Source organism: Prionailurus viverrinus, chromosome D4 (genome assembly GCF_022837055.1).
Source record: "Prionailurus viverrinus isolate Anna chromosome D4, UM_Priviv_1.0, whole genome shotgun sequence".
Classification (NCBI taxonomy): Eukaryota; Metazoa; Chordata; class Mammalia; order Carnivora; family Felidae; genus Prionailurus; species Prionailurus viverrinus.
In genome coordinates this window covers 86,064,537-86,125,484 of record NC_062573.1, presented here as the reverse complement: position 1 = coordinate 86,125,484, position 60,948 = coordinate 86,064,537, and the positions used below count along the sequence as shown (strand labels likewise).

The 60,948-nt window shown below is 49.4% G+C and overlaps 3 protein-coding genes across 4 annotated transcripts; all 3 read left to right on the top strand.

The window, feature by feature from the left end:
* The first annotated feature begins 6,175 nt into the window (after positions 1-6,175).
* On the top strand, positions 6,176-7,015 carry LOC125149894 (BRD4-interacting chromatin-remodeling complex-associated protein-like). The gene has a single exon (XM_047829030.1). The coding sequence runs from the start codon at positions 6,176-6,178 to the stop codon at positions 7,013-7,015; it is 840 nt and encodes a 279-aa protein (XP_047684986.1).
* A 4,214-nt stretch (positions 7,016-11,229) lies between these two features.
* On the top strand, positions 11,230-18,482 carry LOC125150187 (NUT family member 2G-like). Of its 2 annotated transcripts, none has more exons than XM_047829697.1 (7): positions 11,230-11,365; positions 13,265-13,982; positions 14,467-14,595; positions 14,939-15,078; positions 15,537-15,823; positions 17,148-17,264; positions 17,636-18,482. In XM_047829697.1, the coding sequence occupies exons 1-7, from the start codon at positions 11,350-11,352 to the stop codon at positions 18,389-18,391; spliced, it is 2,163 nt and encodes a 720-aa protein (XP_047685653.1). In that variant the 5' UTR covers positions 11,230-11,349; the 3' UTR covers positions 18,392-18,482. The 2 variants fall into 2 exon arrangements, with proteins under 2 accessions (XP_047685653.1, XP_047685654.1); XM_047829698.1 differs by lacking the exon at positions 11,230-11,365 and adding an exon at positions 13,129-13,144.
* A 19,102-nt stretch (positions 18,483-37,584) lies between these two features.
* On the top strand, positions 37,585-44,998 carry LOC125150191 (putative serine protease 47). Its single transcript, XM_047829710.1, has 5 exons — positions 37,585-37,801; positions 38,633-38,795; positions 40,066-40,343; positions 41,786-41,952; positions 44,486-44,998. The coding sequence occupies exons 1-5, from the start codon at positions 37,606-37,608 to the stop codon at positions 44,798-44,800; spliced, it is 1,119 nt and encodes a 372-aa protein (XP_047685666.1). The 5' UTR covers positions 37,585-37,605; the 3' UTR covers positions 44,801-44,998.
* The last annotated feature ends 15,950 nt before the right edge of the window (positions 44,999-60,948 follow it).

The window sequence follows — 60,948 nt, the reverse complement described above, 5'->3', positions numbered from 1 at the left end:
CAGCCACCAGCAGAAGTGATATTCCCAGACCAATAGACCAATCCAGGTGAAAATGAGAAGACTGCTGACAATTCCAGGGGGAACGGCTGCCCTAGAGAAGAGACAGGATGACGGCAAGGCACAGGAGGTCAGAACAAACAAGGGTCAGTACACATGGCGGAGACTTACAGCCACCAATACAGCCCCAAATCCCACTCCCAGGCCAACAGACATTCCACCCAGTCACAGTGATCTGTGCCACCATCAAACAGGCCCACAGAGCTCCACACATCCTCAAACACACAAACCCTCTACCTATCAGGTGCCTGGTTGTGTACCCAGAACCCTCATGCCCCAAATATACATAAACCCCCAGCCCCAATAAAATTACAGCTATGGTCTTCAATAAAATAATGCACTCCCAGGGAACCTGGGTGGCTCAGTCAGTTAAGCATCCGACTTCGGCTCAGGTGATGATCCTGCAGTCCATGGGATCAAGCCCTGCGTCGGACTCTTTGTTGACAACTCAGAGCCTGGAGGCTGCTCGGGTTCTGTGTCTCCCTCTCTGTCTGTCCCTCTCCCGCTCACACTCTGCCTCCTTCTGTCTCTGTCAAAAACAAACATACATTTAAAAATTTTTAATTAAAAAAATGCACTTCCAACCATCCCCGTATCCCCAAAAAATCCACTCAACCTCATAAAACCCCCAACGCAATGCACACAAACCCTCCAACAATAACTGAATACATTAAAACCAAACTCACATACTCCTCAATGTTAGACACAATCCTCTAATCCCACATATACCACATACAGTCCCCCAGAGCTGTGAACATCCACATAGGTATGCCTTCGAAGCTCAAATACATAAATACCCTCAGACAGACACAGACAGGGTTTCCTACCTTCTCCTAAATGGTCACTCCCCCCAAAAAACAATGACCTTACCACCCTGATACAAACGTACACCCATCTCCCTCTTGAGAACCTATAAATACCATGTCTACACCCCTCAATTCTGCACACACAACTCAAAACACCCCAATACACTAACAACCCCAATCTCCCACATCCCTCCACTCCCTAAATTCTTACCCTGACAGGATGCATGAACACAGGTATAACACTGATATTGCAAATACACACAAAACCAACACATGAAGCATTAAAATGCATATCTCTGCCTCTTCTGAAACGCACACATATTCACCATAGTCTCAAAATGCACACAACCAGCCACACCACCCAGCCAAACCACACGCACCCACACCCACCCACACACCATTCCACACCACCTATATACACACAGCTCTCCTTGCCCCCCAAAATCACACATACACAATCCCTACACATCCTTAAAATTACCCCAAACTATCTCATACCCCCATATACCCACAAGTTGTTCCACAACCTTCTTTGTCCTCATTCACATTGCTTCTCCCCAGCCTCCTTCCAAACACAACACACACACACATACAACAGTCCCCCCAACCGCTGTCCCAACCCGAGGCCTCCAGAAGAAAAAAGTACTGAACATATAGAACCAACCCCTTAAACCTCTCAAAATACACAGGAACCCTTCAAAATTCCTCAAACACACTATAGACCCCTTACAAATAGAAACATACACATACGCGACCTTTCATGTCCCAAGTGCACATGCACCCAGACACATACATAAGCAACCCCCAATCCTCAAATGTATATATTAGATTACTATGATTTCACTCATACGTGGAATTTAAGAAGCAAAGCAGATGAACATATGGGAGGGGGGAAAATACACAGGGAGGCAAACCATAAGAGACACAAAGACACAGAGAACCAAACTGAGGGTTGAAGGGGTAAATGGGTGATGAGTATTAAGGAGGGCACTCTGGATGAGCCCTGGGTGTTAGACATACGGGATGAATCACTGAATTCTACTCCTGAAACCAATACTGCACTGCATGTTAACTAGCCAGAATTTAAGTAAGTTTTTAAAGAAAAAGATGACTCACTAAACACTGAATTCACACACAACTCAGCCTGTACTATATACACTCAACACACCACACAAACTTCCTGCAAACACCCTGAATATTCACAGGAATTCACACAACCCCAGCGCATACACACCCTCACGTCACTGGCACACACGCGTACAGAGCTCCAGTCTCACAATGAGAAAACCGCCCTCATGAGGTGCTGCCCGCGTGTCTACAGCAGGACAGCCTGCTCACACCCAGTCTGGACATTTCGATAAGGGCCTGAGCTTAGACTTCCCACCCCAAGCTCCCACTCTGCTTTTCCGAGGGCACCTTGGAAAGTAACCCTCCAGAGCTGAGCCCGGGAAAAGCGAGCAACCTCCACCCCAACCACCTGGCAGTACTAGGTGCTTGCTACCCTGCACTCTACGTCTGCTGGCTGTGACCCAAGATGGACAACTGCCCTTCCCCTGGCTCACTGCGCGCCCGTTACAGGGACCTGGAAGTAAACCTTGTGACTCTCCTTCCTTGGAGGGAGGGGGGTGTGCTGAAACTGTGCGTTCGATCAAACCACCCTGTGCTTTTCACTTCCCCACGGTGTTGCTCAGGTGCTGAGGGAGCTCCCTGCTGAGGCCGCGTGGGTATGACCTGCTGAAGGAGGTCTTAATACAAGACTGGTTCTTAATACAATCTACCAGCTCGGGACCCCCAACAATCCTCAGCACAACATGCGAGGGCCATCCAACCCCTCCCCCCCCACCGCCCAGACACAAGCGCAAACCTACACACTCCCCAACTTCACAAAAACTCCATGCTCGTACATTCACAATACTCACAACACCGATGCGCACTTACACAATTTCCACCACCTTGAAGACACACTCAGAATCTACATATAGAAACTGCGATGGGGATGAGTTTGGGGACAATGGCAAGTATCACCTGCACCTCTTTTCAGGGAAGGCCCTGTGTCCCCCGCTGACAAGGGTGCCTTCGGGAGGCAGTGTCGACTCCCGGCTCCTTCCGGGACTGCCCAGCGACACACGGTGGCCTCACCACGGGGCATCCCCTTTCCAGGAAGGCATACGTCCCACGGTTGATGGCGGCCTGGCCGGATTCCTCCAATGAGGACAGACAGCTCTGAAAGAGAGTTCGGTGGGGGAAGCACAGGCTGTGCTGGAGTCTGGGGCAGACATCAATGGGTCCAATCCTGCCTTCTGTTTCTTCCCTCACAGGTGCTGTTTAGTAAACATCCTGTTCCCTAAACTCCGTGTTCAGGTCTGTTTTCTGAAGAATCCAAGCTACAAGAAGTATTTACCAGGCACGGTAAAGACTCCTCTTCTGGCTCTTACTTTCCAGTGGAGAAAACAGATACTAAACACAGAGCTGCATCACGGACACGGACACGGACACACACACACACGCACAGCATTAGCCAATGTCCAGTCAGCACTTTGACCAAAAACTCTGATCTCTGCACATGGGAGGAGGAGAGGCTACAAGCACCGATATACAACTTATTAAAAACCGGTTACTGTTTCTAATTTTGTTTCTGGGGCGCTCCCAAGGAAGAGGCCTTGAGCTTCCTTAACCGCTGCATTTCTAACCAGGGTGCACCGTGGACACGTTTGTCGTTTAAAGCGTGAGTGAGCCTCGGGAAGGAGCTAGACCGCTGACCTCCAAGCTGACATTCTCTCAGGGTCCCTAACCAGGAGCAGCCACAGGAGCAGGGTCTGGCGGGGGGATGAGGGTGGCGGAATTCATCCCCTCACTTGCTCCCTCCTCCTCTCCCAGCAGAGGCAAAGCCTGCCTCCAGCCCCGTCCTGATTCCCATCCTCTCCCTGCTCTGTTCCTAGTCCCACTGACCCCGTTCTGCTTTTCCCAGTCTCGGCAGGCTGTAAGCCCTTGGACGCGCAGCTCCTACAGCAGACATCAGAGCAGCCTCCTTTGTGGAGCCACCTTTTGGGTGTCCTCAGACCCACTCCTGTGTTGCTGCAGGGCTCCTGAGCCCCCAAAGCCCAGTGTGGATGAGAGCGTTCGGCTCCTTTATCCCCACCAACTGCTGCGAAGTAGAAGGGGTGGAGATCCTAATGGCCTGGCCAAAGGGGCCGCTCCGTGCGGAACAGAGGATCCCTTCTGCCCAGGGAGAGATGGGGGAACACAGGGTACGTGCCGTAACGTACACTCCAAAACACCAGTGGCCCCAGAACAACCAGCTGTGATCGGCCTCAGCCATTCCAGACATTTCCATCCATTCCACGTGAGTGGGGCGGTTTCAGTGCTGGTTTGGGATATCGAGACACTCCTGTTCTTCTCCGCTAAAGCTCAGGGTCTACATCTTCCCCTATCAAAAACAAAACAAATTAAAGAAACCCAAGAACATCTACCTTGCATGTGTTACATCATGTTCTTTTTAGAACATAAAACGTTTTAAAATACAAAAAACAGGCAAAGGTCCATTTTGCCAACAAAACACAATGCAATTAACATACCGTACTGTCCCTTTATTGGGGATAGGTTACAAAGGAGGCAGTGAGAGCCACTAGGAATCCGCTAGTGCTAAGAGAGGTGGTATTGGGGCATTCAAGAAGGTGACGTCGGCACCTTTTGCTGGAGGGAGATCCACCACGAGGGAGAAAAGGCCAGTGGGAGACTCCCCATAAGGAAGGCCCAGAAAGGCTTGGGTGGGTCCAAGAGACAGGGGAGGCAGCTGTGTATGTGGTCAGCTGGTGGCCATATTGATTGAACCCTCTGGTGGGTCTGCAGGTCCATGTGGACAGAGAAAAAGAGCATCAGGTCATCCCATCAGAGAAACATGAAGCTGAGATAAGCTTCCCAGGACTAGGAGCATCCTGAACCTTCAGAAAAGAAAAGAGAGCATACCCTATAGAGTTCTGGAACATCACAGCCATACCTACCCAGAGCACAACATCCCAGTCTCTCCGGGTCTCAGCCCCCAGCCCTTCTGCAGGGACAAAGCCTCCCAACTCCAGCCTTGTCAGTTCACTGACCCCCCCCCCCACCCCGCCCCCAGAGGTCCTGCCGAGCACCGAGGACTCAGGCTTCCACTGAGATGAGCTGGTTGAGAACTAGTGACATGGCTGAGCAGCATGATCGCCAAAATCCCCCACCACCTGGGGCAGCTGCTTTCGCAGATACGGATTTCTACAGACCGTCACCACCTGGAACCCACGTGGAGGGTGTCCTTGCCTCCCAGCCATGCCCCAGAAGAGACAGCAGTGCCCGTAGCTGCCCGGCTGACTTGCCCGGCAGAGCAGACCTTCCGACCTCCCGTCCAGGAATCCCCATCACACCAACAACACGCTGGTGAAGGTTCTGCACCGACAGCCATCGATGCCCACCAGGCCATCCCACTTGGGACCCAGATGCCAGGACCGCAGGTGCTGAAGGAGTCTGCACCCACCTAACAGACACCCCCAACCTATCTGCACATCACCAATGTTCACAGGGATGCTTTGGCCCTAACCAGTGGGCCGACCTGATTAGGAGTGACGCAACGGTTCAGGATGACCAGGCTCGGTGCACACACACAAGGGCCCACAGCTCCGGAAGCTCCACTCACAATTCACAGAGTCACCCCCCCCCCCCCACACACACACAACGATGCCCGAATATGCTTGCTTCATCCATCCATCCATCCATCCATCCATCCATCCATCCATCCATCCACACAGACCGGTGGTGTGCTCCTAAATGCTCAAGAAAATGCTCCCGGAGAAACGAGGAAAAGGCTTCCTTTGTGGCTTTTACCTAGCATTCGCAGCTTGACTCCTTCAAGCGACCCGCCTGCTGACACTAAACGCAGAACTAGGAACAGATGCGCACCACTCACCACCCCGAGTCGGCACAAGGCGCTTCCGGCACACCCCAACACTTCACACAAGCCCACGTCACGAGGGCACATCAAACACCCCCCCCCCCACCCCCGACGCCAGGAACGAGTCACGGGCTTGCCCGCTACACACCAACACACACACACACAGCTCCACTATCCAAAGAAATGCCCTTGGAATGCTCCTGAAACCTTCACGCCTTGCGAACAACTTGGATAATTCCTGTAGCTGCCGAGGGACAGATACACAGCTGCCGACAATCAGGAAAAGAAACCGAACCATGCACCACGTGGTCCTCCGACGCCGTCCGAGTGACACACAGCACGCCACACACCGAAACCAACACACGCAGGCGCCGGTCCAAGCCCTGCCCCTATGCACACGCGCCTAATCCTCCCAAATCTGCCGCGACTCGCACCAGCCCCCGAGTCAGAGGGGGAAGCAATCGCACGTGCCACGTGCCCCACAGTCCCGACAGCTAACCGCCAACTCCCCGAGGAGCGAGGCACTCCCCGTCCACACGCGCCTCTCCGCCCGCGCTCACACACGGGCTTGGCCCCTTCAGCACCAACGCCCCGAGACCGCACTACCCCACACGTGCCAACACGCGTGCCACACTCCCAGCGGACAAGCTCCTGCGGCCCCACCTGCGCCCCGCTGGCCTGGCGGCCCCGCGCCCTCGGAGGGGAACCGCGACGGCCCCTCGCCCCCCGCCCACCGCCCCCTCCAGGCCCCCGAAGCACGAAGCACGACCGCCGAGGCGCAGACCCCAGACCCGCCGCCGCCGCCCGGGACCCCGCTGCCGACGCCGACACGCCCAAGAACCCGCTTCAGAACCGCCGGGTCGGGACGCCGGGGTGCAGACCCCAGAACCACCGGCCGTCCGGGACCCCGCTGCCGACGCCGACACGCCCAAGAACCCGCTTCAAACCGCTGGGTCGAGACGCCGAGGCGAAGACCCCAGACCCGCCACCGCCCGGGACCCCGCTGCCGACGCCGACACGCCCAAGAACCCGCTTCAGAACCGCCGGGTCGAGACGCCGAGACGAAGACCCCAGACGTACAGCCGCCCCGGACCCCGCTGCCGACGCCGACTCCCAAGAACCGGTCTCAGCCCCGCGCGGTCCACACCCGCACACCGCCCGAACCACTCGCGCGTCAGCTCACCGTCGCGGCGGCGGTCGCCGAGCGTCCACGCGGCCGGTTGCTACGTGACACGCGCGCGCACAAGCTAAGGCCTTAACTCGGCGACCGCGGCTACGCCTGAGCGACTAACGGCGCGCGACCCCGGCCTCGACTTGACGTCACGGTGGCACGAGGCCGCCAGGCAGGGCACCGCCTCCAGCCGGGAGGGCCGTTGAGCCCCGCCCCCACGTACGCGCGCGCGCTCCCCGGCGCACCGCCTCAACGGACGGACGCGGCGGGCACTGGGGGGCGGGCCCAGGAACGCTGCAGCCCCGCCCCCCTGGGCCTGCGCGGGCGGGCAAAGGGCACGCAGGGACGCGCCTGGAGGTCCCTGCGGGGTAGGGCCCCAGGGGACCCTCTCGCGCTGGGAAGCCACTCGGGCGGCTCTAGCTCGGACGGGGCGGACTCTTTATGGCCGTCCAGCCTTGGAGCCGGCGCCTGTGAAGCCCGCGCTGGCGACTGTAACACCGCACACGTGCGCTCCGCGCCCTCTGACGCGGCCTTCCCACCGAGTTAGGGACCAGGTGCACCTGCAGCCCCACGGCCTCCGGTGGGGCCACGGCCGCCCTCGGCCGGGACCGCCCGTCCCTCTGCTCGTCCCCGCCTTTCCACAAGTGCTGTGCCCCTTGGACGCCCGAGCCCGAAGGTTCCATGAAGGAACAGATCGGGCGGAGAATGCAGACCTGGGGAACACTCCAAGGGCCCCCTCCCTCCCCGCCTCCTCTCCCAGAGTTTCCCGAACGCACTGCCTGTGCCAGGTTAGGTTCCTTAGTGTAGCTGCTGATACGCGGGCCGCTCAGTACGTGTGATGCACGGACGTCTCCTTAGAGGCTTGTGCTCTGCCTTTGATCCTGCTGGACAGAGGCAGTCACACAGGTGGGCTGGGAACGATTTGCCCTCCCCTCCCTCCTTTTCAAAACAGCGAAGAATTTCAACTGATTTTTTTTTTTTTTTAAAAGACTCAACTTCTTGACGAGATTTTGTAATATTCTTGGGAGAAGCTTCAACCTCCACAACCTCCTTGTGGCCAGTTGCCACCTTCGTGCTATTTCTCAGCCACAGCAGAACGATGAAACCTGGCACCGCACACCTCCAAGTCCACGGGCTGCAGACTCCAAGAGACACAAGCATGATATCCCCCACTCTGCTAATGTCCTTGCTCGTGTGGAAGGCCATCCCTCTTCTGAGGCCTGTGATCCGTGTCCAGAGATGGGTTTGTCTCAGAAGTTAATGCGGGAACGGCCAGAGATCAGGGTCTAAATGAATGCTCTTACTCCCTCCTGGGACCAGTCTTCCCAAGTTACATTTGGGCTAATTTGATGCCATCTAGACTCTTGACTCTAGATTTCGAAGTGTTCGAAAATGATTGCAGAATTGGGACCAGAGAAGTTTTCTGCAGTGTCATCTTTTATCAGTGGCCCTGAGAAGGGTCACTCAAGTCCTACCTCTGAGCCATGAGTGAGAATCTTAGCAATAATTGGTTGACTGACTGGACAAAGGGAGCAAACAAGAAGGAGCTTGCTTTCACGAGTGCCTGAGTACATTTTGCCTCAAAACTCTCTAAAACAAAGCTGTTGCTTGAAACCCTTTTCAGCCTTCCCCGGATAAAAGCTCAGGTCTTGAGAAATGTCTCCAAGTTGTTCATTTTTCAATGCCCAGCAGGGATGTTTGCAATAAAGTTCACTATGATTTGCTTGAGTGGCTCTCAGCTCGTCTCCCCAGGTCATATGCAGGAAGCGTGCTCAGAGCAGCTGCCAGGGAGAACACAAAGATGGGTGCCTGTGGAGAGTCCCTTCCACACTGCAGAGTGGGAGAGGCCTGGGGAATGTCCTGAAGGGCTGCACCGTGGAGCTCACCTGCTTTGGGTGGCTGGCCCTACACTCCAGAAGTGCTAATATAAATAATCCCTGGGCCCCGTCAGGGCGGGAGTTGGGAGAAAACTTAGAAACCGTGTGGAGATTGGAGAGGAATTGGGAAATGACTCTCTTACATGACTATAGTACGGAGCAGGGGGAGGGGAGGAACTCCAGGTCCTGAACTCAAAGTCCAGTGCCTTTCCGCATCAGGGTGTCCACTGTTCAGTTTCCACACAGTGGTGGCCTTTGGAGTCAACTTTTCCTCAAGGGGGCAAGGAATTGTTTCAGTGCCTTAACCAGGAGTCTTTTTCAGTGTATGTTCAGTGTGGAGCCATCCTTCTAAACCTCCCTTTCCTTCCCCAACACCCGGCCATCCTAGGAGCTGTCCTGCTATGATAGCAGGGGTGAAGCAGGTCTCCCAAGAGATTGGTGGCAACCACTGAGGTTCTCAACCCTCGTCACCCTTGGCCAATTTCCTAACAGTCCTCTCTTCTGACAACACAAAACCCCAATGCTCTTTCATATCATTTTGAACCTTCCCAGTAAACTGATGTTGATGTGCAATATGAAAAGAAGAATCAAGCAAGACGTTAAAGAGGTGCTCCCATGATTCTCGTGTAGATGGGGCCACATGCACTGATGACATGGATTCCAAAGAACAAGGGTCTCTCATGCAGACAGGAAATACACAAGCCCGTGAGCGGGGCTTCCAGGCTAGCATTGGCCAATGAGAACTTAGAGGAAGCTGGTTGTGTGAATGGGGGTTGGACGTCAGTGGATAGATGGCAGGTGCACATCCATTTCATGGGGATTGGTTTTACCACCTAGGAAAACCAGGACTGTAGGATGTTAGGGAGGGGAAGGTTTCCTATCCCTTACTTCTGTCCTTAGTCCCATTAACTCCAGATACTCAATTCTGTATATTTGGCGCCTCCAAATTCCATATCACCCAAAGAGCCTATAGACACCGTGTGTGTGTGTGTGTGTGTGTGTGTGTGTGTGTGTGTTCATGTGCACGTGCGTGTACAGGCAAATGATTTTGTGGGTGAGCCAAGATAACACTCTTTTTTTTTTTCAAAGTAGCACCCTTGAGTCTCCTAATCCAAGTTCTCTTTCTCATAGGGTGACTAATATTGGCTGAATATATTACACTGTTTGGGTGGAGATGCCATATAAAGTACAGAACCCCAGCTAAATGCAAAATTCAAATCAACTGGGAACAAATTTCCAGTAAAAGTTATATCCAAAATATTGCATGGGACCCAATTATTCTAAAAGTTGATCCCTATTATCTGAAATTCTAACTCAATGGCGCATCCATTATTTCATATGCTAAATCCAGCCACCCTATTCTACAGGGTCCTTGAAATGTAAAGGACTGTAGAACTACATGTTCCCAGAATCCAGTCTCCAGAAATAAGGACAGGAGCCACAGTATCAGCATAAAGTCAATCACTGGGCACACTCACACCTATTTTGGAATATGTGTCAACTTTTAGCCAGAGAAAAAAATACAAGCATTTGTTGAAAATGAAAATAGCTCACATGTACTTTTAGTTGCATGATCCATCTCTTTGAAGATTTGAACGTCACAGATAACACTGGTTTCCTGCGACAAAGGGGCTTGGTGCCCAGGAGTAAGAGGTGGGAGGGAGAGTCATCACTGCATATTCCTTTATGTCCTTTGACATTGAACCACACAAAGCTATTGATTCTTTGAGATATTCCACTAAAAGAAGGAAAAATGTTAACAGTCAATGTTGAATGACAGCACAGGATGCTGGGAAACAAAAAGTAGTGATTTCTGGTCCTGCATGTGTAGGCTGCACGACCTTTGTCTGATAGGCTGGGGCTTTCCAGCAGAGGAGAGCATTAGTAAGGCTCGTCCTGCTTGAGTCTGAGCAGCTTCCAGCAGCGGAGGGCGGCGAGGACAGAAGGACCCGTGTGCAAGCGAGCACGCAGGATCTGCTGAGACCATGCTAATTTGGAACCTCAGTTCCATGTGGCCTTCAGGACCCATGTGTTCATCAGAATACATGTTCTGAATCTTGTTCCGAAAGTCCGGCCTCGGTTGAAGTGAGTCAAGAGCCAGGTGGGAAGCAGAATGGGTTGAGGGACACAAACTTGGCCGATGGATGAAATTGGAAACAAAGGACCACCAAGTAAACCTCGGTGCTCGGAATCTGAACAACTTGTATCAATTGCCTCAAAAGGCACACAGCAATTGTGTTGCCCCTGTGTCATTTGAGAGGGACTTGTGGTCCTTGCCTACCTGCCAGAGCCCTCAGGGAAGGTCTCCCCACCCCCACCCAGGGCCCTGGCCCTCAGCCCCTCCCCCGCTGCAGAATGTCAGGAGCCCTACATTCTGTCCCTGTTTACATTCAAACTTTTCCCTCCTTAATTGGCTCTTGAGCATCTGCTGGAGCAGGTCGCTGTCTGGGACCTGGACTCGACGTTTCTCATTGTGGTGGCTGTAGGATACAGTGGTCCCTGCCCAAACCTGCGGGGATGGCTTCGGAAGGAGGTAAGCCTGTGGGTTGGGCAGGTGTGTCTGGGTCCCTGCCATCCCTCAAATCCGTGGGATTCAAATGTGACGCTTGGACAGGGGCACATGGGGGTGGGGGTGGGGGTTGAGTAGGGAAAGAGGATGGGGGCCAAGGACCCTGGGGAGGAGGGCAGGTCGAGACCTCGTAGGGCAAATGCCCTGGGTGTGGAGAACGGATGGAGGCAGGCACACTGCGTGTCTCTGGAGTCACACACCACTTTGACAGTTTGTAGCAGAGGTGGCACCGTGTCATGGTGGTGGCACAGGCAGGGTCCCAGGGAAAGGACAGCCGGGTGTGGTATTCCTCAGACACCTGGACCTCCCCCACCATACCCTCCAAGGGACTTGACTGCAGATTCTGGGTCTCCGTAGTGCCTGATAGGGATGTGGGGGGAGATGGTCTGAGCCAGACGTGGTTCAGTGGGGCGGTCTTATGGCCAATGTCCTCCCCGGGAGCGGGGCTGGAAGTTCCTCTAACACCCCCGGCCCAGGACTTCCAGTCCTTCCAGCCCAGAGCTGACTTCTCCCCAGCCCAGGTGACCCTTTTCGTAGATTCAGCAGGGACAGGGCATCAGGTGGCCTCAACCAAGGTAGGCCTTGGGTTCCTCAGCTGTTCTGGGTCCCTCTTCCTCTTGAGGACGTGCGGTCCTTCCACGTGCTTCATCTTGTCCAGTGTTTCCTGGCCAACCCTCAGCCCTGGGAGCCACCTTTGAGATGAAGAGTCTGCTTGTATTCCACGTCCCTGTGCCGTGGATGGGGAACCGAGTGTAGTGTGGTTGCGTGTCCCAAGCAGCATCTGTGAAAGCTGAGTCCTCCTTACAGGGGGTAGGAGGGGAGCCTGGACGGGAGGACCATCTTCTAAGGTTGTATGACATGTCGTGGGACACCTGTTGATCAGTTAGATGTGCAGGTGTGTCCCTTGGCCTCCCGAACGAGGACCTGCATGGGTTCTTCATGAACAGGCACGGGATCCAGCCCCTTTTCCTCCTGGCACTGGGCTCATGCTGGGCTCCTCGTGTGTCCTCACCTTCACTGTTGGAGCTGGAAGGGGAAGACCACAGAAGCCTGCATTCCCACGACCAGCCCCACGTGACCCAGCTCCAGAGTCCCCCCACCCCAACAGCCCCGCTGCCCCCTCTGCATTGCCCTTTGCTAATCTTCTGTAGCCACCGTGGGCTGCGAGTGACAGGAACCAGGGAACATGACGCCGGCCTCACACTCTCCCAGGATCCGAGCTGCTGAGCGGTGGCAGCACCTGGCCCGTGCGGCGTGTGGGCTGTGGGGGTTCCTAAGACGGGGTTACGTGGGGGCTCGGAGGCCGCGCTTATAGGGAGAAAGATATTACAAGCGTTTGTTTTCTTATGTTAGGGCAGGAAGAAAGGGAGGGAGTTTTACTGAGCGTCAGGCATTGGGGGTCTGAGCAGGAGAGGGGCCCAAATGGTTTAGACGCTGCCCGTTCACAAAGGCCCTTCAGGTGACTCGGACGTACCTGGGAGCAGAACCCAAGCCGCCTGGGAGCCGGCCGAGGGCATTCCCCACAGGGCAGATGTCCACCCAGCCCCTCGTCCAGGAGGACAGCCCGTGAGGATGGAGGGTGGTGTCTGGGGTCCTGGGGAGGTTCCCAGAGTCAGTGCTGGCCAAGGCTGCCTCTTCCAGGTAGGCAGGCTGTCTTGTTGAGAAGGGCGGGGACGGTAATTGTCGTCTGGAGGCCAGAGCATGGAAATCACTCCAGGACACTTGCAAACCGCACCTTTTCCTGTAAGCGTCCCTCCCGTGTCGCGATTCCCCACTCCGCTCCCTAGTGAGCAAAGGGGCCCAGGATCCTGCGTCCTGGCTGCGATTGTCCGACTCGATCCGGCCCTTCCCTTCTGTCCACAGCATCTCCAGTGCTGGGACCGCATGTGGCCATGGACCCGGAGGCCTCCGTGTCTTCTTTGACGGCACAGCCGTTTCCCCCACCTGCTGCTGGCGCCTCGCACTGGTCACCCCGGGGGCAGCACTCGCCGCCCCACGTGACCCCGCCATTCACGCCTGGCAGCCCCGTGGTGCTGCCCACTTTCTGCAGGACACCGCTGGTGGCAGGAGATGCCGTCCATGGCCCAGGTGGGACCCGGGCCCGTAACGTCATCGTCCAGGTCAGGTCAGAGTGGGGGCCCGCAGATGCCCCCCAGACTCAGACCGTCGTCCTCACCCAGGCCCCCGCTCACTGGAGTCCTCCCGGGGCCCTCTGTGGGGGTGCTGCATGTCCCACACCCCTGTTCCTGGCAACGTCGGCAGCGGAGAGCCCCGTGTCCGCCCCAGCCGTCAGGGGCACCTGGGCCGGCAAGGGAGGCTCCAGCCCAGGCCTTCGACCTCAGGCTCCCCCCCCGGCTGTCCGGCTGGCCCCCATGGTGTCCCCGGGGACCGCAGGGCCGCAGCCCCCCGCAGCTGCCAGGGAGGGCAGCCTGGCCAGAGGCCCCGCCAAGGCCTCGCCCGTGGACTCCTGTAGCCCCAAGAGTGTGTACGAGAACTTCCGGCGCTGGCAGTGCTTCAAGGTCCTGGCCCGCAGGCACCTCCCGCAGAGCCCCGACGCCGAAGCCCTCTCCTGCTTTCTCATGTGAGCGCCTTCTGCCCCCTGCCGCCCTCAGCCAGGACCCTGGGGTGTGCCCAGGGCGGGGGCCTCAGGGTGAGGAGAGGAGGGTGTGAGCCAGTGCCGCTCTGGGAAGGCAGTGCGGCGCGGGTCCTCTGGGGTCCCTCCCTGGACACGGGGTGACGGCACTTCCCGCAGGGGACCGGGGGACCGGATCACTGCCTGGCACGGCACGCTCAGTATCGTCCTTATGGAACGCAGGGTCCGGGGGGAAAGAGCTCCCTGATCCAGGTGCGGGTGGGTGGTCAGCCTGGAGCCCAGGGCCCGGGGCTGCCCAGTGTGAGGCAGTGCCAGTGGTCGCCTGGAGGGGGCTGGTTTGCACGGCCAGACACCGCCTGTCACCTGCCAGCACTGAGTCACGCTGGGCGGGGGACGCGTGCTGCACAGGGCGGGGGTGGGGCAGGGTGGGGCCACCAGGCCGCAGCCGCCGCCTGACCCCGAGGGCTTGCAGCCCCGTGCTTCGGTCCCTGGCCCGCCTGAAGCCCACCATGACGCTGGAGGAGGGAGTGTGGCGGGCCGTGCAGGAGTGGCAGTGCAGAAGCAACTTTGACCGGGTCATCTACTACGAGATGGCAGGAAAGTGAGTCAGGGTCCCAGCCCCAGGCCGGTGGGACCCGTGAGGCCGGGCTGAGCACAGGGTCCTCCTCACCTACCTGCCCAGGCTTCAACCCTAACCTGATCGACACCCACCCCTGCCTCCATGTGAAGGTCTCAGGATGGGGGCTGAACCTGCGACCCCGGGGAGGTGGGACCCCCCTCTGTGGCCAGGCCGGGCCGGATCGGCCAGCCTGCTGCCTCCTGGGGGGCCAAACCATGGCTGCCGCTGCCGGGCACTGCCTCTTCCGGTCCCCCACGGCCTCCGCCTTTGCTGGGCTGCACGGCCGGGCCCCTCCTCAGTGTGGCCTGGGTCTCCTCACCCCCAGGTTCATGGAGTTTGAGGCAGAGGAGGAGATACAGATTCAGAAGCTGCAGTGGGTGAAGGTGGCCCAGGGCGCATCTGCCCCAGCCCCACCCAAGCCTGGAACACAGGGGTCCCCAGCCCTGGAGGGGGGCCGGCAGCCAGGTACAGCACCCACATTCCCAAGGGAGCTGGCGGCCGAAGGCAGTGGGGCCTAGGGAAGGCCGCTGTCCCCACGTCCTGTCTCCTCCTTCACGTGGGCCTTGGTCTTTCAACCAAACCAGCCGCAGAGAGCCTGGGGTCGTAGCTGCCCTTTGTCACCGTGAGATATTGACCTGGCCAAGTTGGTGACTACTCTCCCACCTCCCTGTCAAGGGACCCAACAAATCTCTGCCTGGAAAGCGGGCTGTGGGGGGAGACCCTTGGAGAATCGGTGGGTCCTCTGTTGCTCACAGGAGACGCTATTAGATGCTCCTCCCCTCAGCTCCCCCGTCCCAGGGTGCCTGTGGCTTCAGGTGGCCCTGACCCAGCCCCCACCGACATCAGTGTCCCCCAAACCCTGCCCTCTCCACAAGCAAGCTGGAGCCCCTCTCACCTCCTCCCTCCTTCCCGCTCTGCCTCAGCCTGCATTCCCAGGAAGGCCAGCTCCAGGGCCCAGCCACCCTGCTGGCAGCCACACAGACCCCCGCAGCCCAAGGCACCCAAGGAGATCCCCCCTGAGGCTGTGAGAGAGTACGTGGACATCATGGAGGGGCTGCTGGGGCCTGCCTGCTCAGCCCCGGGGGCGCTAGCAGGTGAATGGGGACAGGACGGAGAGGAGCCACGGCAGGACGAGGACGCCATCTACCTGGACCCGGGTCTTCTCAGCTACATTGACAAGCTGTGTTCCCAGGAAGACTTCATCACCAAGGTGGGCTGACCCACAGCCTGGCGTCTGGAAGATTCCAGGCATTGCCACTCCGACACCCGGAGTGGGACTGTGCCTAGGCCTTTGGGATCAAGCTCTGTTCCTCGTTCCTGAGTTGTGTGTGTGCAGGCACGTGTGTGTGCACCTGTGTGTACTTGGGTGCGTGTGCTTACGAGCATGTGTGTACTTGTGTGTATGTACGTACAAGCAAGGGTTTGTATGTGTATGTATTTGAGTGAATGTGCTTATGTGCATGTGCGTGTGGGTACTTGTGTGCATGCATGTGTGTATACTTGTGTGCATATGCGTCCATTTATGTGTGTGCATGGGCGTGTACTTGAGTGCATGTACATACATGCAAGTGTTTGTGTGTGTACTTGTGTGAACGTGCTTACGTGCGTGCGTGTGTGCCTGCGTGTAGGGTGCATGTGTGTGTGCTCTCGTGTGCATGTGCATACATGTATGTGTGTGCATGTGCGTGTACTTGTGTGAATGTGCTTACGTGCACGTGTGTGTGCCTTCGTGTAGTGTGCGTGTGTGTACTTGTGTGCATGTACGTACATGCAAGGGTTTGTTTGTATGTGTACTTGAGTGAATGTGCTTAGGTGGATGTGTGTGTGCCTGTGTGTGTTTGCATGTGTGTACTTGGGTACATGAACATACATGCAAGGGTTTGTATGTCTGTGGACTTGTGTGAATGTGCTTACGTGCATGTAAGTGTGCCTGCGTGTAGGGTGCACCTGTGTGTACTTGTGTGTGTGTGTCCATGCACGTGTTTGTGCCTATGTGTAGTGTGCCTCTGTGGGTACTTGTGTACATGAACGTGTGTGTACTTGTGTGTGTGTGCACCTGTGCAGGTGTGGGTGAGCCTGTGTGGGTGTCTGTGTGTGGCCTGTGTGTATGTGTACGTGCATGTCTATGTGTGTATGCATATGTTTGTGAGGATATGTTGGTGTCTACCATTTGAATGCTTCTGTGTCTCTGTGTGGGCACATATGTGTTGGGGGTGTGTGTGCATACGCATTTGTGTGGCTTTTGTATGTGCGTATGTATATATGTATGTATGTATGTATGTATGTATAGGCTTTGTCTCTCTGTGTATGCATGTGTGAAATTGTGTTGTCTGCATGTGTGCCTGTGTGTGCATGTGTGTGTGTGCGTGTGCACCTGTCTGCGTGTGCGTGCAGCCAGTGATCATGATGGTTCAAACATCCTGCCTTGTGCAGAAGGTGGGGTGGAGCTTCACGTTGCCAGTTTCCCTGCGGGTCCTCCTTGGCTCACAGGTGCTCCCTGCCAAGGTGCCCACAGCCTGTTCCTTCTGTCCCAGGTGGAGGCAGTCATTCACCCACGATTCCTGGCAGAACTGCTTTCTTCAGAACCACAGCTGGATCTTTTGGCCCTCGCTGAGAAATTGGAGCAGGAGGAAGGACTCTCCCTTGCAGAGGTGAGCAGGGCAAAGAGAGACGCAGGAGAGGAGCTGAGCCAGGGGAGGGAGGGGACCCAGGTGAGCCAGGGAAGGGGGGGCACTCAGTACAATGGCACACGTGACTCGGTCCCCCGCTCCCCTGCCTAGGAGGCATGGCACTGGGGAGGTGAGCTCCAGGAGCTCCAGGGCAGGTACTGAGCAGAGAATGGCATCTATAGGATGGGGAGCCTGGGAAGGGAGGGAGGGACTCAGGGGGATATCAGGAGAGCCAGGGCCTCACAGGCCACCCGACCCCTCCTCCCCCCCCCCCCCCCGTCCCCCATGCCACCGTCCCACCTCCCCTCTCACACGCCCGTGCTGGCCAGTCACCGTCACCTCCCTCCTCCCAGCTGGTAGAGAAGAGACTGGTGGCCTTGGCGGTGGAGGACGGTGTGCCCACAACCCCGAGTCACTGTGCAGCGACACTGGGCTCCGGGCCTGAGGGTGAGGCCAGGGCCCGGCCAGGGGTCAGCCGTGAAGCCTGCCCAGCAGAGAGCGAGTGCCAGGACCTCCGGAGGCACAGCCCGGCACACGCCCACCCGTGCAGACCCAGAGCCTTTGCCGCGTCTCCAGGACAACAGGAGCTGCCTGCCCTCCGGGCTGGTGGGCTCTCCTCTCCTCCCCAGGGGCCAGGGCGCACCCCTCCTCGGCCGGACCCCAGGGATGCCCCGTTGTTCAGAGAGGCCCCCCCTGCTAGGGAGCCTGGCAGGCCAGCAGATGGGTCCAGTGAGGACGAGGAGGAGCTGCCCAGCCTGGCCTTCCTCCTGTCCTCTCGGCACAGCCTGCTGCCCTGGGGGCTCTCCCAGAGTCCTGCTCCGGCCCCGGGCCTCCCCAGCCCTGGAGGGCGCAGGCCGCGGGGAGCTCCCCAGGCCCCCGCTGCTCAGAGAATAGGCCGCAGCCCAGCCGCTCCCCCAGCTGCCAAGTCCAGAAAGCGGGCTCTGTGTGCGGGTCTGGCCGCGGCCGGGAAGACGCCCCTCCCAGGGGCCAGCCTCAGGGGCTCGGTGCGGGCCCTGGCCGTGGGGCTGCTTCGGCCCTCTCTGCCTCCAAAGAGAAGGTGTGGCTCCTTTGTCCCAGGGAGGAGGAGAAAGCAGCACTGCAGCCCGTAGGGAGCCCTGGGCCCACCCTTCAGTGCTGATCCTGGCCGGGGGGAGAGGGGGAGGGCACGACTGCGGGCGGGGTGGCAGCAGCCCCCAGGGGCGCTGCATGTACGTGGGAATAAAGATGGTTTTGCTGGGAAATGCATCTGGGCTGCTGCGTGGAGATGCCCTGGCCGGAGGGAAGGGGTCTGGGAGGGGCCTCCAGGGGCTTGCGGTCACCATGTGCGTCCCTGAACATCCAGGCATGGGCGCCCTCTGCACCACAACCATCTTCCAGAGTGCAGTCTGCAGTCAGCCCTGTCTTCTCCGGGAGCTGCCCTCTGCCTCCCTGCAGCGTCCAGCCATGGGGCTGAGCTGGGGTGGGGAGGGGGGGCTTGGGGGGGGGGCTACATCTTCCTTGGCTCCTCCAAGGCTCCCTGTGTGGGCCTGAGGGAGGGCAGAAGGCCTAGACTCAGGGGACAGGCTCTGGGGCTCTGGCCTCTTGGTATGAGGAGCATCTTCCAGTCCCAGTGGGACCATTGAAATGTGAGGGATGGGGGGGGTCCTCTTCATCCCCATGAGGATGGACTTGGGGAAAGCATGAGGCGGGACTTGGGGGCAGCATGAGGCGGGACTTGGGGGCCACCAGCCGAGGTGTGCGTGCGCTGTCCCAGGCGGCACCTCCGGGTCAGCTCACTGGGCCTCCACAGGGAGCCTGGAGGGAGCCAGGCTTCACCATTTTCTGAGGACCGTGGGCTCCGGGAGGCCAGGGGATGAGGGCAGTCACGGGCGCCAGGGCGGCTGCCACACAGCGTTGGCTCCAGAGTCCTCCTCCTCTCCCGTAAGAAGAAACCCCTCAAAGTAGCCATGGAGTCGTGGGGAAATCCCTCACATCCAGGTGCACACCTGTCCCCACTGATGACGGTGTCATGTCTTCTGATGGCACCCGGGCAGTCGGGCTCCCTGTTGCCCCCCTGTCCTGGCTGCACGTTTGTTCTTCATTCCGAGCTGCGGGGTGTCCTACAGGTCACTGTGCGCTGGGCGGGAAGGGGGAGAGCAGGCTGGTTTGGGGAATCCTGGCCAGGGTGCCCCCATGCTCCCCAAACGCTGATCTTGGGGAGGTCTGCCCGCACCCATGCCTCCATCGGTCATCAGCCATCACTGGGCACAGGTGTCTTAGGGGGCTCCGGCAGAGAAAGATGGTGTCCGTGGCCAGTTGTTAGGACAGACAGTGCTGAGGCATCCCCGGAACCCCTACAAGCATTTGCTCTGGAGACTCTGGGCCGGGAATCAGAGGGCTCGGAAAGTCCCCACTTGTGGTCCCCACGACCTACTTGACGGGACCCTTCCTCCAGATGAGCTGGCACGAGTCCCCACAGCCTCGCAGGTCTCCTGGGAGGCCCTGGACGTGACTCACGCAGTCTGAGGGCCCGTCCGTCTGGGATGCCTGCGTGCCAGCCTGGGCTCTCTCTCGGTGCTCATTTTAGCAAAATATCTTGCGATCAAGCTGGGCTGTGTGAGGGTTCATTTTCCCTACTTCACCGCAGTCTCTGAAGGCCAGTCTCCACCCTCCTCCCATAGTCTGTCCTTTGGAATGTCCTTTGTCGTGGTTCATTCCCAAGATCATGCTTCAGGGCTGTGTATTGTGTGAATTCGTACAAAGTGCATGGACATTAAAAGATGTTTTCCAACCCCACACACAATCTACAGAGGTATCCGTAAGGTGTTTCTAGGTTGTAAGTCTCCTAAAAATATATAAATAGAACAATTGGTAAAGTGCTCCTGCCCTTTACAATCTGTTCATATGAAAACAGCCAAATGTAGATTTTTCTCTTGCAAATTGTGCTCAAGTGGAGCCTCAAAGCCATCTATACAGACCAACCTATGCCACTGGGAGCACAGTGGTGTTATCAGTACCGAGAGGGTGATTCAGATCACACACCATCCTTCCCCCCCTATCTTTACCTCGATGTTGGCTTTGCTGGATCCCTTGTGCTGTCTCAGAAAGCAATGGATATACCACTATTGTAGTCTCTGTGTACTTCTGATAAGTACGTCTTGTAGGCCTGGATTCATCTTTTCAGGGCATTTGCTATTGGTTGCTCTGCGTGTGCAAGATATTGACAACCTCTAGATAAAACTGACATTAAAAGAATTTTCTCCAATGGTATTTGGAGAACAGTCATAAAGTAACTAAACAAACATAATTGCATTATACTCTTTTTTTTTTAAAATTTTTTTTTCAATGTTTATTTATTTTTGGGACAGAGAGAGACAGAGCATGAACGGGGGAGGGGCAGAGAGAGAGGGAGACACAGAATCGGAAACAGGCTCCAGGCTCTGAGCCATCAGCCCAGAGCCTGATGCGGGGCTCGAACTCACGGACCGCGAGATCGTGACCTGGCTGAAGTCGGACGCTTAACCGACTGCGCCACCCAGGCGCCCCAATTGCATTATACTCTAATGTGTCCGAAGTTTAAGCTTTAAGTTATATATAGATAAAGATGAGGATAAAGTTTTTCCCCTCAGTTCAGCAATAAGACCAGAATATCTGCTCTCACTCTCCTTTTTCAACTTAATATTGCAGGTCCTAGTTAGTATAGTAAAGCTAGAAGTGGCAATAGAGGCATACGGTTTGGAGAAGAAGAAATATAACTGTCATTATGTGCTGATGTCATTATGTGATGACGAAAATTCCAAGGACTCTCCAAGAAACTCATAATTATAATAGATTACTTTAGCGAAATCTCAGAATACAAGATCAGTGTAATATGCAACATCGATCATATTACCATAGTCTAGCAACGAACAATTGGAAATGAATATCTAGAACAAATACAATCATTCTCTCAGAAATGAGATGTTTGGTGTAAGTCTTTTAAAAAATGTAAAGGACCTGCACAATGAAACTTACAGAACTGATGAAAACAAACAAGCCCATGTAAGCACAAGAACATACTGCTTTCATGAACTGAAAGAGTCAAGGTAGTAGATCGTCAATTCTTGTAAAATTGACAGACAGGCTTAAAATGGAATTCCTGTCAGTTCCCCATAAGGCTTTCTTTGGTCAAAATAGACAAACTTATTCTAAAACTTATATCAAAGTTAAAGGAAGAGTGACAGCAGCAAAATGATGGACAGACTAGGATGGTCCAAGCTCTTGTTTCTGCACAGAAAATTAAAAAAAAAAAAAAGAAAGAAAGAAAAGAAGAACACACACACACACACACACACACTCTCTCAGAAACCTCTAAACCAACTTTATAGGAGCTCCAGAAAATAGCCAAAGGCTTCCAGTGATCAGCATATGCCCAATCAAGAAAAAACATCTTCAAAAAGGTAAGAAGGTTTTGTGGCATTTTACCCACCCTTGTCCCATACCTCCCAGCAGGGCCATGGTCTTAGTCCTGTGCAGGAGCAGGGCTGGTCCCCGGTTCCCCTCCTCCATTGTGGGGAGCAGAGCAGACCTTCCTTGCAGATAACTGTGTTCCCTCATTCCAATCTTTCTGGGGGCCTCCTGAAGGCCTGGAGCAAGATGTTCTTGTGTGGTTTGTACAGGTTGGACACAGGTGGGAAAAGGCAGGTGCTGCTCCTGAACCTACAGGGCACCTCTGAACCTACAGACGCCTGAGCTAGGAGATTCAGGCTGGGGACACGCAATTGACCGTTTAAAGCTCAGGAGATAAGCTAAAGTAAGACTTTGGGAAATGAGGATTTTCTAAAGCAGCCTGTATACAGGGGAGTTTAAAAAGCCATGTGCAGGACAGGCAAGAATGCTCAGAAAAGTCCTGAGAAGACCTCAAGCTTCCACCCCAGGCTGACTCCTAGACCAGAGCAAGCCTAGCAAAGGGGGAGGGGGGACAAGGACTCCAGCACAGAGTCAGCATGCCTGGGGGAGGTAGCTGTTCTCTCTCATTATTTGTTATTTTTGTTTGTTTATTTGTTTCAGCTCTGGAGATTCAAAGAAATCTTTCAAAACATAAGCTAAACACAAACTAAAGAAACAAAGACTTCAGTGTTTAAACTCAGCAAGTAATCAATCGTCTTTGCAAAAAGTAATAATAATAATAACTGGAGGTGTGCCTGGGTGACTCAGTCATTAAGCATCTGACTCTTGACTTCGGCCCAGGTCATCATCTCACAGTTCATGAGTTCTAGCCCCGCATCAGGCTCTGTACTGAGAGTGCGGAGCCCGGTCGTGATTCTCTCTCTCACTCTCTCTTTGCCCCTCCCCCACTCTCTCTCTCTTTCAAAATAAATAAATAAACTTAAAAAAAATGGAAGCATCAAAATGAACACACTACTACAGACTTCAAAAATAGGTAAAAACCCAACAAACCATGGTGAACAGGAAGATTCTTATTTCCAGAGTTACCAATAATATCCAATTTCCAACAAAAAAGTCACAGGCATACAAAGATACATAAAAATAGTAAGCTCATCTTGACAAAAGAGCAAAAGCACTTCTATGAATGTAGGATAGTTGTTTTATTTGTTTGTTTGTTTGTTTGTTTAGCAAGTATATGAGTGGGGGAGGGAAACAGAATCTGAGGCAGGCTCTGCAGTGTCAGCACGGAGCCCCATGTGGGACTCGAACTCCCGAACCCTGAGATCATGGCCTGATCCAAAAGCAAGAGTCAGATGCTTAACTGACTCAGCCACCAGGTGCCCCGAGGATAGTTGTTTTAACAAATTGTGTTGAAACAATTGAATGCCCACAGGCCAAAAAAAACAAAAAACAACCCTCCCAAAACCTCCACCTAAACTTCACATTTTATATATAAAAATGAACTCAAAATGGATGATACATCTGTACATAATGTAAACACATCTGTACGTAATGTAAATACCTCTATACATAATGTAAAACGTAAAACTATAAATCGACAAAAAACATAGGAGAAAATTTTTATGATTTAGAGTGAAGCAAAGGTTTCTTAGCCATGACACCAAAAACATGATCTATGAAATTAAAAACTGATAAATTGTAATCATCAAGATTACAGACTTTTGTTCTGAAAAAGACCCCATGAATAAGATGAATAAACAAATTGATATATTGGTGCCACCCTCAGAATCCACTTCGATTTCAACAGTTTTATATGTACTCATTTGTATGTTGGTGTATAATTTTTTTAAAGCGATTCTTTTTCTTTTTTTAATTTAAATTTTCATTAGTTAACATACAGTGCAATATTGGCTTCAGGAGCAGAATTCACTGATTCATCACAATATGAAATTTTATGACATGGACTCTTATAAACACCACAGTGAAGAAGATGTATCACCGGGGTCGTACCTAATGCTACTCTTCACAGACCCGCCAGCCTCTCCTCCCTCCCTGGGGTCCTCCATAACCCCTGGCAACCACAAACATGTTTTCCATCTTGACAACCTTCTCTTCTTAAGAATGTTGTATAAAAGGAATCATATATATGTTATATAAGCAAAATGTTATATCAATGACTTTTCACTCAGAAAAATCCCCTTGAGATCCATTCAAGGTGCACACATCAATTTGCTCCTTTTTATCAGAGAGTAGCATTTACTAGTATAGCTGTACCACAAATTGTATGGCTATTTAGTGATTGGAGATCATCTGGGTTGTTTCCAATTCGGGGTTCTTACAACTAAAGCCACTATGAATGTTCATGTACAGGGTTTTGCATAGACATGCTTTTGATTTCTCTGGGATAAATGCCCCGCAGGGTGATGCTGAGGATTTGGTAAGTGTATGCTTATTTTTTTTTTTTGAAGAAACTGCAGTCTGGGGATGTAGGGGACTTGGGTGGAGTCTAGGGAGTCTGGGGGGTGCAGTTGACCTGGAAGTGGTGGCAAGAGTGTCTCTAGTCACAGGAGACATAAGCCACTGTGCTTGTAACCCAGGTCACAGGGCACTCGAAGAGAGTCACAGGGGTATCTAGGAGCACAGAGATCTTGGAAGTAACCATAGAGGTGTTGGGGGGCACCAGAGGCTTGAAAGGAGTCATAGCAGTTTCTGGAGGCACAGAGGACATGGGAGGATTCCCAGAGATTTGGAGTGCATGGCAGCCTAGAAGCAAACAGTTGTCTCAAGGAGGAGTGGTAAGACCCAGGGAACACTAGCATCATTGGGTGGATGGTGGGTTCAGAGAAGCACCAGCAGCATCAGGGTGCATGAGGGCCTGAAGGAGCACCAGGACTGTCTGGAGGTGTTGTGACGTGTATGGTCACACGAGGGATGTGGAGGGAGTTGCAGGCACTGTGTGGGCAGCAGAGAACTGGGAGAAGTCACAAGAATGTTTAAGGTACAGGAGATTTGAGAAGAGTTCTCTGCCCAGGGTCCCATGAGGCTGAAGTGGAGATGTTCACTGGGCTGCTTTCTCATTGGGAAGCTCTGGGTAGAAAATCCACTCGCAAGCTTGTCCTTGCTCCTGGCACAATTCAGTTCCATGCAGCAGAAGGTCTGAGGCCCTGGTTTCTTCCCAGTGTCGTTGAGGGCCACTCTCAGCTTCATTAGGCCAGTGCATCCCTTGCCGTGTAGCCCCACCATTTTCATGCCAGCAACACCAAACCTTTCTCATGCTCTGAACTCAGACGGGGATCACACCACTGGCTTTCCTGGGGCCAGTGTGCAGATGGCAGATCATCTGAGCCTTCACAATCATGTGAGCCAATCCCTCATAGGTAAACAATCTCTGCCACTCCCTGTTTCTTGCTCTCCTGATTCGTATTAGCTCTGTTTATCTGGAGAACCCCAACAAATGTAGCAACCACTATGAAAGTCACTAAAAATATAGGTATAGAGTTAACAGAGGAATTAGATGGTACAATAAAAAATGTTAGTGGAAAAGACAGAAGGAGAGAAGTAAAAGTGGGGGAAAGATAAGAGAAACACAGAAAACAAGTAGCAAACTGGAAAATGTAATTCAAACCACATCAATAGTCACATTAAGTACAAATAGACTAAGCACTCTAATTTAAAGATAGACATTGAAAGACCATATTACAAAATTTAAAAAACAAGGCCCTTATAAATATGATCCCTAAGAGGGAGAAGGAAAGAAATGAGAAATTAAAGTAATCCAACTTTGAATGGAATAAGTAAAACTTATACTTGCAGAAGTCATGAACCTCTATGTAGAAAATTCTAATGAACTTGCCAAAACAAGAGACTATAACTAATAAATAACTTGAAGATCCTAAGAAGCAATATTTCTTACAAAAGTCCATGATATTTCTGTATACTAGCTATAGAAAGATGAAAATAAACTAAAATAATTTCATTCACAATAGCATAGAAAATAGTTAGATATAAATTTAATAAAGAAGTACAAAATCTGTACATTGAAAACTATAAAACATTGCTGAGAGAAATTAAAGATCTAGTTAAATGGAGAAACATATCTCACTCATGGATTGAAGGATTTCTTTTTTTTTAATGTCAGGTTTATTGATGTATAATTTACATATAGCTATGTAATCATCACCACAATCAAAATATAGATTGTTACATAACCCCCCAAAAATTCCCCTGTGCCTCTTCATAGTCTTATTTTTTCATTTAATGTTTTTATTTTTTTAATTTAAATTTTAGTTAGCCAACATACAAATTGAATATTGGCTTCAGGAGTGGAACTCAGTGATTCATCACCTATAAACAACACCCAGGGCTCATCACAAGTGCCCTCCTTAATACCCATCACCCATTTAGCCCATCTCTCCACTCACCTTCCTTCATCAACCCTCAGTCTTTTCTCTATTGTTAAGAGTCTTTCATAGTTTGTTTCCCTCTCTCTTCTACTCCCCTGCCTTCCCATGTGTTCACCTGTTTTGTTTCTTTTTCCCCCTATTTTTATAATTCATTTTTTTAATTCTTTTTTTATTCTCAAGTTATTTAACATACAGTCTAGTCTTGGCTTCAAGAGTAGAACCCAGTGATTTATCTCTGACATATAACATTCAGTGCTCATCCCAAAAAGTGCTCTCCATAATGCCTGTCATCCATTTAACATATCCCCCACTTTGCCCCTGACAGCAATCCTCATTTTGTTCTTTGTATTTAATTGTCTCTTATGGTTTACCTCCCTCTCTGTTTTTATATTATTTTTCCTTCTCTTCCCCTATGTTAATATGTTGATTTTCTCAAATTCCACATATGAGTGAAATCTTGTATCTTTCTCTGACTGATTTATTTTGCTTAGCATATTACCCTGCAGTTCCATCCATGTTATTACAAATGGCAAAATTTCATTCTTTTTCATAGTCCTATAGTATTCTAGTGTGTGTGTGTGTGTGTGTGTATGAGTGTGTGTGTGTGTGCGTGTGTCTGTATATATATATTTATATTTATATTTATATTTATATTTATATACACACCACAATATACCATATCTTCTTTATCTATTCATCAGTTGATGAACATTTGGGCTCTTCCCATAAGTTGCTACTGTCAATAGCACTGCTATAAACGTTGGGGTGCATGTGCCCCTTTGAATCAGCACCTTTTTATCCTTTGAGTAAATACTTATTAATGCAATTGCTGGGTCATAGGGTAATTCCATTTTTTATTTTTTTAGGAACCTCCATACTGTTTTCCAGAGTGGCTGCACCACTTTGCATTCCCACCAACAGTGCAAAAGTGTTCTCCTTTCTTTGTGTCCTTGCCAACATCTGTTGTTTCCTGAGTTGTTAATTTTAGCCATTCCGACTGGTGTGAGGTGGTATCTCATTGTGGTTTTGATGTGTATTTTCCTGATTATGTGTGATTTTGAGCATCCTTTCATATGTCTGTTGGCCATCTGGATGTCTTCTTTGGAAAAGTGTCTGTTCATGTCTTCCACCCATTTCTTCTCTGGATTATTTGTTTTTTGGGTGTTGAGTTTGGTAAATTCTTTATAGATTTTGGATACTCTTTATCAGATGTCATTTGCAAATATCTTCTCCCATTCTGTCGGTTGCCTTTTAGTTTAGTTGATTGTTTCCTTTGCTGTGCAGAAGCTTTTTATCTTTTTTTTTTTTTTTAATTTTTTTTTTCAACGTTTATTTATTTTTGGGACAGAGAGAGACAGAGCATGAATGGGGGAGGGGCAGAGAGAGAGAGGGAGACACAGAATTGAAAACAGGCTCCAGGCTCTGAGCCATCAGCCCAGAGCCTGATGCGGGGCTCGAACTCACGGACCGCGAGATTGTGACCTGGCTGAAGTCGGACGCTTAACCGACTGCGCCACCCAGGCGCCCCATATCTTGATGAGGTCTCAATAGTTCATTTTTGCTTTTGTTTCTTTCCCTTGCCTTCAGAGACATGTTGAATATGAAGTTGCTGCAGCCTAGGTCAAAGAGGTTGCTGCCTGTTTTCTCCTATAGGATTTTGATGGTTTTCTGTCTCATATGTAGGTCATCATTTCAAATTTATTTTTGTGTATGGTGTAAGAAAGTGGTCCAGTGTCATTCTTCTGCATGTTGCTGTCCAGTTCTCCCAGCACCATTTACTAGATTGTCTTTTTCCTCTTCTTTTCTCCTTCTTCTTCTCCCCTCTCCTCCTCCTCCTCCTTCTTTTTTTCTGAGACTATCTTTTTTCCATTGGGTACTCTTTCCTGCTTTGTCGAATATTAGTTGGCCATATATTTGTGGTTCCATTTCTGGGTTCTCCATTCTGTTCCATTGATCTATGTGTCTGTTTTTGTGCCAACACTATACTGTCTCAATGATTACAGCTTTGTAATACAGCTTAAAGTCCAGGATAGTGATGCCTCCAACTTTGGTTTTCTTCTTCAACATTGTTTTGGCTATTTGAGGTCTTTTGTGGTTCCATACAAATTTTAGGATTGTTTGTTCTAGCTCTTTGAGGAATGCTTGTGTTATTTTGATAGGGATTGCATTGAATGTGTGGGTTGCTTTGGGTAATATTGACATTTTGACAATATTTGTTCTTCTAATCCATGAGCATGGAATGTTTTTCCATTTCTTTCTGTCTTCTTCAATTTCTTTCATAAGATTTCCATAGATTTCAGCATATAGATCTTTTACCTCTTTGGTTAGGTTTATTCCTAGGCATTTTATGGGTTTTGGTGCAATTGAAAATGGGATTGATTCCTTGATATCTGTTTCTATTGCTTCATTATTGGTATATAGAAATGCAACTGATTTCTGTACATTGATTTTATATCCTGTGACTGCTGAATTAATGTATCAGCTCTAGAAGTTTTTTGGTGGAGTCTTTTAGGTTTTCCATGCACAGTATCATCTCATCTGTAAAGAGTGAAAGTTTGACAACTTATTTGCCAATTTGGATGCCTTTTATTTCTTTGTGTTATCTGATTGCTGAGGCTAGGACTTCCAACACTTTGGTGAAAAACAGTGGTGAGAGCGGACCTCCCTGTTGAGTTCCTGATCTTAGGGGGAAAGTGCTCATTTTTTTCCCACTGAAGATGATATTAGCCGTGGGCCTATCATACATGGCTTTTGTGATGTTAAGGTATGTTCCTTCTATCCTGACTTTCTTGAGGATTTTTATTAAGAATGGATGATGTATTTTGACAAATGCTTTTTCTGCATCTATTGACAGGATCATATGGTTCTTATCTTTTGTTTTATCAATGTGGTGTCACGTTGATTGATTTGTGAATATTGAACCATCCCTGCAGCCCGGAAAGAAATCCCACTTGATCATGGTCAATAATTCTTTTAATGTACGGTTGAATTCAATTTGCTAGTAGCTTGTTGAGGATTTTTGCACCCAGGTTCATCAAAGATATTGGCCTATAATTCTCCTTTCCAGTGGGGTCTTTGGTTTTGGAATTAAGGCAATGCAGGCTTCATAGAATGAATTTGGAAGCTTTCCTTCCTTTTCTATTTTTTGAAACAATTTGAGAAGAATAGGTATTAACTCTGCTTTAAATGTCTGGTAAAATTCCCCTGGGCAGCCATGTGGCTCAGGACTCTTACTTGTTGGAAGATTTTTGATAACCGATTCAATTTCTTTGCTGGTTATGGGTCTGTTCAAATGTTCTATTTCTTCCTGTTTCTGTTTTGGTAATTTGTTAGTTTCTAGAAATTTGTCCATTTCTTCCAAATTGCCCAGTTTTTTTTTTTTGGCATGTAATTTTTCACAGTATTCTCTTCTAATTGTGTTTCTGCAATGTTGGTTATGATCTCTCCTCTTTCATTCATGATTTTATCTATTTGGGTCCTTTCTCTCTCTTTCTCTCTCTCTCTCTCTCTTTTTGATAAGTCTGGCTAAGAGTTTATTAATGTTGTTTATTCTTTCAAAGAATTAGCTCTTAGTTTCAATGATCTATTCTAATGTTTTTGTTTCTATATTGTTTATTTCTGATCTAATCTTTATTATTATCCTTCTTCTGCTGGCTTTAGGTTTTATTTGCTGTTTATTTTCTAGCTCCTTTAGATGTAAGGTTAGGTTGTATATTAGTGACCTTCCTTGTTTCTTGAGATAGACCTAAATTGCAATGTACTTTCTTCTCAGGACTGCCTTTGCTGCATCCCAAAGGTTTTAGGCCATTGTGTTTTCATTTGCATTTGCTTCCATGTATTTTTTTTATTTCTTCTTTAATTTCCTGGTTAACTCATTCATTCTTTAGTAGGATGTTTTTTAACTTCCCTGTGTTTGAGGGTTTTCCAAACTTTTCTTGTGGTTAACTTCAAGTTAGTTGAAGTGTAGTGTAGTGATCTGAAAATATGCATGGTATGATCTCAATCTTTTTATACTTATTGAGGGCTGATTTGTGACCCAGTATGTGATCTATTCTGGAGAATGCTCCATGTGCACTCAAAAAGAATGTGTATTCTATTGCTTTAGGATGAAATGTTCTGAATATATCTGTTAAGTCCATCTGGTCCAGTGTGTCATCCAAAGTCATTGTTTCCTTGTTGATTTTCCTCTTAGATGATCTGCCCTTTGCTGTAAGCAGAATGTTAAAGTCCCCTACTATTACTGCATTATTATAAATGTGTTTCTTTATGTTTGTTAGTAATTGATATATATCCCAAGTTGGGAGAATAAATCTTTATAATTTTTAGATCTTCATGGTGGATAGATCCCTTAATTATGATATAATGCCCTTCTTCATCACTGGTGATAGTCTTTGGTTTAAAATCTAGTTTGTCTGATATATGTATGGCACTTCAGCTTTCTTTTGATTTCCATTAACTGATAGTTGGTTCTCCATCCCATCACTTTCAATCTGCAGGTGTCTTTAGGTCTAAACTGAGTCTCTTGTAGGCAGCATATAGATGAATCTGGTTTTTTATCCATTTTGATATCCTCTGCCTTTTGATTGGAGCATTTAGTCCATTTACATTCAAAGTGGTTATTGGTATGAATTTAGTGCCATTGTGTTGCCATAGATTTGGTGTTTCTGGTGATGTTCTCTGGTCCTTTCTAGTCTTTGTTACTTTTGGTCTTTTTTTTTTCTCCACTCAAAGAGTCCCCCTTTAAATTTCTTTCAGGGCTTACTTAGTGGTCATGCATTCCTTTAGTTTTTGTTTTTCTGGGAAACTATCTCTACTTCTATTCTGAATGACAGCCTTGCTGGATAAAGGATTCTTGGCGGCATATTTTTCCCATTCAGTATGTTGATGGTATCCTGCCACTCCTTTCTGGCCTTCCAAGTTTATGTGGACAGATCTGCTATGAAACTGATCTGTCTTCCCTTGTAGGTTAAAGATTTTTTTCTCTTGCTGTTTTTAGGATTCTTTCTTTGTCTGTGTATTTTGTGAATTTGACTATAATATGTCTTGGTGATGGTTGGCTTTTATTGAATTTAATGGGAGTTATCTGTGCCTCTTGGATCTTGATGTCTGTGTCCTTCCCCAGATTAGGGAAGTCTTCAGCTGTTCAAATAAACTTCTGCCCCTTTTCCCTCTCTTCTGAGACCCCTATGATATGAAAATTATTATGTTTTAAAGAGTTGCTGAGTTCCCTAAATTTGCCTTTGTGATCCATGACCTTTGTTTCCCTCCCTCTTCTTTTCAGCTTCATTATTTTCCACAATTTTATCTTCCATATTACTAATTTGCTCCTCTGCTTTGTCCGTCCTCATCATGGCATCCATTCAGGTTTCCATATTGGTTATAGCATTTTTAATTTTGGCCTGACTAGATTTTAGTTATTTTATTTCTGGAGAAAGGGACTGTCTTGTATCTTCCATGTTCTTTTCTCAAGCCCAGCTAGTATCCTTACAATTGATTTAAATTCTAGTTCAGACATCCAACTTACATGTGTTGATTAAATACCTCACCATGAGTTCTACCTCTTGTTCTTTCTTTTGGTGTGAATTCACTGTCTTGTCATTTTGTTCAGGATAGAAAAGAAGAAAAGAAAAATGAAGAAAAAACCCCACAAAAACCCACAAAGAACAAAGAAAAAACAAACAAGCAAATGAACAAAACTAGATTGTGGGTATGTTTTGGTCTGCTTGTTAAAATAATCTAGATCCAAAAATAAAATAAAATAAAGTAAAATAAAGTAAAATACAAGTAAGGAAACCACAAAGTTAATTAAAATATTAAAAAAATAAAACATATATGAATAAATAATGAAAATCATAATAATAAAAATCTATAAAGTAATTGAAAAAATAAGAAAATAAATAAAAAGAATAAAAAAAAGAATAAAAGTAAAACGGAAGTTAGATCTTATTTCCACTAGAGCTGAAGATTTGCAGTGCTATGATCATGGACTTGGTGCAGGGAGTTATTTGCGCTGGTCTTCAGGGGAAGAGGCCTGCTGTGCTGGTTCTCAGGCTGGCTTGTTTGAGTGGAAATCTTCATCTGGGGTGCAGGGGGCAGGGCTTGGTGTAAGTGGATCTTGCCTCCACTAGGTGGCACTGTCTTGCTCCCTGTAGGCGCTCTTCCCTGATGGGTGGGATGAACATCACTGTGCCCACCTTCTAGCCCCGAGATGAAAGTTTGCACCCCCCCCACTCTTCAGGGAACCCTCAAAGAAGAGCAATCAATCGCCCCTCTTGTGTCCCCGGTTTCCATCAAAACCCCAAGTTCACCCAGCTTGTGTTCAAGCTTTTTTTTTTTTATCTCAGGTGCAACACTGAGTTTCAAAACACCACATTTTTTTTTAAATTTTTTTTTCAACGTTTTTTATTTATTTTTGGGACAGAGAGACAGAGCATGAACGGGGGAGGGGCAGAGAGAGAGGGAGACACAGAATCGGAAACAGGCTCCAGGCTCGGAGCCATCAGCCCAGAGCCTGACGTGGGGCTCGAACTCAAGGACCGCGAGATCGTGACCTGGCTGAAGTCGGACGCTTAACCGACTGCGCCACCCAGGCGCCCCTCAAAACTCCACATTTTAGGGATTCCTGTGGCATGGACGAGCGCTGCTCCTCTGGGGGAGGGTCTTGCCATGCTTTCGCTGCCCGGCTTAGGAAAGCAGTCGCACAACTGCACAGCAGTTCAGAGCTTATATCAAAACAGAGCAGAAAGCTGGTACCCGAGTCTGACTCCTATGCCTGGGAACAGTGCAGCACATTGGTGTCACCTGTTCTTCTTGTGACCCAGGAGACCCTCAGACCACGCTGTCATTCCTGGGATTCCGCCCTGGCACCTGAGCACTTTCAGGCCAGGCTCATACCTCACGGTAGCAGACTTCAAAAAGTTCTGCTGCTTCTACTACTTAGCAGTAGCCTCTGAGTGCAGCCCCTCCCCCTCTGCTGTATCTGCAGCTGAGTCTCTCCCAAGTCAACTCTCTCCTTCTCCTACCTTCCAGAAGGTGGTCGCTGTTCTACTTGTAGTCTTACAGTTTTTGTTCTCGCAGACCTCCCATTGATTTCTGGGATGTTCAGGATGATTTGATAACTATGTAGCTGTGTTTGAGGGGCCAGACAAGCTTGGGTCTCCCTACTCCTCCTCTGTCTTAACTCTCCCTCCTTCACGGTCTTTCCCTTTTTCACCCTCAGCCCCTGGTAACAACTGATAGTTTTTCTCCCTGTGGCTTCTTTTCCACGTATGTAAATGCAATCTACAGCATATGACCTTTGAGCCTGGCTTCTTTCATTAAACCTAATGCATTTGAAATTTATCCACGCTATTCTAATTTTCTGTAACTCCTTCCTTTTCATTGCTGAGTAGTACTCATTGTATGGAGGCACTGTAGAACTCTTCAGAATACTTCTTCATATTCCTAGGTGACTGTCGTTTATTTAAATCTATCCACACATTTCAAACTTTTTAACACATGTTGGTAATCCCCTTTGTCAATCAAATTAGCTTATGATGCTGACTACTCATTTTTTTAAAAAAGTTTTATCTTTTTGTTCAGACTTTCAAAAATATTAAGTAAGCCCTACCGTATGCCAAACATTTTTCTAGGTGTTGAAGATACAATGCTTAAAATAAATACAAAGTGACAAAAACAAAAAGCACATATTGTCTGTGGACTTTCCTTGGTGAGGAGGTAGAGATAAAAATATATGTGTAATATAATGTCAGGTATTAATTGAAGTTTTAAAAGTATTTTTAAACAATTGATGGAGATTTCATATTATCAAGAAATTCACTTATAAATTTAATGCAGTCCCTGTGGAAATCCCAGCAGACTTTTTGGGGGGTGGAAATTGACCAGGTGATTCTACAATTTATTTGGAAATGCTAAGGGCCTAAAACAGCCTAAATAGTTTGGAAAAATAATAAAGCTGGAAAACTTGCACTACTTAGTTCAAAATTTGCTATAATGCATGTTAATCTAGACAGTGGAATTCTGGCATGAGAGTGTGCATCTACGACAATGGCACAGCATTGAAAGTCCAGAAATAAAATTTTATTTTTTACTATGAACTGATTTTAGACAAAGGCTCCAAGACTATTCAGTGGGGAAAAGATCATCTTTTTCTTTTTTTTAAACTAAGAAATGGTGCTGGGACAGATGGATAGCCACATGAAAATCCAAAAATCAAACAAACAAAAAAACTTACATCACACTAGACAACAATGAACTAAAAACTGATCCAAACGTAAGAACCAATCCTTAAAGTTTCTCAAGGAAAACAGTAGAAAACTTTCATGATCTCTTAAGCATGACACCGAAAGATGATCCATACAAAAAAAACCTGAACTTCTTAGAAGTCATCAGAATTAAAATATTTTGCTCTTCAAAAGCCACTGTTGAAAGAATGAAAGACAAGCCGGAGACTTGGAGAAAATATTTACACATTGCACATCTGGTAAAGAACATAGATACAACGTGGTAAAAAGACAAACATTTTTTGAAACAGGCAAAAGATTTGAATGGACATTTTTACTAAAGAAAATACAAGAGTGGCAATGGAGCACATGAAAACACATTCAACATCATTAGTCATTAGGGAAAAGTGGATTGAAGCCACAGTAAGTCAGCACTTCACACCATTAGGATGACTATAATAAAAAAAAAGACACGTGTTGGCAAGCATGTAGAATCAAGTGTAAGCGTCCTCCACCATGGCAAGAATGTAAAATGGTACAGACTCTTTGGAAAGCAGTTTGTCAGCTTAGAAAATCTTAAAGCTAAACTTGGGTATGACCCAGCACTTTCATTCTTGTCCTAGGAATCCACCCCCAAAAATGAAAACAGATGTCCGCACGAAGACCAGAACATGAATATTCATAGCAGTGTTATTTGTAACTGCCCCAAACTGCAGACGATCCAAATGTCCATCAACTGGTAAATGGATAATCAAAATGTGGTACAACCATTCCACGGAAGGAAAAGGAACAGAATACCAATATGTACCACAGCATGGATGAACTCCAAAACCAATGTGCTAATGTTACTGGACAGAACCGGTTCTGACCTCAGGCTCCGGTGCTCTCCACTCGAAAATCAACACTTGAGAACGGAGTGATGGTGGGAAAAGAGAGGTCGCTTTACTCAGGAAGCCGGCAACCTGGGAAGAGGATGGACTAATGTCTCGAAGGCCATCTTCCCCGTCCAGGTGAAGTGGGAGGGTTTTCGAGGGGAAGGTGTGGGGAGTGGGAAGGGGTCTGCATGCAGGAGAAGGGGTGCCCAGGCAGTGAGTTCTGTGTCGCCGTGACCCTGGATGGACCTGCTGGCATCCTTGGCAGGTGTTTTCGAGTGTGGTCAGGCCGTATCGTCCTTCATCCTCAAGGCCAGTGGTCTGCAAACCCAAGACAAGTAGGTTAGTTCTACTGCAGACCAAGGACTCGGGTCAGCCAACAGGAGCACCTGAGCTCGAGGTCAGCTCCCTGCGAAGGCCAGTGGGAGTGCTGTCACCCTAAGCGAAAAAGCCAGATTGAAAGACAACATAGTATGTGATTCCATGTATATGATATGTCCAGAAAACATAAATTTGGAGGGACAAAAAGCCCATAGGTGGCTATCTAGAGCCAGCAATGAGAGAACATTAGCTGCAAATCTGGTGATTGCTTCATAATTCTCAAAGTTGACTGAAAATCATTCAATTGTCCCTTGTAATGTATGAACTTCATGGTATATAAACTATGTCCCCATAAAGCTGTTTAAAAAGTGATTAAGAAATCTTGTAGCTGTGTAATTTAGTGTTTCTATGGTTTAAATTCACCCTATGCAGGGCTCCTGGGTGGCTCAGTCTGTTAAGCATCCAACTTCAGCTCAGGTCATGATCTTGTGGCTTGTGAGTTCGAGCCCCGCGTCGGGCTCTGTGCTGACAGTTCAGAGCCTGGAGCCTGCTTCTGATTCTGTCTCCCTCTCTCTCTGCTCCTCCCCTGTTCTCTCTCTCTCTCTCTGACTCAAAAATTAATAAACATTAAGAACATTTTTTTTAATTCACCCTATGCAGTCCTCAGTCTCTTACTGGCTCCTTTTTCTTTTTTGGCTGTTTTCTGTGTTTTGGTCTCTGATTTTGTTCTATATGTTTTTTTCAACGATTTTATCCTCTCCCATAGACTCAACTATCACCTCAAACCTCACAGTACTCTCTATCTCCAACCCCAAGGCACTTCCCCAAATCCTAAAGTGGTACTTCCAAATGCCTATTGAACGAATCCAACTGTATATTCCACAGACACTCTGATCTTAACTCATTTAATATGGTCTTCATCATCACCTCACCTTCTCCATCAATCCTATATTCCCTTTTATAAAATTCATGAATTATTCTTCTAGTCTCTATAGGAAATATAGATTCTTCCTAACACCAGTTTAGGTAAACTGTGGTGTAGTTTGGGTAAGAACCCAAAAGGTGGCTTTTTAAAATTTATTCAAGTATAATTTCTTAGCCAGTAAGTAAAGCTGGGTGCCCCTTGGCTTCTGTTTTCATTAAATAACAATAGTAGCTATTAAGCTGAATTTCAGTGTCTACGGTGTGCAGCTCTAATCCCCCTCCTCTCTTGCCCCTAGACTCAGTGGTGAATAAAATAATTTCCCTGTGCACACAGAAAGTAAGTGTGAGCCGATAGGATCTTACTCCCGATACCAACAAATGCAGGACACTCCATCCTGGAGTAGACAATAAGTGTGTCTGAAATTGGGATGTTTTCCTCACACTGTGGAGAAATCACTGATTAACCAAGGTGTATGGGTCTTTATCCATCCCAGAAAATGTTTGCAATTTGATGATTGAAAATGACACACTATTGGGGCGCCTGGGTGGCTCAGTCGGTGAAGCGGCCGACTCCGGCCCAGGTCACGATCTCGCACTCCGTGAGTTTGAGCCCCGCGTCGGGTTTTGTACTGACAGCTCAGAGCCTGGAGCCTGTTTCAGATTCTGTGTCTCCCTCTCTCTGACCCTCCCCCGTTCATGCTTTGTCTCTCTGTCTCAAAAATAAATAAACGTTAAAAAAAAAATTAAAAAAAAAAAAAGAAAGAAAATGACACACTGTAAAGTTTCAACCCCCTTTTCTAGTTAACCAGTTAAATGAAGCATGTTTTCTTGCCTACAGATACTTTAAATTCCCTCTCCCATGAATTGCTTTCTCATACAGTTGCTATTTTCTATGTGGTGCCTACTGTCTTTTCTCTTGAATTCATAGGAGCCCTTGATTGCACTGAGGTCCCGCCCTCCTGGGACCAGCTGGGCAGGAGGCCAAGAGGGGTGGGGTCAGGACCAGATGTGGGGAGGAGTCCAGGCCTGAGTCAGGGCTCAGTGGGGTAGGGTCTGGGCAGGATTAGGGCCCAGGATTAGGAGGTGGGGGTGGGGGTGGGGGGGGCGGACAGGGGCAGGGCAGGGCCTAGGATAGGAGCGGCCAGGGATTGGCTGGCCTGGGGTCAGGGGTGGGGGGTCAGGTCGGGTCAGGCTGGGGTCAGCATCACCGGTCATGGGACAGGAGGGGCCGACCCCCCGTGGGCGAGGCTGGCTGGCGGCCCTGCTCCGGCTGCTGCTGCTGCTAGCCACGGGCAAAGGAGGATCCTGGCCAGTGGTCGCCCGCGTCCCTGCTCCAGCTCCAGTGGAGGCAGCGACTGAGGAGCCCGGGCGGCAGGCGGGTGGCGCGCAGCGGTTGGTGCTAGGAGCAGGTGCGTTGGGCTGAGGCGTGTGGGCGGAGGGGGGGCTCCAGCTCCGGGAGGGGCTGGGGCGCGGCCACGGCCTTTTCTTCTCTCCGCCCCCTCGCAGGCCCCACTGTGGACCCACCTGGAGCCGGGCGGGTGGCAGGGCCTGACCCTGGGATGGGGGCTGGGAGGAGGGGGAGGACTGCTGAGTGAGGGGGCCCTCCTGGGCACACCCCTGCCCCTCCCCCTCCCCCGGTGTGAACCCCAGAACCGGGGCGTTCCTCACTAGACTGCTCCCTCTTCCTTAAGAAACAGCGTCCTGAGTCAGGGGAGTGGCCCTCCCGGGGTCACCCAGCACCACAGACTCCTTCCTGCCGTGAACCTCCCTCCCTGAGAGGCGGGGTGAGGTGGAGGGCACATAGGAAGCCCCCTGGAAGCATCACGGCCAGCAGGTCGGGTTAGGAACCCCTGAGACCTTCAGTTCTTCCATCTGCAGAGTGGGCGAGGAGGCGGAGGCTGCCAGTTGAAGGGAACACTGGCCCAGCCCCCCGCAGGTGCATTCAGGGACATCTGTCTCCCTGGGGTGCTGCTGTGGCCTCTCTTGGTCCTCCGTGCCTGGCCTCACCAGACCCCTGGGCCCTCATCCTCACCACAGGGCTTGCCGGCCTGTGCTCGGCTCTACTGTCCTCGACAGCAGCTGATGAAGGCAGGGTCCGGGCGGCCCTGGCATTTTGGCCAGGCCCCTTGACCCTTGGCCTTGGTTTTTGCATCTGTGAAGCGGAGGAAGGCCTCTGTGGTAGCGTCACTTGGGGTCACCGGTGTCTCTATCGTAGACAGGGCAGGGGTGTGTCTCCACAGTGTGCGGGAGGCCCAAGGTGACGGGGAAGATCTACGGTGGCCAGGATGTGCTGGCCGGCCAGTGGCCTTGGCAGGCCAGCCTGCTGTACCAGCACACACACATCTGCGGAGCTGTCCTCATCGACTCCCTCTGGCTGGTGTCCACTGCCCACTGCTTTCTCAAGTGAGTCCCCCCTCCTGGGTGCCAGCAGAGGGGCCAGTGGGGCAGCGGGATGCAAGGGGAAGAGGAGAAAAGGGGTGATGGGTGTTCAATGCGCTGGGCTTTGCTCTGGAGCAGCGTGTAGCCTCCAGACACGCGTCATTCCTGCCTTTGACTGGTGTCCCCTCCACCTGCATGTGCTCCCCACTTACCCCCTCTGTCCTCAGCCCCTGTGCCTGGCCCCCAGCACAGATTGGCAGTGTCTGTCCTGGCTGCCACGCGGTGTGGGCAGGCGCTCTGCCTCCTCAGATCAGGGCTTGTCCTCCGTGTCCCCACACTCCTCGGTGGCAGACTGTAGGCAGGGACCTGGGACTACACACACAGCCAGCAGCCGGGTGATTTTTCTTATCATTTTTGCAGAACTGTGTGCCCAGGAGGAGGCGTGGCTGCCGGCACCCATATGCCAGGCTGCCTGGGTGGGAGGTGGGCTCCTTGACCTTGGAGGGTGCCTGGCTCGGCACTCAGCTTCTGAATAGATGAGAAGGGGTCTCAAGGGTGCAGCTGGGCATCACAGCCCAGGCCAGGGAGCTAGAGTTCGGGCACTGACTGGCTTTAAGGGCCCAGAGCCCTGTCAGCACCTACCCTGTTCCACACATTAGCCCCTCTGTGCCATGGCGGGGGGTGTCAGTCCAGCGTGGGTGAGACGGGAGGGCCCCATGGACAAGAAGGGAGGTCAGGAGAGGTGCCAGCTGGCATGGGTGGAGCCAGAAGGGAAGGGTTTGGGCACTGAGCGGGGGTAGGACTTTCCACTAGATGGCTGGCAGGGCCGGATGTTTCATCACTCGTGTTCTGGGGACAAGGCTCCGTTTCCTGCACTCATCCGCTCATGTAACACATCTTTTGTGGATACTTATGAACAGGTGTGCACACAGCCCTCAGGCAGGAAGGTGTTTACAGGAAGAAGGGGCAGGAAAGATGTGGGGCCAAAGTTGGGCCATGGGGAGCTTTGGGAAGGGTCGGGCCGGAGCTAGGCTTGAGCCAGGGTTCCTCTGTATAAGGTGGAAGGCCTTGATGCGAGGCCCCACCAAGGAGCCCTGAGCACAAGGAGTCCCCACGCTTCCAATTCAAGATGTGACAAGGAAGCCACACGTCTCAGGTCGGGGACAGGAGATCAGGCAGCCCCAAGATGGTTGGGAAGAGGAGTCTCGAGCAGGCAGGGGCAGGTAGATGAGGGGCAGGGAGAGGGAGCTGACCCCGGGCTCGGAGACAGTGACGATGAGCTGTTCCCTGCCAGCAAATCCCAAGCCCCAGCAGACTACCAGGTTCTGCTGGGAAGCACATGGCTGTACCAGCACGGCCAGCACACCCGGGAGATGTCTGTGAGCCGGATCATCGTGCACCCAGACTTTGAGAAGCTTCACCCCTTCGGGAGTGACATAACCATGCTGCAGCTGCACGTGCCTGTGAACTTCACCTCCTACATCGCCCCCGCCTGCCTCCCGAGCCCCGGCATGCAGCTGTCCAGCAACTTGTCCTGCTGGATAACCGGCTGGGGGATGCTCAGCGAGGACCGTGAGGGCGTGTGGGAGAGGAGGGGAGGGGCAGGGGTGAGAGAGGGAGGGAAGACGGGAGGCCAGGTTCAGCCCTAGGGGCCCCCCTGGCAAGCGGGCACGGGACCTTGAGCCTCTGTGCCTCATTTCTAGAGGACTGGACCGTTTTAGTTCTAGTTCTGAAAAGTGTGTGATTCTAAAGCTTTAGAGTTCCTTAAGTCTGAGGGACTGTCCCAACCATAGGGCAACCTGGCCCCCAGCACTCTCTGTCTCTGTGTCTCTCTCTGTCTCTCACGCACGTGCACACACACGCAGGCACAGAGGCTGGTTCTTCCTTGAGGGCGAGGACCATGTCTGACTTGTTTTAACATCCCCCCACCCCCACCCCAGGCACCTGGCACGTGCTCCGCTATTGCCTCCCTGGTCTGACAGACCATCGCGTCTTGCCTGTGCCTCCAGACTGGTCTCCCAGCTCCCACCCTATGTGTTCTGTTTAGTGTCCACACAGCTGTCTGCTCACTTTAAATCGTGAATTGTTCCGCTTCCCTGCTCAGCTCCCTGCGTGCCCTCACAGCTGTTTGGACTGTTAGAACAAGTTCAGAATCCCTGCCTTGGCGGTCAGACGCTCCAGACCTTGGCCCCAGCCCTCCCTACATCCCCTGCACACCCCGAGTCAGCCACCAGGCTCCTTCCTGCCGTCCTCACCCCAGGGCCTTTGCCACGGCCGGCTTCTCCACCTGCCTCTCTGCCCACTGGTGTTTGCGTGCAGGGGGCCACCCTGTCTTTACATTGATGACTCGGCCCCTCCTCTGCGGGGTTCCGCTTGCCCACGTGAGCTGAGAGGGGTTCCTCCTCCTGTTTTGTTTCCTTCACACGGCTTATCACTTCTGAAACAATCCCGTCCACGTTCCTCACTCGCCCTGTGTCCCCACAATCCCGTCCACGTTCCTCACTCGCCCTGTGTCCCCGACAACAATGCCCCCTGTGTCAGTGGCGTCTACAGTATGCCCAGCATGAGGACAGACGAATGGAGGGGTGAGTGCTGGTGGCTGCGTGGGGCGGCGTGGCTGGGCGAGGAGTGGCTGGTGGCTGGAGGGTATTGACGGAGGGATGGGGACAAGCATGAGAGGCGGGGTGGGTAGGCAGATGGGGGGAATCAGTGGATGGAAGGATGGGAGGAAGGGCAGTGACAGACGGGCGGACATGGTGTGTGACAGCGTAGGTGGGTGGGTCAGTGGTGGCCAAGGCCCTGAGAATGGCTGTGCTGGTGGGATTTGCCTTCTTTCTTTGCGGAGTGAGTGAGGTAGAGGGAATGGATGAGTGTGTGAACCGTTCAGGAAGTAGGAGAGGAGCCTGTTAGGGACGGATGGAAGACCGCAGCCGCGTTCGAGGCAAACCGCGTGTTTCGTGGCGGCCGGGGCTTCCCCACAGCGCACGCCACAGGTCCCCTTCCTATTCACACAGAACATCTGCACTCGCCCTTCCATCTCCAGGAGGGTAAGGTGAGCCTCATTGAGAACAAGTTCTGTAACGTCTTATACAGACGAAAACTTAGCAACAGCAAGACCTACTCAGTGCAGGAGGAGATGCTGTGTGCTGGTGATTTCTCGACAGGAAAGGCCACCTGCCACGTGAGTTTCTGTTCTTCCCTTGCCTGTTTGCCTCAGTTTCCCCAGCGGGCCTGTGTTGCTTCTGCTCTGTGGAGACCTGTGGGCCTTCCTGTCTCCCCGTCCCCAGCAGTGTCCCCTGGCCCACCCCTTCCTAAGCCACATGAGGGCATCTGCTGGCAGGACCTCCAAACAGCATCTGTTGTTAGCACATTTCAAGCTTTTCGCTCCAGTGTAACACGCATACAGAGGCATATATGATTGCTAAGAGCAGCAGGTGAATCTTCATATCCTGACACGTGTGACCGACTCCCCACAGCCCAACCCACTCTAACACCCGAGGGGGCCCCAGCCGCCACCTCTAACACCTTACAATAGCTGCTGAACTCTCCCTCCGTGGGGCTCATTTCCAGCTGGCAGCCGGTGTCTCGGCGCTCCGTGTGTGCGTTTCCTCTGCCCTGTCTGCGCTTAGGGCGCGTTCCGTCGTGTGCATTCAGTCCTGTTGTTGGTTACGCTGTCAAGGAGTATTTTGGGAGCTTTCGAGTTTTCCATTTCATTCACTTCCAAGTGTCTCATCCGCTTTATATCCTCTTTATATTCACAGCAGCCCACGAGTAGAATCGTTGGATTGTGTGGAGACCCAGCTTTGGCAGATGTTAGGGGATGTGGTGCCCCTGCCCCACCACTTTGAGCAGCGGATGAGTTTATATTCTTGCCAATACTTAGCGCTCTCTGTCTTTGCTCATTTTGGTGTGTGTGCATCGTGGTATCTTACTGTGATTTAATTTGTGTTTTCCAGATGACGGATTAAGTTAAATAAATTGTCCCGTATTTGTTGTCGCCAGATATCTTCTTCAGTAAAGTTTCCCTTCTGGTTTTACCCCCGTCACTTTTCTGTTGGGCTGTCTGTCTTTTTATTTCAGGAGCTCCTTATAATTTTGTATATTCTGGGTGTGTGTCTGCCATTGGGCACAACCCAGTGGATTGTGAAGATTTCTTTCCACTCTCTGCGATGCCCCATCCTGCAGGTGGGCAAGCAGGCCCAGAGAGGGAAAGTGACCAGCCCTACATAAGGCAGCCCATGCCTGCTCTGCCAGCATTCTGACTCCAAGCCCACCCAGCCTCCAAGCACACTGTCAGGCCCCAGCCTTAAGAGCTGATGTCTGTGCACCTGCCTCCTGCATGGAAGGCACTGAGGAGTGGGGGGAGGGAGGGCCTGGAGTCAGAGACATGACTCTGCCATGTGTCCCTGCCCTGGGACCTCGGGTGGCACCTTTGAGCCTGCATGGGATTCTGAGGCCTCCTCCATGGGGTTGTTGAAAGGATGCTATAGTGGTCTGAGTGCTGTCCCCCAAATTCACGTCCATTTGGAACCTTAGAATGTAACCTTACTGGGAACTGTGTAGGGTCTTTGCAGATGTGATTAGAGTCTCAAGATGAGACCATTCTGGATTTGGAGGGACCCCAAATCCCAAGTCCTGGTGTTGCTAAAAGATCTAGGGAAAGGCACAGAGACACCTGTTCTCAGACTCTGACTCCAGAACTTTGAGGGTAAGTGTCCGCTGTGGTCATGGGTGATGGCAGCCCGAGGAAATGTGGGCAGGAGGCCTGAGGTGGGCCTGCCGTGGGGAGGCCTCACTGACAGTTGCTCTCATTACTGTCCGGGGAGCTGCTGAGTCACAGCAGGAAGCTCAGCCATCCACCTCCTGGTAGGATGTAGGCCTGGTTTCTTGGTTCCCAGGCCACAGATGATGGTATGGACTTTCTGACCCAACCTCCTCACAGGGCTCAGCCCCTGAGTCCCCACACGGTTGTCACCAAAGATCTCCCTTCCAGCCTTGTCCCCCACCTGCCTTCTCCTGTGGAGTTTAGAGCCGATGCCCTTTGTCGGCCTGCCTGCTGGACATCCATGGTGCCCTTGACCCCACTCCCCCTCTGGGGACCCCCAGGCTGAGGACACCACGGAGCTGGAGACCTGGTAGCCTTCCAACCACCATAGCCTGTCCATGACATTCCATCTGGTCCAGTGTGGGCACGGGAAACAGCTCTAGGGAGCGGGGGACAATGCAGAATGGCTCAGGACTCAGATTGTGGGGCAGGTGGACCTGCTCTGGTCTCTGTCTGTCACTTACCGGTGCTGTGACCACAGCCAATTTCCTCACTCATGAAGTGGGGGGTGCTACCAGCCTCCCCTTCATAAGGCTTCTGTAGGGAATTCAGTGCGGTGTCTGGTCTGTGGTAACAAGTGTTGGCCTTCGTTCTCCTGCTGGGTCTGCCTCCCCTGATTGGGGCTCTGCTTGTTCCTCTGGGCCACCAGCCCTTCCTGGGGTGCAGGGGCAGAGGGCAGAGTCCACGTGATGACGGATTTAGATCTGTGATTGTCCTCAGGGTCAGTTGGGAGCACCCTGAAGTGCATTTCCAAGGCCCGCCCATGTCACCTTGATGTGTCCATAGCTCGATGCTGGCCTGGACTTTCATAGACTCGTGGGCACCCCCTGCCACCTGGTGTTCTTAGACCCTGCTCAGTCACCTGCACTAACTCCCCTCTCTTTCCTAGGGCGATTCCGGGGGGCCCCTCGTCTGCAACCTCCTCAGTGCCTGGGTTCTGGTGGGGCTGGCCAGCTGGGGCTTGGACTGCCGGCACCCTATCTACCCCAGCGTCTTCACCAGGGTTGACTACTTCACCGACTGGATCGACAAGATCCAGAGGCTCACACCTCCCCCTGATCCCACGTCTGCTCCTCAGACGCAGTTTCCAGATCAGCCTTGGCAGACTGCTGGCTCGTCCGGGCACAGCACAACCCTCATGTCTCCCCAGACCTGGTTCCTGCTGCTGTTCATGCTCAGGGGCCCGCAGCAGGCCCTGTGGTGACCCTCCGAGCCCCTCTGTCCTGCTCTCTGCCTCAGGCCCCAGTCTGCTCGCTGGAACCTTCCACACCTCCCCTTCCCCAGCCCCACTGGCTCTCAGTGGTTCCTTCTCCTGGACTGTCCTGTCCATCAGCTGCCATCCCCCAAGCCAAGCCTGAAACAAAACAAAACAAAAACAAATAAAAGACTCATCTCACTCCTGTCTTGGGACCCCATTGCCCCTCCTTCCCTTGAGGTAAGTCAGCTGGCTCCCTGTGCAAGGAAAAGGGACTCATCAGGGAGACTGTCCCAGGAGGGAGCCAGGGCTGGGAAGAGAGCAGACCGTCTCCACTCAGACCCTGCTCCTGCCTCGGGGACCATGCAGGCCTTCAGAGGAAGTGTGTCAGTCAGCACAGGCTGCATAACAAACATCAGAGCCCAGGCAGCTTCAACAGCAGGAATTTATCATCTCCCAGTCCTGGAGGCTGCAAGTCTAAGATCCAGGTGTGGGCAGGGCAGGTTTCCCCTGAGGCCTCTCTCCTGCCATGTAGATGCTGTCTTCCCTCTGTGTTCTCATGGGGTCATCACTCTGTGTGTGTCTGTGTCCTGATCTCTTCTTCTTCACAGGGACACTGGTCATTTGGGATTAGGGCCAACCCAGTGGCCTCATGTTAATCACCTCTGTAAAGATCTTATCTCCAAATGAGCCACATTCTGAGGCACTGGGAGTTAGGTCTCCAATATATAAATTTGGGGGAACACAATTCAACCCAAATTTGAAGTAAGACATTTCACTAGATGTCTACACTGCAAGGGAACAAGAGTTTCCCCAAAGTAGAGAAACACCATTCAAGAGGTTTGGAGGAGGGAGGACAGACTCCCCATGGAGGAGGACAAAAGTTCCCAGAGTGCAGGGTGACTGAGTTGGACTGGGGTGCATGACCCAGGCCATACTGTGGCCACCAGTATAGAGGGCTCTCAGACATGGAGGGTCTATGAGAGTGAGTCAGAAGCAGAAGAGGCCAGATGCCAGGCTGAGAGTCAAAGTTCAGGCCGGCAGTCCTCAGACCTCTGTTCCTAGAGCTGACTGCCAGCACCTTCCTCACCTGTCCTCACAGCCCCACTCTCCCCAGTCTGAAGGGGCCCAAGTCCAGTGAAACTGCTCCCTGCTTCCCACAAGCCAATCTGCCTGAGGTGTCCACACACCTTCAGCAGTTGGATCCTGGTGTCACCTTTTATGCTTAGCTGACCCAGGACATAGTGGCCTGGCAATATGCCTTGAAGCAATGTTCCAGGGCATCCTTCCTGGCAGTGTGCCTGACAAAGGCCCTTGTGCAGCCAGCATACCCCCAGCCGCACAATGCACCCACTCCAGCCCCCAGACCCACAATAAGGTGGGAAAGCTCCTATCTGATGCATGTCCAGTATAGACCAAGTGGCATTTGGAGGGTTCAGTGCAAATTCTTTCCAATTCTGGCATTGCTTAAATACCCTGGATCCTTGTTGGCAGGTGGGCACAAGTGGACTCACATGCCTATTAACCCTAGGCTCTCACTGATGCAGGAGGCCCCTTCCAGGATGATCTTTGGAGGCTTCAGGAAAGTGTCTTCCGGGGCACCTGGGAGGCTCAGTCGGATGAGCATCTGAATCTTGATTTCAGCTCAGGTCATGATCTCATGGTTCATAGGATCAAACCCCGCGTCGGGCTCTGCACTGACAGCTTGAAGCCTGCTTGGGATTCTCTCTCCTTCTCTCTCTCTCTCTCCCTCTCTCTCTCCCCCTCTAAGTAAATAATAAACTTTGAAGTGTCTTCCCAGGGCTCACATCCCTGCCCAGGCCATCCCTCTGGCTGGAGCCCCACTAGTGCAGTGCCCTATGCCTGGCCATGTGCCCGCCAGCAGCTCAGCTGTCTATGGAAGGGGAAAGAGGATGCCTTCCCTCGGTGGTAGATTCACTTATGGGGCCCCGGGCAGGGCTGCTCAGGCCCCTTGATGCCAGTGAGTTACTGAGATGGCGTGCGGTTGACGCACACTCTCACAAGCTCAGGGCAGCTCAGGCAGTTGAGCTGGAGCGTCGGCTGCTCTTCTGGTCCTAAACTATCCTGCAAGCATGGCAGCCACGGCTGGCTGTGCTCTGGAGCCTGCCTGCTGCTGCAGCTAGGGGATTCCTGCCCCTCCCGAGGTTCTCAGACCTCTGATGGAGGCATCCCACACATACCTCACCCACATGACAGAACAACCAGCTTTCAGCTGCAACCCAACCAGTTTCCCCATCACTTGCAACCAGCTCAGTGCTCAGTACTAGCCTGCTTTAGCTTCCTTCTAAAGATGAAACGAAGCCCTGTAGGGTTCTGCAGCAGATGTAGAGGTGGAACAAGGGCTCGAACCTACATCTCTCTCCCCAAGAGCTGGAGCCCCTTGTTATTCTGGCTCCAACAGGCTGCAAGTAGATGACCGTTACCCTGCCTGCCCTCCCCTCAGACATCAGGGAAAGGCTTACTCCACTTGTCCCGAGAGTGAGTTCCTGATACCCACTCCTGAGTAGGCAGACTAAGGGAGAGGTGGAGGAAAGGGGCCAAGCCAAGGGGCCGGTGAGTCTGGGAGCAGGGCCTGGAGGGGCACTGGGGCTGTCGGTGGAGAGCGGGCCTAGGAAGGTCCGCCATCAGGGACTCCTTGCCCTGCTAGATGGGGCACTGGCATGGGCTGCCAGCTGTCATTGCCAAGTCAACCCCAGACAAGCTACAGAACTGAAAACAAACTAACAAGAATCAATTAGAGGCTTTCTGTTTCCAGTCTGGAGTACAAGGAGCTTGGAAGCCATTATTCCCATCCACAAAACACGAAAAAAATTGAACAAATTAAAAATCAACAGCTTTTCTTAGACCCAGCGGAGAATTGAGGTCACAGGGCAAACCTCAGCATCCTGGCTTGCCTGAGTGTGGCCAGCTTGGACAGCCAGCTGTGCTGTGTAGAAGCTTTTTATTTTGACGCGATCCCAATAGTTCATTTTTGCTTTTGTTTCCCTTGCCTCTGGAGATGAGTTGAGTAAGAAGTTGCTATGGCCAAGGTCAAAGGTTCTTCCCTGAAGAACATGGATGCAAAAATCCTCAACAAGATATTAGCCAACCAGATCCAACAATACATTAAAAAATTATTCACAACAACCAAGCAAGATTTATACCTGGGATGCAGGGCTGGTTCAATATCTGCAAAATAAGTGTGACTCATCACATCAATAAAAGAAAGGACAAGAACCATATGATCCTCTCAATAGCCACAGAGAAAGCATTTGACAATACAGCATCCTTTCTTGGTAAAAATGCTTAAGAAAGTAAGGATAGAAGGATCATACCTCGAGATTATGAAAGCTATGTATGAATGACCCAACACTAATATCATTCTCAATGGGGAAAAACTGAGAGCTTTCCCCCTAAGGTCAGGAACAAGACAGGGATGTCCACTCTCGCCACTGTTATTCAACATAGTATTGGAAGTCTTAGCCTCTGCAATCAGACAACACAAAGAAATAAAAGACATCCAAATCGGCCAGGAAGAGGTCAAACTTTCACTCTTCGCAGATGACATGATACTCTATATGGAAAACCCTGAAGATTCCACCAAAAAACCGCTAGAACTGATCCATTGTAAGGGTAGGGCTAACCTGTAGCCTTAAGAAATAACAGCTTTGTTTTAACACTATAGGTTAAGGGATAACAGCCTTATCCTATCAATCAAGGGATGGATTAGCGCTTGATTGGATTGGGGCAAGGGCCTGTTTGAACTGTTTCCACCTGGGAACTATTCCTTTGTTCTGTTCCCAGGTGATAATAAGACGATGTGGTTGGCTATAAAAACTCTGTACCTCGGTTGTTCGAGACTGCACTCTGGTCAAGAGTGTTGGCCCCAATCGATTGGTTTGCCTTGCCTCTCATTGCAATAAACTTTGTTGTGACTGTCACTGGTGCCCGTAGCATTCTGTTTCAGGAGTCGTGTGGATGCAACACCATGAATTCAGCAAAGTTGCAGGATATAAAATCAATGCATGGAAATCGGTTGCATTCCTAAACACCAACAATGAGGCAACAGAAAAAGAAATCAAGGAATTGATCCCATTACAATTGCACCAAAACCCATAAAATACCTAGGAATAAATCTAACCAAAGAGGTGAGAAATCTATACACTGAAAATTATAGAAAGCTTATAAACATGGAAAAATATTCCCTGCGGAGGCGGCACCTCCCTCCTGTGTTTTATCTCAGATGCGGCTGTGTTTTCCGACCCCTCATTTCTGAGGGACTGCGGCTTTCACCCGTTCTGACCCTCTGTGAGAGGGTCTTACCAAGCAATGGCCAGGTGCCAGCTGTACCCAGGAACGTTTGAGGGACCATGCTGTTGCTGATGACTAGAGACTGTGGCTGGGTTCCAGCCCGCCCCAGAAAAAGTTTACACAATCGCGTAGCAGCAGCGTTTCAGGGATTATGGAAAATCACAACACACATCTGGAACTAGGCTTCACCCTTAATGACCTTGTTGCAGCACCAGCAAATGTGGTTGTTCTCCCGGGTCCACTGGGGCCTTGTCTTTGGGGGAGCCACACAGCCTCTACCAGGTGTCCTCCCGGCAGGGGAACCACCTCTCCTCATCTGGCCCGAAGACCCCGGACTTCACTCTGCTCCTGGGGATTCGCCCTTCTCACCAGAGCACCACCAGGTATCGAGCTGTGGTGTTTCAGACTCTGTTCTCCTCCTGTTTACAGAGTCTTAATGGAATTTCAACCCTCTCCTTTCTTCCTGTCTCCCTTTTTAGTTCAGTTCCTACAGCTGTTTATACTTTTCCACTTTCTCTCCAGCTGTTTTTTTGGGAGGTTGCTTTTCCCATACTCTCCCCCATCTCCACCCTCTCTGCAAGCAAAAACAGCTTCCTGCCCTCTGTGGCTTCTCTCTCCCCCAGTTCACCTCTCCGTGCCATGTACCTGCTGAATTCTGTGGTTCAGGTTGTGCAGATTGTTGTGTTAATCCTCAAGTCAGTTTTCTAGGTGTGCAGGATGGTTTAGTGTTGATCTGGCTGTATTTCATGGATGGGAGACGCAAAAAAACTTCCATGCTGTTCTGCCATCTTGGCTCCTCCCTCTTTGGATTTTCTATGTAACTAGTGATGTCATCTATGAATATGGATAGTAATACTTCTTTCTTTCTAATCTGTTTGTCTTTATTTCTTTTTCTTGCCATACTTCACTGGCTAGTACCCACAGTACTAAGTTGAAACGGAGAGATGAATGAGCATTCTGGTCTTGTTTTTGAATTTAAAGGGAAAACATCCATTCTTTCACCATTAAGTATGATGTTATCTGTAGAGAGTTTTTGTAGCTAGGTTGAGGGAATGCCCTTCTATTCCAAGTTTTCTGAGAGTTTCTAACATGAATGTGTCTTGAATTTTGTCAAATGCTTTTTCTGGATTAACTGATGTGACCATGTGGGTTTTCTTCTTTAGATTCTTAATATGGTAGATTACATTGATGGTTTAAATATTAAACCAGGCTTGCATTCCTAGAAAAAAACACCATTTAGTCATCGTGTATTATTTCCTTTCTTCTTCATGTATTGGCTTTATTTTCTATTTTTGTCTGGTTTCCTTCGGTGGAAGCTTAGATTTTTGAGACCTTCCTTCTTTTCTAGTATGGGCATTTAGTGCCATTTGTTTCTCTCTTAGCAATGTTTTATCTGGATTCTACCACATTTTTTAAAAAGGTTATTTGTTTTGGGTGGGGGAGAGCGTACACACGTGCACAAGCCAGTGGGGGATGGGCAGAGAGAGAGGGTGCTAGTGGGGGAGGGGTAAAGAGAGAGGGAGAGAGAGAATCCCAAGTGGGCTCTGTTCTATCATCAGGGCTTGATCTCAAGAAATGTGAGATCATGACCTGGGCCAAAATCAAAAGTCAGACACTTAACCTACTGAGCTACGCAGGTGCCCCTGGATCCTACCACATTTTATATGTTGTATTTGCATTTTCATTTAGTTCTGTGTATTTAAAAAATTTCCTTAAGGTCTTTGTCTTAACCGTGAATTACTGAGCAGTATGCATCCTAATTTTCAAATATTTGGAGACTTTCTTCTTCTCATTGTCATTTTTATGTTATTTAAAGCTTATAGTTTGGACCCAGTAGAGTAAAATGCAATTGTTTTTATTTTAGTTACTTTATATGGATTCTTCAAATATCATTGGAGTGAACTTTTCAAACATTAATTTTGCATAGTAGTTCTCAGTCTTTGGTACTTGTTAGAGTAATCATAGGGAATGCCCTGAAATATAAATCTCAGACTGCTGGAGTCACATTTATTAGGGGAATAGTGGGAGTTTGTGAGCCCCTGTTGCACTTGCTCTCTGGGCCAGCACACGGGGATCCTAAGGGATCCAGGATCCAGGATCCAGGATCCAGGAGAGGCGCCTGTGTGTGTAGGGACTAGAACTAGCACCTGATGCCCAGGACCCAGGCCCAGCCCCTCCCATCTAGCAAGTGCTCAGGGGGAGGAGGCAGCAGCCTCTTCCTTGCTGGTCAGTGTCTGATTCTGAACTTGTGGTTGCAGCTGTGACACTCAGGCTGAGCCACCAGGCAGCACTTACCAGCTTTGATCCTGTGGGCTTAGCTATGGGCAGTGTCCATGAAACTTTAAGGAAGGCCAGTCTGCAGGGAAGCGTCTTGGACAGGTTAACCCTGTGTTCTTGCCATGTCAACAGTCAACATATTCATCATGGCCCCTGACTATCCCCATCCAGATAAAGGCACAGCTTCTCATGAGGTTGCCAATATTTTATTTTTCAAACATCATCAATGTCATTTCATAACAGAAAGGACATCCTAACCCCAATTAACTAGGAAGCACATCTCACAAAAGTTAAGCAGGTTTTCCCTAAAACAAGACTTTTAGTGACTTCTGTGGACCATCCTCTTTTTATCCAATTGTGGAAAGTCCATGCTGGAGAAGGCCTCAGCCGTTGTGTGCTGCCAGGAGTTTCTATGAAAGCAGGAAGCTGGCACCTTCAGTGGCTGCCTGGGCAGTGGAGGTGAAGGGACAGCATGTGCCAGGTCTGTGCTCTCAATGAGGCTGTCCTCTGCCTGTGTCCCTTTGTGTCCCTGCCTTCTGAGGAATGATGGCAGTGCCAGGGACACTACCCAGCTTCCCACTGAGTTACTGTAGAATTGCTCCTGCCTGACAGGAGTGTCACCTACAGGCAAGAGGGCCCCAACCCTTCCTGGAACACATCGATCCTGGCCCACCACTTAACAACCCCCTTCAAACAGAGCCACTTGAGCAGCATGTTGGTAAAAGTTGTTGTCAGGATATGCAGTCTGTGACTTGGAAAATGCTGACTCCTTGCCCTGCTCTTGGAGAAACGTGACATTTTGTAGGAAGAACTCAGCCCAGGGAGACCCAGAGTCTTATTGACTGTCAAGTCTGTTTCTTCAACCAATGCTTTCATTCCTGGTTGGGGATAGTGAAGGTGGATAGTTACTGCCTTCACTGTGATGGCCTTTTGCTGGCGTCACTGGCCAAGTTTGCCTTGGTCAATATTATGTACAAAAGTTTGCCCAGAATCTGCCTGTCTCTCAATCAGGCCACAGCCATGCTGCCCCTGGGATGAGGCATCTCCTCTGTACACCCTGAACACAGTGGTTACTTCCCTGATTATATGACTGTGTCAGCCATGTAAACTATTATTTCTTGATGTTCTTTGCAACTTTCAATTCTGGAGAAATTGAAATCCTTTTTGTGGATTACAGAACAGTAGGGGCACATCTTGTCTAACTAACCCAGTCCCTTTAAAGTCCTTAGTTTTGCCCCTTTGAAGGCCTCCCAGGGGTCAACACCCGTGGTCTGGTGAGTTGACAAGATATCATGTTCTATGCAGGTGTGGAAACCCCCTCCAGTGTCTGGGGGGAATAGGTAGGGGCTTCCGGATGGGAGACAGGAATGCATGTCAACTACGGGGGTGAATCCCAGGAAAGAGTTCCTACATCAGGTGTGGGTCACCTTTCTGCCCCTGTATGAGAAGAGGCCCTTCAATGTGGGATGATGACCAGCTACTCTCAGAGGGGACGAGGTGGAGCCATGTGTCCCCTACGCACAGAGCCTGAGGCCTGCAGGGAGCACCTGTCAGCACCTCTGTGGGGGTCAGGGCCCAAAAGGGACCTTGGGAAGTCCCTTCTGGAAGGATTTATCTGCCCTTAGTCTAGACATCAGTGCCTTAGGCCTCCACCACACACCTGTCCTTTTGGGGTCCCACACCCAGCAAGCCACAACCCTGACTTCCACGTGCAGTTTCCCCCATGTGTGGCCAGCCAGGCTGCGACCACCTACCCTGAGTGTGTAGATAAGCAGGGCAGAGCCCACTGCTCCCCACTGGTGAGGCAGCTACAACAGAAAGGTGGGGTCCTGAGAGCAGGGCCCAGGAGTCAGGGAAGTGGAGGCAGAAGCCCAAGAAAGCTGATGCCTGACAGATGGACCCATTGCTGAGCCCACATCCATGGTGTAATTCAGGCTCCTGTGTTTGCTCTGGGATCACATGACCCCACGGTACTGGCTGTCACAACCCTGTGTGACAAGTACAGTCAGGCAGGGGGGTATTCCCTGGGTGAAGTGACAGGACACAGCCTCTCAGGGCACAGTGGGCTCCAGACTCAGCATTTATGTCTAGATTGTGAGCCCATTGATTCTGGGGGGCATGACAGCATATGGTGAACAGACGATCTATACTCTGAGTCACACAGGCTAGGAGCCAACCACCGGCCACCACCCTGGGTTGTCAGCTGGCCTGGCCACACTCTGGTGTTTTACAGTTCAGCCTGCAGAAAGCTCGCTGTTGGGAGGGCACACACAAGACAGCCATGCAGAATGTGATCAAGGGTCTTGGGTGCCTCATGCCATCTAAACCAGAGGCTCTTAAACAGCTGGGGGTAGGAGACCCCCAAATCTTTACTGAGATATCTGAGCCTATCCCCATACCCCAAAGTTTGCACAGATTGCCAAGAGGTTCATGTACTTATTGATAGAATTATTAATCAAAAAGGAATCAGAACTTTGGTGCTTTGGACAACTCTTAGCCTATCCACATTTCAACAATGGGAAAGCTTGTTTGAAGGTGAACACTGGGGTGCTGCTGGGCCACCATTTGAAAGAGAGACCATGGATGCAGCTCATGCATTTAATCAGCCACCCCAGCAGAGGCTAGGAACAGAGACAGGGTTACTCCAGCAGACACAGTGACCATCTGAAACAAGGGGACAGAGAAGGCTGAAGGAATGAAGGAGGGTGGCCCAAATTCTTGGATCCTATAAATGGGAGAATGGTGCTATTTGGCCATGAACACGTGCTTCCCTTTGAGAAAGGGAAGGCAGACCCCAAAGGTAGTATAGACATCATCAGGACTGAAAATTCCAGCACAGACCTAGAGGACACAGGCCCAGGTGTCTCAGTTTTGAAAGACAAGATCTCCATCTCCCAGAGCAGTGGTAGTCCACCAAGCTGAGGGAGTGGGGCTGCCTCCTGACCTATGGAAGTGATGTCCCCACCCCACGGGGCCTGGAGGCAAAGCATCTCACCCACAAGGGTTGTTGTCACACATTAAGATCTAACGGGATTTGCCTCACCAGGTTTGGACTTGCTTAGGACCCCTCACCCCTTCCCTCATTCCTATTTCTTCCTTTTGGCATGGGAGTATCTATCACACATCTGTCCCACACATGCAGTTTGGAAACCCATGACTTGTCTGGTTTCACAGATTCATAGGTGGAAAGGAATTTGCCTCAGCATGAATCTACCTCCAGTCCCTCCCAGACCTGATTTGGATGATATTCACATGAGACTTTGGATTTTGGATTTAGAGTTGATGGAGGAATGAGTTAAGACATTCGAGGTTGTTGGGATAGGATGAGAGTATTTTCCAATACGGACTTGGGTAACAGTGGAAGAATGCTATGGACTTGTGTTCTCCAAGATTCTTAAATTGAAGCCATAATTCCCAGTGTGAGGGTCTTGGGAGGTAGGGCCTTTGGAAGGTAATCAGATAATGGGGGTGGGACTTTCACGATGGGATTATTGCCCTGATAAGGAGAGACACAGAGATCTCTCTTCCTTTCCTCTGTGTGAGCACATAGCAAGAAGGCAGCCTTGTGCAGGCCAGGAAGAAGACTCTCCTCAGGAACTGGATTTAAAATCTGGGTCTTGGGTCTCTCGCCTTCAGAACTGTGAGAAGTAAATACTTGTTTTTTAAGCCACTGGTCGGTGGTATTTTATTATAGTGACGTGAGCTGGAGAAGACACAGGGAATATCTAAAATGGTCTAATATACATATACCCAAAAGTAGAGGCAAGAGAGGACAAGGAGAAGCAACATTTGAAAAGATAATATTATGTTTTAGAGTTGATGAAAAAATGTGTGTTATCTATTAATAAAGCAAAAAAGATCACACAGAGGATAAGAAAAAATTTTTAGCCTGAAACTAATCACACCTCATGAAACTGTGGAACTTAAAGACAAAAGGTAATCTTAAAAACAATTAACAAGGAAACATTGATCACCAACAATGAGAGGGCTATTAAAATGGTGGCATAATTTTCAATAGCAAAAAGAAAAGCCTGATTAGATAGAATAATTTTTCAAATTCCTAAAGGGAAAATCTTTCTATATAGAACTGATTACCCTGAAACATTGTAATTTATAAAAGTTGGCCAATAAGAGAACTGATAAGTTATTTTTAATATATTCACACAATGCAAAATTATAAATAATTAAAATGAAAGAAAATCTAATATGTCAATTGTTATCACCTTGAAGTCAGAATGTTGAAACAAAAAGCCAAAGACAATATGATACATAGATTATGACACCATACATGAACAAAAATATTATCATTATGTATAATTTTGATTACAGCTAAAAGCATAAAGGCTTTTATAAAATGGATATACACCAAGCTCTATTTATTTTTTAATTACAGTATAATTAATATACAGTGTTTATTAGTTTCAGGTGTACAACATAGTGATTCAACAATTCTCTATGTTACTCAGTGCCCATGACAAGTGTACTCTTAATCCCCCTCACCTACTTCACCCATCTCCCCGGCCCCCAAGGTCTTGATAATGGTTGTCTTTCCCACTGTTGGTAGGAGTGTAAAATAGTACAGCCCTTATGGAAAACAATGCAGAGTTTTCACAAAAAATTAAAACTATAACTATTGATGAGGGAGCGTCGGGCAGGCTGAGGGCAAAGTACAACCTAGCACCTCCTCTCTTAGGGTGGGATATGTATGATATTCCTCAGGCACTCCTGGCTGGCCAAGGACAAAGGAGAGGACAGAAAAGAAAACGGTTAAACTGATAGAGTCTACATCAGTTTACAAATATCTTAGTAAATTACAAGAAAAAGGCAATCTTATCAATAGCCTAATTTTCAGAAACCTATAGATTCAGTTTCCTGGAGCCCCAACATCACCTCCCCTCCATAGTGATGTGGGGAACAAAGGCAAGAAGGAAATGGCAGACAAAATTAAATTTCCTTGTATCCTGCAGCCCATTGACAAATACTTGAGGCAGCCGAGCAAAACATTTCTCCAGAAACTCCCTACTGTCTTAACATTAATGCTTTGCTAGAGGGAAAAACATTAGCTTGACAATAGCTAGGCCTCTAGTAATCTGTATTTAGCATATGAAAATCTCTTCAGAAACTCCCCTCTTGACTTTTTCTCCCCAGACCCCATAGTATGTAATGAGCCACTTTTCACAACCCCAATGCAGTTCTTCCTGCCCACGGGTCCTGTCCCCATGCTTTAGTAAAATTACCATTTTGCACCAAAAATGTCTTCAAGAATTCTTTCTTGGCCATCAGCTCTGAGCCCATGAACCCACCATCACCCCAAAACCTCATCAACTAGCATATGATCCAGCCATCCCATTGCTTGATATGTATCCAAAAGAATTCAAGCAAGATCTTTAAGAGATATTTGCATGCTCATATTTATTGCGGCATGATTCACAATAGCCAGTTGGAAGAAACCCAAATGTTCATCAACAGATAAATGGATAAAAAAAAATGTGGTCTAGGAGTTAAGATGGCAGAGAAGTAGGGAGACCCTAAGTTTGTGTCATCCCTTGAACACAGCTAGATAGTTATCAAATCATTCTAAACACCAGAGAAATCAACCGCAGGTCTGAATGAACAAAAATTTGCAAGACTGCCTATACAAAAGGGACCACCATTTGGAAGGTAGGAAGTACAGAGAGTTTACTGTTATGCCCAGAATTCGTGATCCCCAAAGACCACCAGGGAGCCAAGTCCGATGCAAAAGCAAAGAGCCTTTATTCGAGCTAGCTCGAGTTCAATCTCCTACTTGGACCGACGACGCAGCGGTGAGATACCGGAGAGAGCGAGCTTCAAAAGCACAAAGGTTTTATAGGGGTCTAGGGGCAGTTGGTGAGGTAATGGCTGTGGCCTCAGCTGATTGGCTGGGGAAGGGTCGTGGCCTTGGCCGATTGGCTGGGGAAGGGTCAGAGTCCTGTTACGCAGGTCACCAGGTGTGTTTTGATCAGGAAGTTTGAACGGGTGAGGGTGAGTGGGAGGTTACTCAAGGGGAGGAGGCGTGGTCTGAGGTTTCTGCGATTTTCCCGGAAAGGGGGCATGTCAAGGACATAGTCACTCAAGGTGGAGGACACAGAACAAGATGGAATAGGCTGGCGTAGGTCCACTCTTTCATTACCAGGAGAGATATTGCTCTGGGCCTGGCTGCAAGATGGGAGCCAGGTTAAGGAGGCTACCACAAAGTAGCATAAGCAGTCTGGTACCATGGGGAAGCACCTGGATTAAAGGTGCTCAAGTGGTGAATGCGGGTAGAATCCCAGGAGTGACAGCGTCATCTGAGGATCCCTTGGGTCGCAAGGATGGGTCCTGCCAATGGGCAGTGTTGTTTCCAGGCTTAAGAGTGGGCACTCTCTCTGCCTGAGAGCTGAAAGCAGGGGTTCCTGCATTCTGCTCTGTTCTGACATAACTCTTAACAGCAGCACAGTTGCACCACTGCTTTTTTCCTTCTGCCAGAGGAGCACCATGACTGCATGCTGTGGAAATCCCTAAAATTTGGGAGTTTTGAAACTCAGTCCTGCACTGAAATAAAAAAGCTTACACAGGCAGGGTGAATGTTGAATTCCAAGGGAAACTGGGGACACAAGAGAGGTGATTGATTGCTCTTTTATGAGGGTTCCCTGAAAAGTGGGTGTGCGAACATTCAGCTCCAGGGCTAGAGAGTGGGGCACCGCCATAGTCATCCTGCCCATCAGAGTTGAAAACCTTCAGGTAGCAAAACAGGGTCACCTAGTGGAAGCCAGAGCCATGTACACCAAGCCCTGCCCTCCAAATCCCCAGCGGCGCATTTCCACTCAGTCAAGCTAGCCTGAGAATCAGTGCGGTAGGTCCCTCCCTCAGAAGACCAGTGCACTATCATCAAGTCTCTGATCATAATGTTGCAAAACTTCAGCTCTAGGGGAAATAGGATCTAACTTCCTTTCTTACTTTTATTCTTTATTTCTTACAATGTTTTTCATTTATTTGCCTATTTTTATCAATTCTTTTTTTACTTTTTACTATTATTTTTTATTTTTATATATACATTTGTATATATTCTTTTTGTGATTTTTATTTTATTTTTTTATTTCATTGTATTTTACTTTATTTTGTTTTGTTTTATTTTATTTTTGGATCTAGATCCTTTGATCTTTTATCAAGCACACCAAAACACACCCAGGATCTAGTTTTATTGTTTGTTTTAGTTTCTGCTTAGTTCTTGGTTTTTTGTTTGTGTAGTCTTTTCTTTTCTTTCTTTGCTTTTTTCTGGACAAAATGACAAGATGGAGGAACTCGCCTGAAAAGAAAGAACAGGCAATAGAACTCATGATCAGGGATTTAATCAAAACTGATATAAATAAGATGTCTGAACTAGAATTTAAAACTGTAATTATAAGAATACTAGCTGGGGTTGGAAAAAAGCATAGAATATGCCATAAAATCCCTTTCTGCAGAGATAAAAGAACTAAAATCTAGTCAGGCTGAAGTAAATATGCTATAGCTGAGACGCAATCTCCAATGGAGGCCATGACAGCAAGGAAAGACAAAGTAGAGCAGTGAATCAGTGATACAGAAGACAAATCATGTAAACTCATGAAGCTGAAAGAAGAGGGAAACAAAGGCCAAAGATTACAATACAAGACTTAGAGAACTCAGCAACTTAGTAAACAGGAATAACATTCACATCATAGGAGTCCCAGAAGAAGAAGAAAGAGAAAAGGGGGCAGAGGTTTATGTGAGCAAGTTATAGGTGAATACTTTCCTAATCTGGGGAAGGACACAGACATCAAAATCCAAGAATACAGAGAACTCCCACTAAATTCAACAAAAACTGACCATCACCAAGGCATATCATAGTCAAATTCACAAAATACACAGACAAGGAAAGAATCTTGAAAACAGCAAGGGAAAAAAAAGTCCTTAACCTACAAGGGAAGACAGATCAGGTTTGCAGCAGACCTATCCACAGAAACTTGGCAGGCCAGAAAGAAGCGGCAGGATATATTCAAAGTGCTGAATGGGAAAAATATGCAGCCAAGAATTATTTACCCAGCAAGGCTGTCATTCAGGATAGAAGGAGAGATAGAGTTTCCCAGACAAATAAAAACTAAAGGAGTTCATGAACACTAAACCAGCCCTGGAAGAAATTTTAAGGGGGATTCTTTGAGTGGAGAAAAAAATGAAAGCAAACAAAGAACAAAAGCAACAAAAACTAGAAAGGACCAGAGAACATTACCATAAATACCAACTCTACAAGCAACACAATTAAACTAAATTCATATCTTTCAATAATCAGTCTGAATGTAAATGAACTAAATGCTCTGATCAAAAGAGATTAGGTATCAGAATGGATAACAAGACAAGATTCATATATATGCTGCCTACAAGAAACTTGTTTTAGACCTAAAGACACCTGCAGATTGAAAGGGAGGGGATGGAGAATCCATCATGCTGATGGATGTTGAAAGATATAAGCCATACCTATATCAGACATAATAGACTTTTTTCTTTAAATGTTTATTTATTTATTTATTTATTTATTTATTTATTTTGAGAGAGAGGGAGAGAGAGAGAGAGACTAGGGGAGGGGCAGAGAGAGAGGGAGATAGAGATTCTCAGGCAGACTCCACACTGTCAATGCAGAGTCTGACATGGGGCTCAATCCCACAAACATCAGATCATGACCTGAGCTGAAATCAGTTGGACACTTAACGAACTGAGCAACCCAGGTGCACCAGATAAACTAAACATTAAAACAAAGACTGTAACAAGAGATGAAGAAAGGCATTGTAGCATAATTAAGGGCTCTATCCATCAAGAAGATCTAAGAGTTGTAAATATTTATGCCCCCAGCTTGAAAGAACAGACATATATAAATCAACTAATGACAAACATAAATAAACTCACTGATAATAATACAATAATAATTGGGGATTTAACACCCCACTTAAAGCAATGGACAGATCATCTAAGCAGAAAATCAACAAAAAACACAATGGCTTTGAATAACACACTGGACTGGATGGAGCTAACAGATATATTCAGAATATTTCATCTAAAGCAGAAGAATAAACATTCTTTTTGAGTGCACAGGGAACATACTGTGTCACAAATCAGTCCTCAACAAGTAAAAAAAAATGTATTAAAAAATACCATACATATTTTTGAATCACAATGCTATGAAATTTGATGTCAACCATAAGAAAAAATTTGGAAAGCCCTCAAATACATGGAGGTTAAAGAACATCTTACTAAAGAATGAATGAGTTAATCAGGATATTCAATAAAAAATTAAAAAATACATGGAAGCAAATGAAAATGAAAACACAACAGTTTAGACTCTTTGGGATCCAGCAAAGGCAGTCCAAAGAGGAAAGTATATAGAAACTCAGGCCTATCTCAAGAAGCAAGAAAGATCCCAAACACACAAGGTAACCTTACACCTAAAGGAGCTAGGAAAGGAGCAGCAAATAAGGCCTAAGGCCAGCAGAAGAAGGGAAATAATAAAGATTAGAGCAGAAATAAATTATATGGAAACAAAGAAAAATAGTAGAACAGAT

Coding starts and splice junctions, on each gene's coding strand:
- LOC125149894 (XM_047829030.1), top strand. CDS start 6,176: ATGCACACGCGCCTAATCCTCCCAAATCTGCCGCGACTCGCACCAGCC.
- LOC125150187 (XM_047829697.1), top strand. Junction 15,824..17,147: donor AGGAAGACTTCATCACCAAG/GTGGGCTGACCC, acceptor CTTCTGTCCCAG/GTGGAGGCAGTCATTCACCC. Junction 17,265..17,635: donor AAGGACTCTCCCTTGCAGAG/GTGAGCAGGGCA, acceptor CCCTCCTCCCAG/CTGGTAGAGAAGAGACTGGT.
- LOC125150191 (XM_047829710.1), top strand. CDS start 37,606: ATGGGACAGGAGGGGCCGACCCCCCGTGGGCGAGGCTGGCTGGCGGCC. Junction 37,802..38,632: donor GCGGTTGGTGCTAGGAGCAG/GTGCGTTGGGCT, acceptor GTGTCTCCACAG/TGTGCGGGAGGCCCAAGGTG. Junction 41,953..44,485: donor CAGGAAAGGCCACCTGCCAC/GTGAGTTTCTGT, acceptor TCTCTTTCCTAG/GGCGATTCCGGGGGGCCCCT.